The sequence below is a fragment of the Panthera onca genome, chromosome C1, assembly GCF_046562875.1.
Source record: "Panthera onca isolate mPanOnc1 chromosome C1, mPanOnc1 haplotype 2, whole genome shotgun sequence".
NCBI lineage: Eukaryota > Metazoa > Chordata > Mammalia > Carnivora > Felidae > Panthera > Panthera onca.
Genome location: NC_138346.1, coordinates 102,291,663 through 102,355,027, shown reverse-complemented (window position 1 = coordinate 102,355,027; position 63,365 = coordinate 102,291,663). Strand labels below are relative to the sequence as shown.

The following is a 63,365-nucleotide window of genomic DNA, read 5'->3' as shown; positions in this document are numbered from 1 at the left end:
AGGAAGGAAGGAAGGAAGGAAAGGAGGGAGGGAAGGAAGGAAGGAAAAGAAAGGAAGGAAGGAAGGAAGGAAGGAAGGAAGGGAAAGAAAGAAAGAAAGAAAGAAAGAAAGAAAGAAAGAAAGGGGGAGGGAGGGAGGGAGAAAGGAAGGAAGGAAGGAAAGAAGAAAAAATTGTAATGCAGAAATTTGACTTCTAGGTTCATACAAACTCAGGGTGCACACAGATGCACTAAAAGACATGCTCAGGGGCACCTGGGTGGCTCAGTCGGTTGAGCGTCTGACCTTGGCTCAGGTCATGATCACAAACTGTGAGTTCAAGCCCCACATCGGGCTCTGTGCTGACAGCTCAGAGCCTGGAGCCTGCTTCAGATTCTGCGTCTCCCTCTCTCTCTGTCCCTTCCCCACTCATACTCTGTCTCTTTCTCTCTCTCTCTCTCAAAAATAAATAAACATTACCAAAAAAAAAAAAAAAAAAAAGCTCATACAAAAAAAAGACATGCTCAATGATGCTCACAGCAGTCTTATTTGTAATAGCCCCGGACTGGAAACAACCCCTCTGTCCACCAGTAGTAAAATGATGTGTGGCATTATCATGCAACGTGCCTTTACACAGCAGTTGTAAGAAGCAAACGAAAGCAGCATGTTATATCCCCAATGGCTCTCACAGAGGTGACGTTGAGCTAAAGAGACCATGGGCAAAAAAGCACATGTGCTATAATTCAATTTATAGGAAGTTCAGGACCAGGCAAACACTAATCGGTGACTGAAGTCAGACTAGTGGCTGCCTCTCAGTGGGGACCTGACTGGGAGAGGCATGAGGGAGTATTCTGGGGGCGGCAAATTATGTTGAATAATGAGCTGTGGGTGGTGGTCACACAGGTGTATACAGAGGTAAAAATTTAGTGAGACCGAAGCTCCAGGTTTGTAAACTTGCTGAATTTAAGTTATGCCTCACTTGAAAAAAAATGTAAAGACATACCTTAAAAATACTAAATGCCAGCTCATCCTACTTCTTTGCTTTCAGGCTTGGCTGACATTCAGGACAAGCTGGGTTGGGGCTTTTAATGGCTGTCTGTGAAAACAGGGAAGTTGGGAGTATGTACAATGAACACGGTGAGGCTCCTTAGGGGCAACACTTGTTTGAGAATTATCTTGATGGTTGAGATTACTGTGTGCACCATCACTGTGTTCACATTGAATGTGCTAATTATAACTACCTCTTATCTGTTCATCGGATCAGATTTCCCAACCACTGCTTCGAGCCCCTGGAGCCTTGCAAAGACCTAATTGCCTCCCCGACAACCTGTTAAAAAGTGCTGCGAGCTGCGGAGCTGCAGGAGGCGTGGTGCAAACTTCGTTTTGCAACACTCAGCCGAGGGGTGGGAGGTGGGGTGCGGGAGGTGGGGGTGGGGGGCTCGCTGCTGCTGTCGGGTCACTCTGAGTTCACTGGTGGATGTGCAAGCTTGCTGTCTTCAGGAACCCTCCTCATGCGGCTCCTTCTGTCCATGAAAGTCTTTTATCTAAAGTGGATGGGCTGTGAGTTTCAGCTTCCCCGGAGCCTGGAGGCAGGGGAGGAGGGTGGGGCGATCAGAGCTCACAGGCTAATCACAGTATCACTGGAGGATGCCCGGTGAGTGCGAGGTCAAAACTGTTACATGCATTATCTAATTTAATCCCCACAGCGGAGGGTATCTGGGAGAAACAGTAAGTATTCCTCCTTAGAGGTGAGACAGCGGCGCCTCAGAAAAGTTAAGTGACTTGCCCAAGGTCACAGAGCTAGAAAGTGGCAGAGCTGGGACCCCAACTGAAACCTTCTGACATGTGGGGTTTGACTCATCTGAATCCCGGTCCCCTTCCCCAGCCTTCTTCCCTTCAGTCCACAACTTCAGCTCCTCCCACACAGATCTTGGGCTGAGTTTAAAAAGGAAAACCATTCCCTTTCGGGCCATGGATCAACCAAGGGCATAGAGACGCTCTCTTCAGTATGAGCTCTCCTCTCCTGGGAGATGCCCACATGTTCATTTTGGTGGCCGGTCAGCAAGTCTTGAGACCCCCCCCCCCGCCCCCCCCGCCCCCCCCCCGCCCCCCGCCTCAGGCCCGTGCCACCAAGGGCAATCAAAGCATCCTTCTACCAGAGATAAATGTCCAGGAGCAAGGCCTCCCAAAAACTAATGAGTGGTGTAGGCTAGGTGTTTAGAGCAAGGGCTTCTGGGTAACAATGGCCCTGGGTGAAAATGGTGGCTTTCCCACGGAACCAGCTGGGTGACCTGGAGAAAATCACCTAACCTCTCTGAACCTCATTGGTTTTCTCTTCTGTGAAATAAAGATATCAGGAGACATATCATATGATAGGAAAACTCAGTATTTCGAACATGCTTCTTCCCAAACCAGTCTTCGCATTCAGGGCAGTCCCAGTAAGTTCCCAGGAGGACTTCTTTTGGTAAAATTTGACAAGTTGCCTGTCAAGAATACATGGGACACCCAAGTGGCTCAGTTGGTTGAGCACCCGACTCTTGATTTCAGCTCGTTGCCCCACATGGGGCTCCGTGCTGTCAGTGCAGATCCTGCTTGGGATTCTCTCTCTCCCTCTCTCTCTGGCCCTCCCACCCTTGTGCTCTCTCTCTCTCTCTCTCTCAAAATAAATAAATAAAAATTAAAAATAAAAACAGTACAAAGAGTACTCATGTGTCCCCTCACCTCCTTTCGCCTATTGTAAACATCTGACATTAGTCTGGTATGTTTGTTACATACTCATACATTGTTACAAGCTAGAGTCCATGGTTTATTTATTCGCAGTACAGTTAAATTCTCTTCTCACCATGTGCATGCCTTCAGAGGATCCGCTGTCCCTCTTAAATGGTTTAAAATGGTTTTTAAAAAAGTATATATATATATATATATATATATATATATATATTAAGGTTCATTCTTTGTACTATGATGTTCTGTGGGATTTGGTAAGTATATAATATCATGTATCTATCATCGTGGTATCACACATTTATTTATTTATTTAAAAGTTTTCAAATGTTTATTCATCTTAGAGAGAGAGAGTGAGTGAGCGAGCAGGGGAGGGGCAGAGAGAGAGGGAGACACAGAATCCGAAGCAGACTCCAGGCTCTAAGCTGTCAGCATAGAGCCGGACGCGGGGCTCGAACCCACACACCGTGAGATCATGACCTGAGCCAAAGTCGGAGGCTTTACCGACTGAGCCACCCAGGTGACCCTATTTTATTTATCTTTCTAAAACTTGTTTATTTATTTTGTGAGAGAGAGCAAGCACATGAGCGTGGAGGGGACAGAGAGAGGGAGGGAGAATCCCAGGCAGGCTCTGCACTGTCACTGAGGAGCCCCACGCGGGTCTTTATCTCATCACTGTGAGAGCATGACTTGAGCCAAAATCAAGAGTCAGATGCTTTTAACTGACTGAGCCACCCAGGCGCCCCCCCCCCCACCCCCCAGTATTTATTGGCTCATTCATGGAGGGTCACTCACTACAGGAGGGGACTGGGGACTTGGCACGCAGCCTGTGGCTGGTGTAGTACCCATAAGTGACCACACGATGTCACCAGAAGCCAGTATTTGGCGATGACTCCACTAAGGCTCCCAACTTCTTCCGCCCTTCAGTTCTTATCTAGCAGAAAGGATGTTATGGAAGCTCTGAGCTGCCTCCATGACTAACAAAAGAAACCAATGAGCAAGTCCTCAAAGTAGTTTCAGAAGGGAAGGGATTACCTAGACCAGCTCTGTCCTGATAAAAATAAAATGTGAGTGAGTCCTGATTTTGAACAGAGGATACAATTTTAAATGTTTCAGGAGGCACATTAAAAGAAAATAAAAAGAGACAGATGAAATGAATTATATAATATATTGTATGGAACCCAATATTCAAAATATTATTTTGTCAACATATAATCAGTATTTAAGAAGTTAATGAGATACCTTACCTTCTTTTTGTCATGCTTAGTCTTTGAAATCTGGGGTGTGTTTTACATTGAAAGTGCATCTCAGTTCGGACCAGCCGCATTTCAAGGTCTCAGTGGCCACTATCCTGGGCAGAGCAGAGACAAAGTTACATGCAGCAGCTCTGAGAAGCAGTTTACATACAATGAAGGGATACCGGGACCAAGGCGAATTCGTCCCAAGTGCAGGGATGATTTATCAGCCAGCATTGAGACAGGCTGGACTCCCCTGATTCTTTGCCACCTGCTGGATAATGCCTGAAATTCCGCCATCAGCTTCTCCTAAGCTTCATATCTGTTAAACCCTACACGTGACACATTCTTCGCTGTTTTCAGAGACTCGGGATATGAGTTTACAGTAGGATGTGGGCTGCAAAGTCCTCCCTCCACGGGAAAGACTAAGATTACAGAGGAACAGTTTCTCTGGCCCACTGGAGATCGTCAGAGCAAAGAGAGTTCAGAGCCCCGTAACCCTCTCCCATCTCTCCACCCCCACCAGCTGCCCTGACTCCACACTGAGAATGCTGAGTTTGCCAGCCTTCCCATCCAGTGTCCATTGGACAGAAATGGGATTGCCTCCGGGAGCCGTGGCCACACCATCCGCGTCCGCTCCCTCCCCCCCACCCCACCCCCCAAGGCTTAGGGGAGCCTTTGAGTTTGGTGGTTTCTATAGACTTTTGACCCACTCTACTCTATAGACTACCATGGCGGGGTGGGGTGGGGGGGAGGTGAACCCAATCTCCCAGGCTATTGCGGGACCTGCTAACATGCTTATTATCTGGAGAAAATGCCGAACATTTCAGATCTCAGAGCCAAGCAGCCTACAGTGTAGAAACATCTGAATTTCTGGAGGGATTGTTTATCAATGTCAGGCATTGTGCTGACAGCCCACGGAGGAGGTGGAGGAGAAAGGCTTGCCACCCCAGAACAGAAGCCCCATTTCCTGAAGCCTGGTCAGACCAGAGTGTTTTTAAAAGAAATGAACAAAAATTATTAGACAAAATGCATGGGGTACCCACAGCTCCGGACAAGCACATCACCCAGCACAGAATTACAGATGTCAAATAAAGATTCGGAGCGGTGGTGACAAACACCAAATACAGCTGGCCCAGCTGCCCTGCTCAGGGCGGCATCCGGGGCTGGAGCCTGGGGTTTCTGGCTACGGTCCTCTGTTCCGGAGCCCCATCCTCTCTTTGCTTCTTCCCTAGAGTCTAGAACCTGCCCCCCAATCTCCTCAGCTCCACCCCCACTCCCCTACCACCAACCAAGGAGGAACCAAAACGCTAAAAGAGTGAACCAAAGCTATTTGCTCTGAAATTCCTGGAGGAGGGGATGTTAGCCTGAGAACAGTATCTTTGTGAAAACATACAGGCTCACTCCACAGCTGTTGTAAAAACTTATCTGCAACATCCAGTGTGTCTCAGTCCGTGACTTATCTGATTTGGAAACAGATTCTTCATGATGCAGCAGGAATCCTGGGTGAGGATACCAGTAACAACAAAACAAACTCGTTAAAAAATTACAAAAGTGATGGTAGGCCTATTAACTCCCCACTTCCCCCCCCCCCCTGCCCCCCAGAGGTTCCTAGACCGCAGCTTCCCCCTGAGGTGAAGTGATTATCAGGGGTGCAGCTCCAAACCAGAAAATGAGCCAGGTTCACTGTCCCATTGTCCTGGAAGTATAACTGTACGATCTAGCCTGGAAAGTGCCTGCATGCCTTCGAGGTTGCAGGAGAGGCTGGGGAAGTGACTGGGGGGCTCCTAGTTTTGAATTGCAGGAATTGTCAATTCCTAAGGTCCCATTTGGGAAGGGGGAGGGGTTTTGCAGGCAGAGTTTCCTCCTTATCCAAAGCAGCAGCAGGGAAGAGGGCATAGTAGACAGGGCATGGGCTTGAGGTCAGTCTGCCTGCCTCTCACTGCTGCTGTGAGCTCGCATGTCACATGCTTCCACCACTTCCCAAATGGAACATACAGGAGGAGGCCGGGCCATGTGGCACCAGGCTTCTCATTATAAAGATGAAATAAAAAGCAAAATCTGTACTTGGACAGGAAGGAGTGAAATGCAAACTGCAGAGTTTTTGACTGTGCATTTGTGTGTGTGTGCGTGTGTGTGTGTGTGTGTGTGTGTGTGTGTGTGGTCGGTGTCTGATCTCATAAACCTCCTCCAAGTTTGACTGAATCTCACATGGCCTAAACCCCAAACCCTAACACTGCCACGGTTGATAACCATTCCGATTTGAGTGGCTTCTTAAAAAGAAATTACCTGGGAAACCACCTGTTTCTATAGGATATGTAAACAGGCTTACTTTTAAAAGCAAGGGGTTTTTGAGTTACTGAAGCCCAACCGAAACAGAACAAAGCGTTTTGTGTATAGATGTAGATAAGAATTTGCTTCTCTTGAATAATAAATTTTAAAAGTCAGCTATATACTTCCCAAATGGGAAGGCGTATGTCATCACGTAGCGGTAAAAAACTGAACCTCAAAACAAATTGAAGAAGGCCAAAAAAGGCAGCTGGATGAACCCAAATTTGTAACTATTCTTCCAGTCACTCAGAAATGAAACGAGGGCAAGTTCAAGGGCCAGGAGTGTCATTAAAGTATCTAGGTGATTATACAAAACCCCCAAAAGGCCCAGTGATTTCTGGGGTGGAAATTCCCAAAAGCCTCCATAGTGACTCACTCTAATTTGCTGCCCTCAAAGCCCCCACTGGGTTTTGGCAGACCTCAGGGCCCCAAAGCTCCAGGCCAGCGGTAGTGGTAGCAGGGAAGCTTCCGTTGGGAGAAAATGGGGGTGAGGGATGGGTGCTGGCAAAATTGCCTTATAAGGAAACTGTAAATCCTGGGAAGGCCTGGTGTTTCATCAAACTAGAAAAATGTCGAAGGGAAGATCCAAGCACCCCATGCCCCTCCCAGCCAGAGTTCAGGGAAAGAAGAGAGCGAGGCATGTGTGTCCCCAAGAGAACACTCTTCTCTTTAAATCCACCTAGAGGCTCAGCAGTGACGTCGTAACGAAGCTCTGGAAAACCGAAGGCATTCAGCTCACAGAGGTCAGACCTGGACGTGGACGTACATACAGTGGAGCCTGTCAGAGCCTCCTGGGTACGGTCAGTCCCTGGAAATCTCAAATTTCCCACGTTAAGGGCAACGAAGGGGGCTTTCCGGCAAAGAGAGCAGTAACTTTAGGACTCCCCCTGGGGTTAGCCTAGGTTTGCTTCCCAGGTGCTGGGGGCGTGACCTGGAGCTCCCTTCTTCCACCAGGCCATTGGGGGCTGGGGCTCCACAACACAAAGGATGGGCGTTCCCTGGGATCCTCCTTGACATGCACAGTTGGGCTCAGTGCTGGGCTGTCTGGGATGTGCTTCCTGGCACATAATTACCACCATCAAGATTATTATTAGCATTAGGCATTTACATGACACTTAATATTTTCAAAGCATTGTGCTGCCGTTTAATTAGTTTTTCCTTGCAACATTCCTATCGAGTCCACACTTGATAGCTGGGAGACTGACAGGGGGAAGAGAGAAATGCGAAAGGTTGATGGGGAAGAGGGGATGCCCGCACAGTCACTTGGCTTCCACTCTCTCTGGTGACCCAGCCAAGATAACCTCCCCTACTCCCGGCAAATTCTGCACCCCCAATCCCCAGGGCCCCACTCTCAAGGTACTTGTAAGTTCCCTGAGTGTGGTGGGGGTGGAATCTCTTCCTTGATGTATTTTGACCCAAGGTCCAGACACTTAAAAAAAAGGGGGGGGGGCTGTGTCAAGTTCAAGTTCAAGTTCACTCTTATTCAAAACTGCTGACACCCTTAGTCTTCTTCCAAACCATTCCATTAAAGTAACTATAAAATCCCAGGGTGGTGATTCCCAAACCAAAGGCAGCTCTGATAGGAAGCTTTTAAGTATTTGACAAATCCTAATTCTAATTCAGTCTGTTAAAACCGAGGAGTGGTGCAGGCCAAGGGGGGCTGCCTTCTGCTGGCCCTAGGGGTTGCTCTCCTCCCCCGGAGAGCCCCAGCAGGGCCTTGAGAAACCATAGGTTCTACTTCAGAGACAATGAGACCTTTTTGGTACAGGCCTCCCGTTCTGCTCCCCTGGTTAAAGGCGAAAGCTCCAGCAAAGAGAAAGGGGAGGGATGCAGTCAGGGCCGACTGCAGGAGGACAGAAATCTCAGGCGGCTAGTGGTGGTTCCCACCACCCTGGGGCAATGCCAGTCCCTCTTCTCCGCACACCTGTGCTTTCCTAAAGCAAGTCAGACACCTGCATTCTCTCTGCGGGGGGGCGGGGAAGTTCCTTCCACCAGGCCTGGGGGAACCAATCGGAGCCCCTTCTGGGCAGGACCCGCTGCAGGTTCTGGGGGGCCGGTGAAGTTTCCCGTTGGCCTGCCGGTGACTTGGGGTCAAGATATGTCTCCTGGCAATGCTGGTCCTAGGTCCCCCCCATCCCTCCGGCAGGCTGCACGTCCCTTCCCCCCCACCCCCAACTCCCCTCCTTTTAGAGGGTGCTCCATGAGACCTGGTTACCCTTGGACGGACCGCGGGGCCCGGGAGTGAAGAGATCTCAAAGGATGACCGCCCCAGCATTGTTAGGAAACGCTGGGTGTTCGCAAGTTTTCGCCATGGCCCTTTCGCCATGCGCCTTCGCCCCTGGGAACCCCATTATCCGCGCAGGGATAGTTGAAGAGTGGTTCTGGGGGAAGCCCTGGAGACTTGTCGTCTCCGTGGGACCCGAGCTCCAAGCGCATCCCAGTCAAGGTCCTAGCCCGCTGCCCGGAAGCAAGTCTGAAAAAGTCTTGGCTTCGGCGATCACCTTAGCAGACCAGCCACTGAGCCTGGGAGGCCGGGTGGCGAAGATGCCCCACCCCGGGAGCTGGGGCCTGCGGGCCTGCCCAGATCAGCCATTTCTGCCCCCGTCGCACGGTGTAGGCCACCAAGGCCGAGTCCGATACTCCGCGCTTTCCACGGTCACTGCGCTTGGATGCGAGTAGAATGAACACGGACGATACCAGCAAGGAGAGGCTGCGGCCTCCGCACGGCTCTCGAGCGGGCCCCTTCCGTGCGAAACCGAAGGTCGTCTCCCCAGAGCGGGCCGAGGCTTTGGGATTCCAGGGTCGTGTCCGGGCGGGGCCGGAGCCAGCGTGGAAGGCGCGGGCTGAGGGCTCCCCGGACCGACCCCCGCAGCCAAACGCGCGCGGCTGGCCGGAGCGCGGCCGACTTGAGGGCTTAGGAGCGCTGAGGCCTCGCGTCTGTGCTTCGGAAATAAGAATCCCTCCCCTCCTCGGGGGCCCGAGGGGCGGCTTTGAGAGGCCCCTGAACCGACTGGTCCTCACCTGGCTCTTCTAGGACTGGGGACAGATTAGATTCATTTCCCCGCTTGCTAAGGACAAGCCCTTGGGCTGGTTTACCACCATCTGTGCCTCAGTTTCCTCCTATGTAAGCTGGAGAGGGTGATAATTACATACCTCAACAGGTTACAGTAAAGATGGAATGAGCTAACCCGAATACAGGGCCGAGAGCCGAGCCCAGAGCAAGTACCCGATGTACACAGGCTATCTACTCTCTAACATCCTTCCCTTGCCTTTTGGAGGAAGGGCTCGCTCACTCGCTCTCCCACCCTCTTCTCTCTCTCCCTCTCTGTCTCCATCCCTAACCTTTCCCCCTCTCCCTCCCTCCCCTCATCTCTCTACCTGTGTGTGTCTCTCTCCCTACCGCTCTCCCCTTTGTAAAACTGAAACATCTGAGTGAAATGTGAGAGGTTTAAAATAAATCCGTTCCTTCTCCTTTGTCAGTCCCACCACCGAAGTTGGTCTGAGCAGTGCAAATCGGAGCTGGCATTCACCGGCCCAGCGCAGGCCACTTTGCGGCTGTCTCTGGAAGGTTCCCGCCTGTCGGTCAGCTCTGGGCAAAGCAACTGCCTGTGGCGTCTTGACCTTGATTCCAGAATCCGATTCCGTGGCCCGCGTGGGAGAGTCCAGGCCGAGACAGGATACATACAGAGTCCCGGATGCTTCCCGGTCCGTCCTGGGACAGTGGCCCTACGCCCACCCAGCTCAGCCCACAGCTCCCGCCCCGCCCCGCCCCGGACTGGCCACAGGTCCCACTGTGCCGGCTGCTCTAGGCCCAGGCCTGGGGCTCCCAGTTTCCCAGGCCGACCTGGCTTAGTAGGGAGGCGCTTGACCCCAGGACTGCTACACGCAGGCTGGAAGGGACAAAGTTCGGAAGCCCATGGGTCAGGGCTGAGGGGCTGGGAAAGCGCTGGTGTCACAAGCCCTGCGAGTCTTGAGGCACAGAGGACCAGAACCGCCGCTCCCCTGGTCAGGAGTGGGACCGGACCTCCCGGAAGCTGGCCAAAAATTCCCAGCCACAATCAGGGCCAGGCCACCAACTAACCCTTTAGGCCTCGGTTTGCATTCAGACTGCCGTTCACAGAACAAATAACCGGAGCTCCGACCTCAATTTCCCATCTCTAAATAGGAACATTAACCTTAAGCCTGAATTCCACGTGGGCGCCGGTGGTCAAGACGCTGAAATTCACCGCCTCCGAGGGGGCCCGGCGGTCCCAGAACGATTCTTGGATTCCCCCACAGAAAGACTAGAAATGTCCCCTCCGTTCGGAAAGCAAAGGGTCCCGGGTTCAAAATGGCAGTTTCTCTGATTGCCCCAAGGGAAGTTTCCTATTCCCTGGGGAGGGATGCGCAGGCCTCCGCCCAGCGGCGGGAGGAGGCTGCGGAGAGGGCCTTCCTGGCCCCTCTGGGAACTGAAGGCCAGGACAGCGGGCCAGCAGCTGCTCCGTCAGGCATGCGCCGTTTGGGGCTGCCGGATCCGCCTAACTCGGCCCTGCTCTGCCCTAAGCTTGGGTGCCAGGCCTTGCGGAAAGGACCCACCGCACGGAACCCGCGCTTCCCTCCAGCTGCGCGAACCTGCAACTCCAAGCTGAGGTTACACGCGATCTCCCGGTAACTCGAGGAAAATATCGCCCCCACCTCCCGGTTTCCGCGCTTTATTAATTTCATGGAGAGTTCATGGGGAAGTCGTTTGAGGTTTGAGCTATCCTACATTGTCTGGACGCTTGCCTTTTCTGCTCTCTGGACACCGTCCATCAGGAACCCTCTGGTTAGGAGTCAGTCCACTCCCGGGGGGAGGGGGGTGCTCAGAGTGTCCGTGGCTACAGCGTTCTCTCCAGCCTCGGTTCTTCTTTCGTCCTTTCTTTGACACTGGGCGAAATCTGGGGCCTGGGTCTTCTGGTGGCCTTCCACATGAACAGCTGTTGTGTTCTCACTGGCCCCATGACTCGGATCCCCGATGTGTTCACAATGCGAAGTCAACACAGTTTTCTTGTTTTGTTGATTCTTGAAAAAAAAAAAAAAGAATTTAGGAAAAGGGCACTTATGAAGATAATTCGGTCTAAGAAACATCCTGACCCCTGTCAAATGAAATCCTTGGATAATTGAGAAAACAGTAATATAATCAAAGCAGCTATACATTGAATACGTACATGAGATTAGCCTATAAGTGCATATAAAGGTCCAGGATATATTAAGAGCTAGAACTAGGAAGAAGATAAGACACAGGTTTCCTACAGACATAGCTCAGATTCAATGTCAGACTGAAGGTCAGAGTTGAGAGGGGATCAATCTAATCTAATTCCTTCAGTTTAGGAATAAAGAGGCTCAGAGAGAAATAGGGACCTGTTCAAGGTCACATAGCACAGACAGAGGGGACGAAGGAACCCAGGTCCTGACGCCCAATGCAGAGCCCCCCACCCCACCCCACCCCACCCGCATTATGTCTCAGGTATTTTCTGCTTTTCTGAATCAGAAATAGCCCTTCCTGGGGTTTTCTCTCCAGTTTAGGCTCTCATGAGGCGAGGGGATCCCAACAAGGACCCCTTCCTGGAATTCCGTTGTCTCTCCTCGGTCAGGCGTTGGCTGACAGGACAGAGGCCAGATTTCTTCCTCTCGGGGTCTAGGGAATTCAATCACAAACCTCTCCCCCACAGCCTGGTGGACCCTTGAGCACCACACGGGTGCAGTTCTGCGATATCACCAACAGGTGGCGCGTTCCTCACAGGAAAACCGGCCGGGAATTCGCCTGCGCCCCTCTGACCCTGCTCCTTGCCCTAACCTCCGGCCTTAGGGTCCCTCTCCCGATAAAGGGGAAAGCAAGGGGTGTAGCGGGGGAGCTCAGGCTGGGTGCCCAACGTTTTGAAAAGAAAATCTCTAGAAACCCTGATTCTAGCCGTGCGGCTCAGAGAAACTTCACGCTCTAAGGGATCAATGAACCTTGGGTGCAGAGGGCAAGGCTCTGCCGCTTGACCAGAGAAAACACGGGGACCCACTGGGGTCACGCCTAGGGGGCGTTAGCTCCCCTCAACAAAGCCATCCATGAACGCGCTCATTCACGCAAGCTCGGCTGCAGCCTTTCCTATTCACCTTCCCCAACTCCCATCTTTCACCTAATTTTTAGTTTTATATAGGGGGAGGAAGAGGGGAGGAGAATTAGAGGAAGAGAGAGCTTTTTCAATTGCGACGATAATTGTCCGCGAGATGGGTTTCTTAATCTGCTCATCCATTATTGACTTCTCCTCTAATATTTGGCTTTGCGGCTTTGATCACCAGAAGATCACACACTTGGCTCCTTTGCATAACAATTTTGGGGCGGGCGTCTTTGGCGCGGGAGGGGAGGGACGTGCCTGGAATGGCTTTGGGGTCGGTTTTCTACCATCCCACCCTATCCCCGCAGGAAGTGAGGCCAGCCAACCCCCCCCCCCCCCATCTCTAACAGTACCATTCATGCCTGGAAAGTTCCGCCCGGTGAGTGGGGGAGAAGAGGAAGCTGCTAACTCCTTGGGGGGTGGAGTGAGACCCTAGGAGAGGAGGGATTGTGTCTCCACCTCATGTCCCACTGCATTCCTAGCCCCAAAAGATCCTGCCTTGGGCTCTCATCCCCCTCCCCCACCCCCAAAGACACACACATAAGTACTGGGGAGACAGCGAACCTTACTTGGAGGTGAATGGAGTGGGTTGGCCATCAGCAGAAGACCACCAATCCTCACCTCATCCCTGCCCTCTCCTCTGGGACTTAGGCCACAGGACAGAACTCAGACGCCTGTGGCTCTGAGCCAGGTTTGGCCGGCCCTAAGACAAGTGACAGCCTCTGTGGGACCCTGAGCTAGTCCCTTCCCTTCTCCAGGTCTCCAGTTGTGTCATCTGTGGAATGGGCTTTTGGCCCATGCACTCCCTGAGGTCCATTTGATCTTGACCTTGCCACGTGTTGCCCACCTCCGCCCCCCCCCTCCCCAATCAACCCCCCTCTGCAGGGCTTCGGAGCTGCACAGGTGGGTCTTGGAAGGGAAGAAAAAACACAGTGGCTATTTTATTCTACATTTAAACAACTGTCTCCTCTGCCTTTGCAGTAGCTCCCCGACGGGGGGTGGGGCTGTGGGGTGGGGAGAGGGTGTGGGGTACCGATGGGGGTGGGAGGTGGGCAGTTGGTTTGGGATCAGAGCACTTAACACGCCGCACTTCCAAAGCCTCGGTAAAGGTAGTTGCTCTCCCATTTCCAGCTCGCACAAAAACGCACACTCTAGGACACCCTAGGCAGGGACACGCACAGGCACGTACGCCCATGCACACACAACACTTGCACACCCGAACGTAGCGCAAGCACGTTGGGACTAGAGAGACACAGAGAATGCACACCATCCTCCCATGCACACGCGGACACACACACGCGCTCACCTGGAGCCTCGCACACACAGAGTCACGTACAAACACGCACGCGCGCGGCGCACACTCGTCCCTCACCCGGGTTTCTGCAGGAGAAGCGGACGGGGAAGGTGGCTGGGGAAGGCCTTGGGGGTGCAGCGACCCCTCCCCTCCCACCTCACCCGCACGCGATCCAGTCTGGGAAAGAAGGAGGTGGGGTGGAGTAGGGGGGCAGACTCCAGGTTCTCGCCCCTTTTGCCTCTCCACTCCAGGCTCCTGAGACTTCCCTTCCCTGCCCGCTCCTCTTCCGGACTAAACTTTTCCCACCCTCACCTCCCCGCCGGCCCCCTGCGGCGCCGACCTCGAACGGAGCCGGGGGCTTGTCCTGCACCCTCCCGGGGAGGAGGGTCGGGAGGCTGCGTCCGAAAGGACGAAAGAGGGGCGCGGCCTGGCTGGCGCTCCTGAGCCCGCCGGCAGGGAGGTGGGAAGGCGCGGGACAGGAGCCAGAGCGGCGAGAGCTGGGTGCGCGGACTTCTGCTTCCTTTCCCCGGGTCGATGGGAGATGATCCCAGGGACAACCTCTCACCCCTAAGGGAGTCAAGGGAAGGAGAAGGAGGACAGTTAACTCTGGGGCCAGCAGAAAGAACACGGTTTGGAGCTGCAGGGGCATTCCTGTGCAAAGGACTTGGATGCTGTGGTTTTTCTTCTTTTCTCGAGTTTGGTTTTTTTTTTTTTTTTGGTCCCCAACTTTGAAGTTGGGTCTGGACCTCCCCGGGAACCTGGACTGAGCCGAGGGGGCAGGAGAACCCAGAAGCCGCGCTGGCCCCTCCTCATTCGCTCCCACACTGGTACCCACCAGAGTACACACGCTCGAGGCCAGTCGGTGTGGACTCCGACCCGCGCCGAGCAGGATCGAGGTGGGAGCCGCCACTTGGACAGGTGGGGACTGGGGTGGGCCAGGGGCCCCTTCGGCCACAAGGGGTGCCTTGACTCCGGACACCTCCTAGGGAGGGGGAGGGGTGAGAGAGGGCGAAAAGCAAAATAAAGGAGAGCAGAAAATTTCCAGCGTAGACGCTGAATTTACTCCGGGTTTTATTACTTTTGTGGGGGAGGATACAATGTTAGCGTTTCTGTTCTGGTGTCTGGGTGGAATTCGGTGTAAGGAGAAAAGCAGGATGTCTGATTAAAGTGAAGAAAAATATGTAGAGTGTGTGTGGTTGCCTTCCTTTCGGGAACCGTGAGCTCTAAAATCTTCGGCTGCAGGGGCCTGGCTAGCTGTGTGGTACCAGCTCCAGAGTGGTTTGGGGATACAGAGAGGGAAGGGGAAGGCTTTCCCGGTAACCGGAGCCGAAGGGTCCTGCGTCTCGCTCTCCAGCATCCCCGCGCAGTCACCCGGCTCGTCAACCCGCCAGCAGCAACCGGACGGGGGTTTGCGCGCTGGCGTCCCGGACGCCTGCCCCAGCCCCGGCCCCGCAGGCTGTCCGCAGGGCTCAATAAGGAAACCAGGGCCTGGGGAGCCCTTTCCGAATCCTGACCACCCGGTGCAATTTACAGAAATCACTGAAATGTTTCCCCCATTTCCCACAGTCAGGTGAAGAAAAGGCTTAATTTTCTCAGCTTGATTAGGCTTTAGAAGGGGCCGGGGGAACCAAACAAAAAAGCAAACCGTTTCTGAAACAAAAAGGTCCCTGCTGTGAACTGCTCCCTGGGATAAAAGGGAGAAAACCCTGTGGGTAGGCAGAATGGTGGGGATATAGATCCAAATATTGAAATCCCCAAAGGGGACAACCTACCTACCTTCCTCCCTTCCTTCTTCTCTCCCTCCCTTCCTTCCTTCCTTCCTTCCTTCCTTCCTTCCTTCCTTCCTTTTCCCTTCCTTCTTCTCTCCCTCCCTTCCTTCCTTCCTTCCTTCCTTTTCCCTTCCTCCCTCCCTCCCTCCCTCCCTTCCTTCCTTCCTTCCTTCCTTCCTTCTCCCTTCCTCCTTCCTTCCTCCCTCCCTTCCTTTTCCCTTCCTTCTTTCTTCCTCCCTCTTTCCCTCCTTTCCTTTCCTTCCTGCCTTCCTTCATTCCTTCCCCTCTCTCTTTCTCTCCCTCTCTTTCTTCGAAATTCCTAAGAACCTGTACATTTACTGGCTTATTTCATGCACACACAAAAAATAAATTCTCCCTGGCTCCCCCTGCCCCCCCCAGCCTTCCAGACCGTCTACAAACAAAGCTGCCGCCCCGATTTCAAGAGTCAACAGAGCATTTTATTTTCCATGGTTTGCCTCCCACGCACCCCCACCCATCTCAGCTTTTTCCCTCTCCCCCCTCACCTCCCCCAGCCCCATTCCCAGCTTCAGGCAGAATTGCTTAAGATCCCTAACCAATACCCAACGAATCCCCCTGCACCCACCCACCCCCCACATTATTATCGCCTCCAAATGAAGACCAAAACCAAGAGCGCTAATTGAATTAGTCTATTGAAAGGACTGTCAGGTACAATGACGTGGCTCGAGGCCCCACATTTCCCAAGGTCTATAGGCTTTGGGGACCTGCAATGTATAGTCTGACCTTCTGGCTCATAATAATACCGCAGTACTTGTAGCAGAAATCTCCTCGCATTCACTCCCAACAAAACCGCTGGTCACCCAGTCCCCGTAGGAAGGCTGCACGCTATTGTGTTGCGACAACTCATTCATGTCCCGCGCCACGAGGCCCCACCGCCATCTGATCTACACTCGAAATGCGATTACCACCGTGTGCATGCAACACGCTCGCACTCTCGGCCCATCGCGCACACGCCTGGCCAGGCTGCAAGGGTTTCCTTCACAATTCTCCTCACTCTCTTCCTCAAAAGAGAGGTGGAAGCTAGCAGGACCATGATATTTGTCTCTGCCTAAATGACATCCAAAATTCTGCGGGAGCGCAGGCTGGCGTTAGATCTCTCTTTTCTGAACAGCATGCGCCCAAACCCCCCACAAACATGTTTCTCTGAGCCCTACTGGCTGGTGGGGCAGACGGGGGTATACACACTGAAGTGTCCATACGCGAGCGAGCCTCCTGCCCTGCACACAAATACACTGACACACAAACAGGGTTTTTATAGACTCTGTTTGTGGCTCTCACATATACAAGCAAATAGATACAAATATGGGCTTTGGCCCCCACAGCCCTGGGCCACTGCAAATTGATAAGTGGTTTTTGCAAGAATGGGAAAGAGGAGAAACAAAGGTATAATTTCTCAGCCTTCACCTTGAGAAGCACTCATCAGTCTTCCTCTTGTGTGACCCTCAGCCTTCTCTAGCACCCCCCAAACACACAAACACACTTCCTGTGTGTTTGGCCAGGTGTCTTTTGCTCACGGGAAGTCTCTGTTGGCCGCAGAGAATGCAGATAATGGAGGAAACACAGGAATGGGAGAGAGTCAGTAGGGTTGGGGTCTTTCTCCATCCCGCTTGTATCACTCCCCCACCATTGAAAGCCTCTTTGGGTCCCCTCCTTCCCTCAAGAGGGTAAGTAAATCATAAGGGTCCCCCCACCCTTCGTCATTTAAAATAAAAATTCTTTTTCCTTATCCTCCACTTGAATGTGGGCTGGGTGTGGAAGCGGAACTTGGGGACAATCTATTGCACAGATGTGGCTGGGTCAGTGGCCTTCTGTGGAGCCTCTTGCCTTGGGGAAACTGCACAACTCAGAACTTCAAGGCAAGGCAAATGGGCACTGGGTGCCCCCAAACATCCACACCTCTGGCCCAGGAGCAGAGGGCCATTGGAGAAAGGGACTTCATTCTCTTCCTCCTAGATTCCCCCAACCTGCTTCCAGTCAGTCTACCTCCAGGCCATCTCCACCTGGATATCTATCAAGTTGGAAGAAATTCCTTAATTCTCAAAGGCAGAAATGCGAAATGCGGACGGGAAACGTACGGGCACACGGATATATTCAGACGTGCACACACATGGCTCCATACACACCCGACCCCTTTACCCACATACTCACAACTCACCCTGCCGGCACTTCCTTACCCACACGCCCAGTCCTGAGCCCACTCCGAGTCCTCTGGACCCCTTACACACCCATCTTGGCCAACATTTGCTCACTCCTAGCATTCACACATCTCACTTCCTGGCTTGCTAGGACACCAACCCGCTAGCAAGGTATGCTCATTTTCAGGAGGGAGAGGAGAGTGTGGGCCCGGGCGGGGGGTCGTGGAGAGCTGACGGCGCTGGCGCTGGGTGCGGAGCATCCGGGGCGCACCGGGCCTGGCCTGGGGGAGGTGGGGGGGACCAGCCAGCGCGCGGGAGCGCCGCCTAATCCAGCCGGAGCTCGTGGGCCGCGGGTGCATTTATCATCCCATTACTGTAACAAATCCGGGCTCCACTACATGAAAGGTAAAATGAATTACCGACGTTAAGCCGTCAATAAAGTCATTTCTGTAAATGGTGTCTCCAAAGGGCCGCCGCATTATTCAGCTGGCTTTATCAGCTGGCTGGAAATTACGTGGAGGAGCCGGGCCGCGCGGCGCGCGGGGCCGCTCACTTTGATTAAGCGTCTTGCCAGCGCGATGTGACAGAGCTTTTGACCAGGGTTTTATTCACAGGCCTGTGATGAACGCCAAGCTGATCAGGCGGAATGAAGAGTAATTAAAACCTATAAATTATCTTCCGCAGCCCTTCTCGAGGCGTCTCCTGCAGGCGAGATAAGGCGTCGAGACCCTATTTACGGCGCTGAAAGGGACCGCGGCGCACAAAAGCTACGCGGCTAAATAGGATATTGATAGTGTCCTAATTAGAATTTAATTAAGTACCCACGCTCGCTTGCGGGATAAAGATTTCAATTTTGCGAACTTAAATATAAATAAAATCCCACCCCCATTTCGGGGAGAAAAGATGGGGGACCGGGAGATTTCGGGGCGCCTTTGGGTGTAGAACTGAAGAGGACCCGGTCGACTCCAAGGTGGGGTTGGGGGGCAGCTGGGGAGGATTGAGGAGATCACGGCGGGCCTGCTTAGCGCAGCGCCCTGGAAAATGGTCCTGGCAGCCCCCAGGCCACCGGGCAGGTCTAACCAGGAGCTCTGAGAACCCCCCCGATAGAGGAAGACCCTCGGCTGGGCTGACCGATGCAGCCAGCAACAAGAACTCCCGCTCTCCAGCAGCCCCTCTGAGAAACTTCGGCTACTGCGGGGGTTTTTAGCTTGCTGGGATTTTCGTTTTATTTTCCTCCTAACCTTCTGTGGCTTTTCGGGGGCACGAGGGAATTATTTTGCATTGTCCTCTAAGACAACATCCCCAGAGATCCTTTCTTCGCTGTCCCAGTTGTTGCGGACGGCCGTCAGGGAGAACAGGTTCGCCGGAGCTCCAAGATAACATCCCTGAGAAGGCCTTAAGTTGCTGGAGTCTTTCTAGCCACTCTCCGGTACCGCAGGCTTCAGGACACAATCTGAGCCTGGCCTTCCAACACAGCTGGGCAGACAAACCCCGCTGGTGTCCAGCGCCTCACCTGCCCACCCCCACCCCCCATCCCTGGCCACCAGAAAGCTTTTACGGTGCTTCGACCAGGAAACAGCAAAAAAGAGACCGGAGGACTGGAGACTGGTCTTCCTGACCGTGGGGGTGGCATGAGCCTCCACGGTCCCCCAAAGCTTGGGAAGAACACGCAGGGATAGAGCCAGGGATCTCCAGGGGGTCGGGGGTAATTCCAGAGAGCTCTGGGCCACCAGGGCAAACTCGTTGTCCACATCGTCAGCAGGCTAGGGCAAACACTTAAGGTGCAGCACTTTCACATTTGTTTGACTTCACTTTGCAGGAAAATCTCACACGGAGGTTGCCCTGAACCCAAAAGCCCTGAGTCGAGCACAACGGCACCCTGACCTGCTTGGCCCAGGGGCCCGCCCAGGACAACTCTAAGACACCCGGATGGCTTCCACTCCGACCGCCAGGAAAAGAACAGGCGCCTGGCGCGCCCGGCGCTTGGGCTCTCTCGCGCCCTCTGGGCTTGGCTTCATGGCGCCAGGACAGCTCCCGGGGGTTGTCGAAGGTCCGGACAGGGTAGGACGTGGGTACGGATACTCCGGAAAGCACACGCAATAGCTGGCCGGCAAGCACTGCAAAACCTACCAACAGACGGTGCTAGCTAGGCGCGGCTGGCCTCCGGGGTTTGTGATTTATGAAAAATAAACTGATTATCTCAAAGTAACCAACTCTAGGTCTATTCCACATCTTTGACCCTCTTCGTCGCAGCCCTCTCCCTTCACGCGCGCGCGCGCACACACACACACACACACACACACACACACACACACCGACCCCATTTCACCCTTCATAACAGAAAAAGAAAAGAAAAGGCTGAATTTCTTAGGCAAAGGGATGTAAAAGAGCGGAGGCCCCTGCTTCCTGACCCTATGCCTGGCGCGCACGCCCCCATAATCCTGCATTTCTCCAACAAGTTGTTTATGGAGTTGCTTCTCTATTTGCCTACACACCGAAATCCACCCCTCCCTGGTCTCCTTTGCCCCTTCCTCGGTTCTGGCTCGGTCCTGGCTTGAAAGAGGGGGAGGGGCTCGAGCGCGGGTGGGGGAGGGCGGGCCGGACGCGCGGGGCCCTGGCCGCGGCGCCCCCTCTCCGCCAGCGGCCGCCGCCCCCGGATTATTTATCCGCAAAGTCCCGCGCGCGCCCATTGGGCCGGGGCCCGGGTGTCAGCGCGAACCCTGGCTTGCCATTGGCCCCGCACACGTGCGGCCTGACTCACGTGCTTCCGGTTTGAAGGCAAAAAGTGTGCCTGGGTGATTTTTTTTTTTAAGCGAGAGAGTTTGTGCAAAGATCCGAGCTGTCAGAGATTTGAGAAAAAAAAAAAAAAAAAAAAAAAAAAAAGGCAGCCCCGGCGCTGGCGGAGACGCGCTCTCGCTGCAAAAAAAGCAAAGGCGATTAAAGGCGCTGCCAGCCTCGCGCTCTGGGCACAGCTGAGCGTGACACTCGGGGAAGTCAAACCCCTCACTCCTGCCTAGGAAGATGGCTAGACTTTAAAGACTATTTTTTCCCTTTAAGAAAAAAAAAAAATTTCTTGGAGCTTTTTTCTTTTTTCTTGCTTTCTTTTTTCTTTTTTTCTTTTTTTTTTCTTTTCCTTTTTGGCCGTGGCTTACTCCCCATTTAAAACAAATCATTGAATCTGGTTGCAGAAAGAAAAAAAGAAATAGCCAAGTGTCTCCATATCTGGATGTCTACAAATTAGAGAGAGGGAGAGACAGCGAGATCTATCTGCTCGATAAGAGCGAGCGATCCAGGCCAGGCGCCTGGGCTTTTTTTCCTGCACCCGCCCCGTGCCTTCGCTGGGGCTTCGCCGGCCTCCTTCCTCCGCGCACCCCCACGGGCCGCTGGCAAAGTGGGGTGGGGAGCGAGGCGGGGGGGGCGGGGGCCGGCGCGGCGGCCGGGGCGGCGGGGCGGCAGAGCATGGAAGAACAGCAGCCGGAACCTAAAAGTCAGCGCGACTCGGGCCTCGGCGCGGCGGCGGTGGCGGCGGCCCCGGGCAGCCTGAGCCTGAGCCTGAGCCCCGGCGCCAGCGGCAGCAGCGGCAGCGATGGAGACAGCGTGCCGGTGTCCCCGCAGCCCGCGCCCCCCTCGCCGCCCGCGGCGCCCTGCCTGCCGCCCCTGGCCCACCATCCGCACCTCCCCCCGCACCCCCCGCCCCCGCCGCCGCCGCCGCCGCAGCAGCATCTCGCGGCGCCTGCTCACCAGCCGCAGCCCGCGGCCCAGCTGCACCGCACCACCAACTTTTTCATCGACAACATCCTGAGGCCGGACTTCGGCTGCAAAAAAGAGCAGCCGCCGCCGCAGCTCCTGGTGGCGGCGGCGGCCGGAGGAGGCGCAGGAGGAGGCCGGGTCGAGCGTGACCGAGGCCAGACCGGCGCAGGTAGAGACCCTGTCCACCCGCTGGGCACGCGGGCGCCAGGCGCCGCCTCGCTCCTGTGCGCCCCGGACGTGAACTGTGGCCCACCCGACGGCTCTCCGCCAGCCGCCGGCGGCGGTGCGGGTGCGTCCAAAGCCGGGAACCCCGCGGCGGCGGCGGCGGCGGCGGCAGCCGTGGCAGCGGCGGCGGCGGCAGCAGCGGCCAAGCCTTCGGACAGCGGCGGCGGCGGCGGCGGCAGTGGAGGCGGCGTGGGGAGCCCTGGTGCGCCGGGTGCCAAGTACCCGGAGCACGGCAACCCCGCCATCCTGCTTATGGGCTCAGCCAACGGCGGGCCCGTGGTCAAAACTGACTCGCAGCAGCCCCTCGTTTGGCCGGCCTGGGTGTACTGCACGCGCTACTCGGATCGTCCGTCCTCCGGTGAGTACCCAACCCCGGCTGCGCCTTGTCCCCAGAACTCTCAGCCGCCACCGTGCCGGGGGGAGCAAAGTCGGCCTCCGCCGCTCTCCTCTCACGCCTGCTTCCTCCGCCTCACCCCCGTCCCAGTCCCAGCCGGGTGTGCCCCCAGTCCAGCGCTCCTGGCCTCTGCGGCCACCACTGGAGAGGCTACAGCTCCAGGCACGAGAAGCTCGATCCTTTGGTTTTGAAGTCCGAGCCCCTGGGGCCTTCTTTGTGTTTTACCTTTATTATTCTTAGGAAAGACACAGTCAGTCATTGATTTTCTTCCAGGGAGAGAGATGTTTAGAGCCGGCGGGAAGGTGGGCCTAGTGATCTGGGTCTGAAATCCGCCAGCCAGGTCCGGAGGAGGCCGAAATCCAGCAAGGCTCTGATCAGAGAAATCATTGCCTTGTGTTCTTACACACGCAAACACCATCTCTATATTTTCTGGGGAGAGTTTCTTTACATCGAGATAGATTTGAGGACACACAGAAAGAGAGAGAAAAGCCTCTGATCGCTGTCTCTTCTTCCCCAGGCCGGGTAGGCAAGAGAGTCTGACCCGGGTGGGTAGAATCCAGGGAAAGACGGTTGCCAAAACGGTCGGTGCCGAGAGCCCGTGGCTCCTGGTTCTCTAGCGCTCACAGACAGTGGGAGAGGAGAGGAGACCGGTCAGGCTCGGGCCAGGCCGCGGGGGCACAGGACATGATTGACAGCCTCCTGGGCAGCTTCTCCGTGCCACGGGCTCGGACATCCTCCTGACTCTGCCCCTTCCTTCTTCCACTCCTTTCTTCCCCGTATCTGCCAGTTAGCAGATTTCTGCCAGCCGTAGGTTGGTTTCCTTCGGCCCTTTTTCCGCCTGTCCCTTGCGCTAGGAGAACCCGAGGCCGAGGAGACCCGCGCTGGGACAACCCAAGGCCCCGGGAGAGGAGGCTGGGGCCTGCCTGCCTCCCGGGATGGCAGCACCAGGGAGGCGGGTGGGCACTGCGAGGAGGGCAGCAGGGGTTCTGGCCTACAATTGGCGTTCCGGGCACCCGGTCCGGCAGGAGGCCGGGCACAGCGTAGCCGTGCGCCTCTCTACTCCGGCTGCTGTCTAGCCTCCCCCACGGTTGCCGGCCGGGCGCGGATCGATGCGCGCTATCAGCCCCCGCCATCTCGAGCCCCGTTATTGACACGTCGGACTCCCTGAACCTCCGAAAAGCTGCTTTGATTGACTCGCCTGATGGATAGAGTGATTGAGCTGTCAGGCTGTGCGGCTCAGGCTGGCCAGGAGGCTACGATTTTATTACAAGTGTCCGTGCCTCTGCACACACGTACACAACAGCACTCTTAACAACGTCCCGGATGCACAACGCGCAGCGGGGCCTTTCTGGAGATGTGCACATTTCCTGGGCAATCTCTCTACCCGCTCAGCTAATTACTAATCCAAACTGAGGCCGTCCTCCCTCCCCACCCTACCTCTTAGTCCTCTCTGCACAGAGCTTAGGAGTGGGCCTTGCCTTTGTTCTTGGCCGCTTTCCTTCTTATGGGCCTGGGGAGGCAGGGTACTGGCTCCTCGTGCATGGGCAGTTCAGGGAGATGAACCTCAACCCAGACCTGAGTCGCTGCAGTTAGCCAGGCCTGGACTCTTTTGTCATAGGACAGCTGGTGACCCCAGGCGCTGGCCTGCCCCAGGAGCCAGCAGCCCAGCTTACCCCTCTGTTGCTAGGTTTGGAGACTCCGGTGAAGACCATTCTTTCCAGACAGTTTCAGATATTAAAAGGCCCAACAGGGACTTAACTTGGCTCAGTAAGCTCCCATAATCAGGACAGGGCCCACCAAGTAAGTGCCTGAAGACTTGGGTGTGAGGCTGATAGACTGAGGTGCAGGCTTTAAAGGCTGCCTCCTCTTTCCCCCTCCTCTCTCAGAGCTGGGCTCCATAGCAGCTCTCTTCCCAGACCAGATTTTGGGAGAGATTTCACCTTCTTGGGGGGAGGTTTGCTGGGGCCTCTTCCCATATTCGTCGTAGCACAAAATTCTGGCAGTATTCTCCCTCTGTCTCTGTCCCTCTGCCCATATTTTGCTCATGGATGGGGTCAAGAGGGATGTAGTCTCTTTGCAAATGTCTTAAGATGGGCAGGGAAAGCATATCTGGTCTGTTTTTGTTAATCCAGGATTTTTCAATCCTGAAACTGTAGCTTATGTGTTCAAAAGAGAGAGCCCAGTGGAGGAGTGGGGAGGGTTCTCGCTTTCTCACTGGCACCATGCAAGGGGCCAAGCGGAGAACCCTGGGGGCCAGGGTCATGTGGGTAAGACATGCAACCGGGTGAATGCCTTTTCCTCTCTTCAGAGACCGGGGTGGTCAGTGTCTCCCTGGGATTCTAGAAAGGGCTTCCGTTAGGCCAAAGAGAAAGGAGACGTGGAGAGAACATACACCAAAGACTTTGGATCTAGGCAAGCCCCTCCAAGTCCCCTTCTTATTCCCTTATTTTCTGGGGTCAATAGCCACAAGCAGATGGGGTCTTATTGTCTGTGCTGGGTGTAGGTGGCTCCTTGAGGAGGAAGGGAGGATTAGTTTGCAGGCTGGCAATTCCCTCAGGGCAGTCCTGCCCTAGTGTCTTCACTGGTCCAGTCTTGAGACTCTTTTCATTCCAGGGCTGTGAAGACAGCAGGCCCCTGACCTCCAGGTCTGGGATCCACCGGATGAGGCTCCAAATGTGTCTCCATCTTGGATTATGGGATTTAAGCCTGGCACGCGGCTCTCTGGTTCCGAATTCGGGTGTGGGGTGTACAGACAACCTCGGCCAGTTTTCCTCCGCGGCCCGTCTGGCGCCCCCCAGAAGGGAACTCGGCGACCCCAGCAGCCAGGCGATGGATTGATCTAGGGGCTAGCCGGCGGGAGGGAGCCGGGGGCGCCGCAGGGCCTCCACAAACGCCCCGGAAGCGCAGGGCGCGATCCCCGCTCGGCCCTGCAATTCTCACGGCTTCCTCTGCCCTCTACCCCCTCCCCTCTGCCCTCCGTCCCCACCCCCACCCGGCCCTCTCCGCCGCTGCAGGTCCGCGCACCAGGAAGCTGAAGAAGAAGAAGAACGAGAAGGAGGACAAGCGGCCGCGGACGGCGTTCACGGCCGAGCAGCTGCAGAGACTCAAGGCGGAGTTCCAGGCGAACCGCTACATCACGGAGCAGCGGCGGCAGACCCTGGCCCAGGAGCTCAGCCTCAACGAGTCCCAGATCAAGATCTGGTTCCAGAACAAGCGCGCCAAGATCAAGAAAGCCACAGGCATCAAGAACGGCCTGGCGCTGCACCTCATGGCGCAGGGACTGTACAACCACTCCACCACCACGGTCCAGGACAAAGACGAGAGCGAGTAGCCGCCGCCGGCTGGGGCCGCGCGGTCCGGCCGCCGCGCCCGCGCCCCCTCCTGGCACCGCCACCGCCACCGCCACCGCCGCCTCCGCCTCGCCGGCCCCAAGCCGGGGGAGAAAGAATCCGCGCACAGGAGGGAGGGAGCAACAGGGAAGAGAGAGAGAGACAGAGAGAGAGAGAGACAGAGAGAGTTTCTCAGAATGGAGAGTCACGTTTGAACGAAACATTTTTAAAAAGGGAGAAAGACTCGGACAGGTGCTATCGAAAAATAAGATCTATTCTCTATTCACGGTATAAGGGGCGAAACTGCGAACTCCTTAAAGCTCTATCTAGCCAAACAGCTTACGACCTTGTATATATTTAATTTCAGGTAAGGAAAAGAAATATGTGTAGCGATCTCTATTTGCTGGACTTTTTATTAATCTCCTTTATTATTATTGTTATAATTATTATAATTATTATAATTATTTTATCCCCCACCTCCGCCTCGCTGCCCCCGGCCCAGTTTCGTTTTCGTTGCCTTTTTTCTTTTGAATGTTGTTGCTTCTCCGGTGCCTCCCGCCCCGCATCGCTGGCCCTCGTTTCTCTGGGACTTTTCTTTGTGTGCGTGAGAGTGTGTTTCCTCGCGTGTCTGCCCTTCGCCTCTCCCCCCCACCTCCCAAGCCCCATCTGTCGGTCTGTCTGTCCTGCTCCCCTTTCGTTTTCCGGAGACTCGTTGAGAAATACGACCCCACAGACTGCGAGACTGAACCGCCGCTACAAGCCAAAGATTTTATTATGTTCAGAAACCTGTAGTCTGAAATAAAGTGTTCACTGTGCTCACGAGCCGCTGGCGGCCCTCCTCCTTGCGGGTTCGGGAAGGGCGCGGGCGCAGGGCTCCCGCGCGCACCGCGCACACACCGGCCGGCCGGCCTTCCCACCAGCGCGCAACGAATCCCGGGGGCCAGACGAGCGCGCGGTGGTAGAGGCGGCCCAGATCCGGGCGGATCCGGGTCTAGAGGGTCTGGAGGGTCTGGAGGCCCACGCCTGGTCTCCAATGGCGTCCAAGGGAACCAGAAAGGCGAAACCTCAGTCCTGACTCCGGAAACACTGCTGGGGCTGTCAGGCCGCTCCCGGTGCGGGGCCAGGACCAACCTGGCTTTGGCCTCCTCTTGTTCGACCTGCTCTGCTCCTCGCTCTGGCCTGCACCTTTCCCTTTTCTTCCCTCCCGTTCCCCTCCCAGCCTGGTGCGGGCTTTGCTTGACGTTTTTCCCTCCAGAAGCAGAAGGCCTTCCCAAGGCGGGGCAGAGGTGAGGGGCTGCCTCCAGCTAAGCTGCCCACCAGGGCCAACGGCTCTTCGGCTCTTCTGCCTGGCCTCTGGGCCTGCCCTCTCTGCCGCCTGGTCTTCACCGCTCTTAGTTCGGAGAAGCGATTCTGTAGGCGAAGCGGTGGGGCCAGGGCGGCACAAGGAGCCTCTCCTGGCCGGGATCTCACGGTCTCCTATAGCCCAGGGAGAAGAGGCCCGGATCCTGGGACGCTATGCAAAGCAGCAGCACATTGCTGCTGGGATCACTTTGAGCCATCTCCCAAGTGGGCACAAGCCTGCCTCATCCAAACCCCAAACCTAAGCGGGGTCACTCTCAGAATGCCAACAAAGGCTTGCTTCCTGACTGAGGGGGGCGCAGACACAAGCCTCCAGGACCCTTAGGACACGTGGACGTCCCAGAGGGAAATGTCTGCACTCTTGCCCCTTCCCCCTGGGGCCTATCCTCCTGGGCAGGCACTGGGCCCCCTATATTCAGGGACTAGGGGGAGGAACGAGAGGCCCCTCCTCAAGAGGTATCATCTTTTTGTCCAGGATTTGTGTTTTTTATGATAAATTCTCCTTTCCTCCTCCTTCCTGTCTTCTGAAATATGTGTGCGTGTACCTGTGTGTGGCTAGACGTGTAGGTGTCCTGGTGAACTTGTGTGCGTATGTGATCATGTGCAAACACGGGTGCATATAGGTACCTACCTGGTCTTGTGTGTCCCTGCATGTGTGACTATTGTGCTCGCTGAGTGTTCATTGCTTTGTAATTGGATGCACACTTGGATGTTTGTGAGCTCATGGCGTGTGTTCGTGTGGTCGTTTGTGTTTGCACACCAGAATGCTTGCAGGTATGTTTACGGGGCTTAGGTCTGCATGGGAACTCTGTTTCTGTGTTCTTCCCTTGGGTTTCTTTCCTGTTGTTTTTGTAGGATTGATTTTGTGAGAAGTGAGAGTGGCGTCATTCTGCCTTTTTCCTTGAAAATCTTCCCGCTGATTTGGGCCTCTATCTGGGGAGGTGACAGTGCTGAGCCGGCTCCGAGTTCTTGCTCAAGGGTTTGGGGGCTTGAGGTTCAGTGGCCTGGAGTTGGAGAGTAGGTGTGGTATTGCCATGGACTCCCAACTTTGTTGCAGTAAATCTTTTTCCTCTTACCCCCTTCACGCCTTCTTGGGGTGTGGAGACTCATCTCTGCACATAATGGGTGCTCAGTCAATCCTTGAGTGAAGAATTGGAAGCAGAGGCCTGGGCCCTTCCCTGGGGTGGCCCAGATGCATGGTTTTATGGGGGTTGGAGGTACATCCTTTGCCTTCCTTGGTGGGGAAGGGGGCCTGGGATCTTCAAACTTTCCAAGGCTTCAGGTTAGAGGGTCAGAGACTTGGAGCCCACCGTCCTCCCCCTCTCCTCCAGGTAGCTCGGAACATCTAGCCACATCCAGAAGTGGTGTTGGGGGCGCCCTGCTCTGTCGAGAACCTTCTCCTTCGAGTGCCTGGAAACGAGGCTACCCTTTCTGCATCCTTCTTCATGGTGGCCCTGGGGGTCCCGAGGCCACTTCAAGACCACCAGATCTAGCGGCTGGGGTAGAGGCCAATGCAAGCAACAACTCCAGAAACGATCCTATTCCTTAAGGCTCCATTTCAGCACTCTCAGGAGGTCAAAGCTAAGAGCTCTTCCCCTTAACCTTGGGGGAGAGGGACGAGGTGGTTACCCCTCCCCAGGATTGGATTAGTGAAGTCTATGGATGTGTCATTATTATGTAATTTGATTTCTTGCCCATATCTCCTTTTATCTTCCACACATTATGGGCAAAGAGAATTTTCTTTGTCCGGTGGAGGAAACTGAAGCTCGGAGAATTTAAATATTTGTTCCGTGCCTTGTCCGTGGCTGTGTGTCTTCTTCTGTGTCATATCTACTCTTAGCACCTGACTTTACCTCGGGAACCTGGCCAAGGCCCTGACCTTCCCACCTTCTTGCCTTCCTCCGTCCTCATTTTCCTTTCTTCCTGATTGGGGCTGAGGAGAGAGGAAGAGGACTTTGGTCAGTTCTCTTTCTTGTTCCCCCTCTAAAAAAAGAAAGTAATAATAATCATAAACAGGCATTGATTTCTCTGATTTATGGGGCTGGCTTTAGTGAGCCGCCTGTGTATTAAAGTCTGAGGTTGCATCGAAATAAATACTGGTGTGTGCTATCCCAACTTCCTCATTTTCTACCTTTTTTTTAAAAATGAGCGGATTGAACCATAAACTTAAATCTTCCTCAGCCCAGAAGGAAATGCACACTAGCCGAGTCTAAACAGTATTGATCCCTGGCTCTTTCTGAGGGCAAAGGTCTCTGTTTTCTTGCTCAAAAGTCTTGTTCCTTCAGTAGGGTCAGGGGGAGGCTGTGGATGGAGGAGGGGATATTTGGGTGTGGGGGGCTGCCTTGTGTGTCTGGGCAAGCTTACACGTTTGTGGGTTGTCCTGTGTGTGGTGGGGTATTGGTATGGGACGGTATTGGGTAGTTGTGCCTCAGCTTGGGAGATGGAAGTGTGTGTTTTGGGTATATGGATGCCAGTGGTGACTGGTATTTGTGAATGTGTGCATGTGTGCCCAGCTCTCTGGCTCCCTAGGCTGGGTTTCCCAGGGCACAGAGAAGGAGTGGTCTGCTAGCCTGCCCCCCTACCTGGCCCCCACAGCCCTGTGACCTATGACAGCACTTCCAGAGGTGTTATCACCAGGGAGGTCACTGTGTCCTAGTCTCTCCCCATCCCAACTTGCTGCCACCCCCCCCCCCCATCCAATGCCCTCAGTAAAAAGCCTGGTTGCAGGGGCAGGGGTGAGGCTTGGCTGACTCCTGGAGGCCAGAGGCCAAGGCCACGGTTGGAGAGGCCCTGTTCAAATTCCTTGTCCTGTGTCCAGGTGTCCACTGCGGTTCTCAGGTGTGCTCCTCAGTCCCTCCAGTGCTTAGCCTAGATTTTCTGTGTTGGAGAAAACCCATTCCTCTGGCAATAAAAACTGCCTTCCGGTATGCACCAACGTGCGCAGGGGTGGGAGGGGCAGGGCAGGGCAGTGGGCAGCAGCCCTCCCTTAGCTTTGCCTCACCTCTCCATGGGGACGTGGCCGTGTGTCCTCCTCCCCCCACCCCCACCAGCGAACTCGTTCTTCTCTCACTTTGAACTCAGGTGAGAGGGTTACACTCCTGTGGCAACTTGTGGAGAGGGACAGGGCTGGGGACCCTGCCAACCCCCACTCCTCCCCCAAATGCTTTAGGCCAGTCTTTTAATGAAGTCCCGTTGTTGGAGGGGGTCCTCAGGGATCCTTGAATAAAAAGGTTGCATTGCACAGGCAGGGGTGGGGTAGTGGGGAAGTTGGGGGTTGGGGGAGCGTGGAGGAAGGGTGGGGGTGGGGGGAAGTCCTGAGAGAGTAAGTACCTCTTTCAAAAGCAAGGGAGAGGAAACCGGCCCCCGCCCCTCCCCCCCAGCTTTCCCCTGAGTCCAGTGTTCTTCCCTGTGTGCCACTGAGTGGGCAGTGTTGAAGCACAGACAGCCGCTCTGCATACATGCACATGCTTCTGCACACAAAAGAGCAGGTGCATACATTCATCTATGCCTATATATGTGCATGTGTGTAAAATATGTGCACATATACCAAAAAAATGTTGAATGGGCTGAGCTATAGAGGTGTGTTCCCCACAAGCACAGGGACGTTGCCTGTGTAGAAGCTTCTGGCACACATTCACGCATGGTCCAGGAGTACACATAGCGGTGTGCAATACACATCTGCATGCCCCAGCTCTTGGGCTTCCCGTCTAGCCTGTACAGGGACAGGGCATTGTTTCCAAGCCTGGGACGTACCTGCTTGTCCCTTCCGTGGAGGCCCCCAGGAGGAACTGGGGTGGAGGTGGGTGGGTTGGTTGGGTGGGGGCCAGGAAGACTGGAGTCAGGGCAGCCAGGGGAGTGGTGGGGTGGCCCCTTCTCTCACCCAGGAGGCTGCTGGGTCCGGGTGGCTCTGGGCTCAGACACAAGGCACACTTAGTACAACTCTCTCCATCCTTATGATGTCCCCTGCACCTTCTCAGGTGCATCTCCTGGGGGAATGGCGGGCCTCAGGCAGGGAGGTTTCGAAAAGCAGATTTTTCAGAGAGCTTGGTAAGTCCTGGGCCATATTTGCCCCTAGAATTTCCTTCTAAATGCAGCCTTTCCTCCCCTGAGGTGTCACTCTGGAGATGGGACTCTGGAATTCTCTCCACAGATGTGGGAGTGGGTTGCTTTGGGGACATTTGGGAAGATTTCAGCCTCAGTAATGGAAGACTCCGGGTATAGGTGAGTCTGTAAAAAGCAGGATTTACTGTGGGTGTATAGGTACACACATCATACCCTGAACCGAGAACTGGGATCTTTCACTCTAGCCTGGGCTGTTGGCAGCGGGAGTGAGGTGGGATGGAGTGGTGGGGTGGGAAGAGGCAGTAGGAGTGTTGTGTAGAGGGAAGTGATGGGCACCAACATCCCCCCTCCTCGACTCTGCTGGGGGAGGGGGTAAAACTCAAGAAAGCTTTAGGGGACTAACAGCCACCAGCGGATTCCTCCCTGCCCCCCTCCCTCCCCCCCAAGCACACCATTGGGTGTTTGGAAGCTTCCTCAGGGTGCACTCATCCTTCTAGAGGTCTGAAGACGTGTCCAGCAGGTGCCAGAGGGACACAGTTGCAAGCGCAGAGGGGTGGGAGACCCCCGGGGGGCCAGACGGAAGGAGTCGCAGGAAGAGAGGGGCCCACGAATATTTAAAATGTGGCCACAAGCGCTGTGAGAGTGGGCTAGAGCCCTGACGGAGGCCAACGAACTCCGCAGAAAGACCCACAGTTCTGCCATCTGATAAAGCCCACACAACGGGAAACTTGACCACAAACCTCTGCTGCTGCTTGGCGGCCTCCAGGGGGCTGGGGAGAAGCAACCTGTAATAGTTGCAATGTTGTCCAAGCTGAAGGTTATGTATGTGCTGAAGAAGACAAAGCAAGTCCCAGAAACCACCTCAGCGGAGCTCACCCTGTCCTCCTCTCCCCTTCACTTCCACCGGCGGGACTTGTCCATTGGACAGGATGAAGGCAATTCAGAAGACACTTCCAGAAGTTTGAAATGGTTAATAACATAATCATAATTTACTTGCCAGTGCACACTGCTAGCTATTTGGCATAGTTTACTTAATTCAGCCGCACGCACTTCTTTGAGTGGGATGTTATCATCCCCATTTTACAGATGAGAAAAGTGAGGTCCAGGGCCGTCTTGCCACAGTCACACCAAACCACATTAAAACTTACACTGTAGTAATGCATCGTAAACTGCCAGGCTGACTCGCCTTGGCAACAGGCTCAGTATCAAGTCTCCAGCATAGGGAGAGCTTGGCACATGGTAGGGAGAGGCGCAGACTTGGGTTCAGGGCTAGTCTCTGTCTTTTGGACTCTCAAGAAGGAGTGGCTCTCAGCCCCCACCCCCGACCCTGTACTTCCCCTCAAGTTAGTCAAGTCAGGGCTGAATTCCTGCTCTCACACCGCACTCCACCCGGGTCTCAGATGGAGTTCCTGGGGGTTCCGTCTTTTCCCCATCCAGAGGGCCCCCGCCCTCCACAATCAGCGGGGTCTGCTTCCCTCCTTCCTCTCCCACCTGCTCCCAGGCCGGTGGGTAGAAGCGTCCCGCCCCAGCCGGGGCGACTCCGACTTTGTCCTTGTCCCAGCCCGGCCCGGCGGCCAGCGCCCTGCCCAGAGGACACTTCGCAGATGCACTTCCGGTCAGCGCGACCCAGGCCGCAGGCCCCGACCGCCCCGAGCACCCTCTGTCGAGTGGCGTGTTGGAGACGGGAACGCCTCTGGGGCTCGCGATCCCTCCGGGCACCGCGAAACCCCATTTCTGCCTTCCAGCTCGTGCCGTGGCTCGTGCCTCTCCGCTCGTTGGGGACGCCAAGAGAAGGGCCACTCCGGCCCGGTCCTCGCGCCCGACCTCCTAGCAGGCGACAGGGACTCGCGCTCAGGCCGCATCTCTCCCCCGCCCCCGCCCCCGGGTTCTCCCAAGTGACTGTTCTTTGTGCAGTTTCGATTTGCGTCTAGGCCGGGTTCGCGTTTCTTTCTGTCATTTTCTATGGGCTTCCCAGCCCCCGAGTGCCTCCACGTCCTCTCCTCCAAGCTTTCTGTTTTCTGCTGCGGAGGCCATCCTCCTGTGGCCAATCTCTCCGGCCGCTCGGACTCGGCCTCCGCTGCGGGTGTGCCCGGGGTCCCTTAGGCTCCCCGCCTTCCGCCTCTCCTCTCCCCGGGGCCCAGCTCCCAAGTTTGCTCCCCGCTGCTCCTAGGGAGGTTGGCGCGTCCCCGACCTTCCTGCCCCCCCCTCCTCAGGCCGGCGCAGCGGACCAGCGCTGACCTTGGAGGCGGCCAGGCTGCCCCTCAGGGTTCTCCGGTCATCCCTGCCCCTCCTTGACTCGATGGCTCCCGAGTCGTGGCCGCTGGTGGCGGGGGGGTGGGGTGGGGGCGGCGCCCTTCCCCTGGCAGTAACGCGCAGCGGCTTGCAATCTTGGCTGCACACGCCGTGGCTCCGAGCGGCCCCGGCCTGGGGTCAAACCAGGAAGGAGGAGGGGTGGACCTCAAGGCTGGGAGATCCGACTTTATTTATGTTGCTTCAACTTGTCCTGAACGATTAGACGAGGAGCGCTTGCGCGCACACACACCACGGGGAGTCCAAACCCTCGCTGGCTCGACCCGCCGGCTCAGCGCCCTGCGCGCCCTTGGCCCGCCCGAAGGCCCTGGCGTCAGAGGGCTCGGCGGCGGCCTCCTCCGTGCGTGGTTGGGGAGGACCTGGCCCCAGAAGGGCCACCAGCTGAATTTTCCCGGACTAGGTGAGCGCCCTCCGAAATCCCCCATGCGGGATCCATTTTTGGGCAGAGAAAAAGTTGCAGTAGCAGCCCAGTCCCCTGCTGCCTCCCCCGTCAACAAAGCGAGCACCTTCAGGGCTCAGACATTTGCCCACCTTCCCTCTCCTTTTCTGGAGATAATTTGGCCAAGTCGCTTGCCTATGCACAGCTGTGGTTTCCCGCTCGGGTTCACTGTTTACTTGGAATTTCTTTAAAACCAGCGGCGCCAAATTGCCCTCGCTCTGCGTCTTCTCTGGGCGGCGTCCGCCCAGGCCTCGCTGGAGCTTCCAGAAGGGCGAGGCCGGGCGATGAGGGCGCGAGACAGGCCTCGGCCTAGCTGGGAAGCATCCTTCGATTCGATCCTTCGCTCGATTTCCCACCTCTGCTCCCCGCTGCCGACGGAGCTCAGGCTTTCACCGCTGGCCTCCTCACTTTGGGCTCCTTCCCGGTGCTGTGTCCTCATTAGGCGCAAGCCATGGCGACTGGGGATGCAGACCCCAGAGAGAACGGCTGGACTCAGTTCCCCTATCACCAGGCCTTGAGTTCTTTATCTGTTGTCTAAAATGCCTTCGCAGGGCCGATTTCACTGGCGGTTCATGTCTAGTGCTGGTTGGTTTGCCAATGGCAAGGAAGTGAGGCGCCCGGGGTTCTGGGGGAGTGTTGAGGGAGGGGGGAGATTGGAGTATACGGTCTCCCAAGGGAGGTCACTTGTATTCAGCTAAAGTAAACAAAGTTCCCCAAGGGGAATAAAACTTTTGGGGCCCTCCCACCCAGCAGGACCTGGGAGTACCGGGTCGGGAAAGGAGGTACTGTGTTCTGGGCACCCCGGCGTGCAAACTTTGGCCCCAAACAGAAGCAGCCACCAAGTGAAAGTAACCAGAGAGGCACCACCACGGCTGACGGCTGACGTTCCTGCGAGAAGTGCCAGGGAAGAAGACACCGCTGCTCCCAGTGGTGGCCCAAGGCAAAGCGGAGGTCTCCATTGAATCTGCTCATTTGCCTTTCTCAGGGAGGACGAGTCTGGATCCCTTCCTCCCTAGGCTCCCGCACCCCCTCAGTCACCCCAGGTATCTTTGTTGGTATCGCTGCCTTCCTCCTAGGAGAGCTGCCGCGTTTGGATTTGGCCCACCAATCCCAGCAATTCCAGACCCGGCAGGCCGGGGCTCGGCCCTCCCTCCAGCTTCCCCGGGTGGGGTGGGGAACCCCCTTCTCCCCTTGAGACCCTCCAGAGCCAGAGTGTTGATGATCATTACTTTAAATTAAAAGTCCCTTTTTTCCTTTCCGTCTAAGCCCCAACTTAGTTTCAGAGAATGAAGCGTGAAAGCTCTTTTATGGAGATTACCGATGCTTCATTTATTCCCGCAAATGGCAAACACGGCCCGGGAAAAACCGAGCGAGCGAGCTCCTTGTCTCGGATCCTCAGCCGTCTCCGTGTTCACAAGCTCACTTGGCTGTGAGACGCGTCGGGGAAAGCGCCTGCAGTGGGCTTACCTGGGGAAAGGAAGAGCTGCTTTGCTGGGGCCCCTTGCGGCAGTCACCCGCTGGCTGTGTGGGATAGAGACCTGGCCCCAACCCCTTGACTTGAGAGCTGAGAGATTTGGGACCAGGGGAAGCCGGGGTGGGGAGTCCAGGGTGTTATCCCTGAAGATCTGTGAGGAATTGAATTTATGCCCGAGCAGTAGATGCTGGTCACCCCCGCTACTGCATTTCCCTGTCATTTCCTATTGACAGTGGAATTTGGGGGCGCACTGCAGGAGAGAACCGGGAGACCCTTCGGCCACTTCCTGGCCCCATTCACATTCACATTTCAGCCTTACACCAGCCTTTGTGACCTTCTCCATGCTTGGTCAAGTGACTCTGTCCATAGTGACGGCTCTCTGCCCACGGTTTTATTTTGGTACATATGCACAGCCCCAGAAGGCAAGTCCTTCTGGAAAGGGTGGGTCATTTTAGAAATGGATCCAGAGCTTTTTAACCTTTGATATACAAACCTCACCTGGCGACCTGATGGTTGTGTCCTCCGTAATCAGGGATCCTTTGGTCATTTCACAATGGACAATTGGAAGGAAGTATAATGGCCTCCAGGAGAAAAGTGACAGAGGGTCCTTATTCTTTGGAGACAGAGAAGGAAAGTTTGAAGAGGGAAAAGTATAAGCTTCTCCAAGGAGAATTTCCCGAAGTTCAGGCTTAAATTCCTTTGTGACACTGTGTTATTAACTCCAACACAGTGGCGTCTCCACATTCCGGCCATCCCACACTGGGACCCCCTCTAACACAAAACCTATTGTTTGGGGGGGGTGTGGATAACCGGGAGGGGCCGGCCCCTCTTCCTCTCACCTTACAAGGCTCACAGGTTGCAGGGAAAGCAAAAGCTCGGCTTTTGTTTCAGAGGGGGCCTGTGGTTTTTGTTTGTTTGTTTTTGTTTTTGTTGTTGTTGTTTTTTTTGTTTTGTTTTTTTTTTTCGTTTTTTTAAGAAGATAGCCCTTGGAAGCGTGAGAGTGAGATTTGCCCTCTGGTATCAGTGGACCAGGCTGAAAACAATGTAGTTTCCCTTATTATACAGTTAGTGAGTTGTCTACAGCTTGCAAGGGAGTCAGGCCTATGTAGGTGCTTTTTCTGCCCTTGATAGAGGATGATACACCACAGAGGTCCTCAGTGGCGAAGAGGGGCAGTTGGAAATGGATTTTGAGAGTCAGGTCACCCCACAGAGCCTGGAAGCTTCTGCTGATGCAGTGAAGGAAAGTGGGGCTCCCTAGGTGGGGCAGGAGGGGGGGTGCCACTTGAAGTATATGTGAACGCACTGCACTGAGTCGGGAAAGGAGGAAAGTGGGCTTGCGGCTTGCATGAACAGTTGCCAACTTTCATTAATTACTCAGTCACTGCAATGCGAAAGCAAATACCAAAATGCTCTGCTGCCTGCCCATTCTGGATTAATGGGCTGCAAAATTAGATGAGGAGGGGGCCAAAGACAGAGTTGAGGTGTTGAGGGGTATTCAAACCTTCTTTCAAATCTAGAGGGCTTTTTGGGTTGTTTTGGTTTCCCCCCTGCCCACCTCCCCCCACCCCCCCCTACCACCCCAGAAAATGCCCGAGGTGGTGGTCAGTAAACTGAAAACTTAAAACAAGAGGTATTCTTTAGTGAACAGAGGTTGGAGGCTAATGATGACAAACATCAGAAGGAAAACCTTCTGCTGTGTCCTGATCAATTATTCAGTCACTTGGCCTGGCCTAAACTGAGCGTCTGGGGTGCAACAAAGTGGGCACCAGTGGGAAGGATTTCTCACGGTCCAGGTGCCCGTGGTGTGGTGTAGCCCAGATTTTCAGATTAGCCGAATGGGCTCCTGAAGGCTACACCCAGGTGTTTGGCATAGGGTAAGCCCATCTCTTAACTTTAGCAACGTCAGAGACAATCCCTCTGGGACCTTTTTTGGTGGGTTAACTTAGCTGAACTTATGATCCGTAGAATAAAAAAACAAAAGTCAGGTTAAGGTGCACCTGGCCTTCGTTTGTTATGTCCGTAGCTTCAGGAAAAGAAAAGATTGCTTCCCTAGTTCAGCCACACAGAATCTGTTGAGGTGAGTAGAATATACCATGGATTTACAGAATTTAGAGGTTAGGTGTGCTTTTCCTTGATACTTCTTCTTGTCCTTGTATTTGCTTTTCGCTGCTACGTGTGCCTGCATTTCGGATGGGTCTTTCTGGGGATGGCGTTGGCACAGAGCGATCTCAAGTGTGGCCTTGGGTCTGGAACTGGGCATTTAGGGCTGGGCTGCAGGGTGACACTGCGTGCTGGTTGTCAAGGGAAGTGGCTGAAGCCGGAGGGGCATGAGTGAGATGGCTCCAGGGCTAGTTTGGGTAACATTCAAGAACATACCTTCTGCATCGGAAGCATCGCATTTCTGAATGGGGAAAGCGTGGGCAGAAATTTGAAACGTCTTACTGGGGCCATTTTGTGTGTAATAGCTTGCGGTGAGCTCACCATTGCAGGCGTTGTCCTGGAAGTTTACATTCTTGGAATTCTGGTGCTCTTTCTGGGATTCTTTTAGGCACAGTCTATACACGTAAACTGGTTTGAGTAAAAACGACACGGCAAAATGGGAGTTGGTCGAAGCCAAACAAACAGCAATGTGGCTCTTTAAACTGCTTTCCTCACCTTGCCCAGACCAGACTGTGGATGGAGAGCAGGCCTGTGGCCGGGCTTCCCCCAAAGGGTACCGCGTGCCCCCAACTTCCTGGAGTTTCACAGGGTGTAGGAAAGGGGACAGATTGAGGTGGGGGCGGGGGGAGGGACTGGCACTCCAGAACTAATTCCCTTTTGAAATCAAGTGAATTTACCCCTAGCAAATACCTTTCATAAAGTTGGAGGATGTTGAACCCCAGGGGGAGGAGTCAAGAGGGGGCCTTTGAACTGAAAGGTGACTCATGTCTCATTGGTGTTCAGGTTTGGAACTCAAATCCTAGGCCCTTGTGTGTGTGTGTGTGTGTGTGTGTGTGTGTGTTTCCTCCGAGAGGTTATGGTACCTACATAGAGGCTGCACTTGAACTGCTACAACTTAAAGGAAAACTTCCTTTTTTCTTCTTATTAATTTCTACATTTAAAGACCTTTATAAAGAGATAGTTCTGTGTATTTTTCCTTGGGAACCCTAGATAGTGTGATGCCAGCCTCTCGGTGGGGCCAAGAATTTAATTTGCACAGAGGTGGGATGCCAATGACCAGAGTAAGTTCCAGAACCACTGCAGTCAAGACGGAAAGAGCTTCCTCGAATGATGGGCCTCCTTACCTTTGGCATCAGGACAAATGGGTCATCACAATCTCTGCACTGTTTTTCTAAACTTACTTAGAATCTCATCTCTGGCATTCCAACAGGCAGATGCCAGAGCGAAAAGGGAAGTTTAGGCCACGGTTTGTCCGTCGAATCTGTTGTTTCTTTATTTTCCTGTGTGGGAGGGAGTGAAGAGATTACAGGGGGAGAGGATTTCTGGGCATCTTTCACGGTAGACTTAAGGCTGCTCTTTTTTTAAAAAATGGAGTTTGCCATTTAACAAATAAAACTGCACATGTCAATCTGGGAAATGTGACGTGTATTTGAGTGGATAAAAGATTCATGAGGTACCAAGTCAGGGGACGGGTTGGATGCAGTTTGCTTCCGTTTCTAGAGTCACGTTCTGAAGAAGGCAGGTCCCTCCCCACAGGTAACTCGGGGCAGAGGCCTTCATGAGGGGGAGGAGCCAGCCAGACTCCTGGGCCAGGGGTCATTTTTGTCCTCCAAGTGCCTGTCCTTACCCCCCAGCTGAAGTGGTAGGAAATGCCTACAATGACTTTATGGGGAAAGGAGTAGGGGGGTGCCCTTGAGCTTTGGGCACTCCATTTGGAATGTTTTCTTTCTATCACTCCGTGTGTCTGAATGGTGGGAGCTTTCTCTCTGGAAGAGAATTATTTCCGTGCACAATTGTCCGTCCTGCTCGGAAAGTTATGGCTGCCCTATAAAAGGGGACTGCCGGTCTCCCTTTGTCCTAGGTTGGGAAGGCCTCCTGGTCAATAAATACATATTAATCATGTAAAAGGATTGACATGCAAATAAAGGACACCATTGACAAACCCTGGATGGCAGAGGAGAAGCCCTCTGCAGCTGTGGTCCTGGCCGGAGGAAGTCAGGGCCGCACCAGGCTCTCAGTTGGGTGTTTTCTAGAGGGTTAAACACCCTTTTCCGATAATTATGTGAAAGAGTTAATTGAACTGGAGATCGCTCTAGGATCTTTTGCTTGCATCCTTCTTAGCTGTGCCACATCTCCAAGTTTTTTGGTTGTGTTTTGTTTTTGAATTTACGTCTGGCAGTAGGCAGGCCGCCCTTTGGATCGCTGTTGTCTCTGGGCCCAACTGGAAGTCTCCGAAGGTACTTTGTTCTTCTGATCAAAGAAAAGTTGAACCAAACAGAGAAGCGGTTAAAAGCTTAGCTGAATTTTTTTGAGGAATGCTTGATATTTACAGGAATAATTATTAGTTGCCATTATGAATTACTGCTTATGAAATAGCGTGCTTTACATTGCTGGAGATTTCTTTACAGAGCAAAAAAGACATTACAAAATAACCTCGGTGTAGGCAGGACTAAGCTTTGATTCGTATTCTTCAGTGTGCATGACACCTGTGGGCATGTTACAGTCCACAGTGAGTTTTTGGAGACCTATGACCACTGAAGACTATGACTTAGTGTCAGGATACATACAGAAAATCTTTTGCTGTAACAACAGAACAAAATACAGTGTTATATACGCCTCGCAGAGCTTTGAGGTGCATCTAATTGCTTTATCCGTTATGAATTATTAGAATATAAGAAACTATCTTAACTCCTCTGGTAGACTAAGTTATGATATATACTGAAATAGAAGTGAAAAGCGTTTGAGGAAATGCATGGTCTAACTTTGATTTTTCCTCCTTGAGGGGTGCGGGATGTGTGAGAGGTAGACAATTGGAATTTACATGTGTTAGGCTCAGAGTTATGCCCATAGGCACTTGTCAGCCAAACTGCATGCATTCAGGAACTTTGAAATTGGACCACGAAACAAATTGTAATGATATTCCTGCTCAGGCCATAGGTGTCAAAGTAGGCCTTGGTTTGCTAAAGACTGTGGATGTCTGGGGGTCCCGGCAGGTCAGGCCCTGGGAAGAGTCACTGGGGAGGCATGCGCATGGGCCTGGTTGCTGTCTTTCTTTTGTGGTCTGTGTCTAGTCTTATCTAATGATCTGCAACTGAGTAACAGATCTAGGCACACCAACTGGAGGAAACAAGTGGGTATATAAATGGTCTTGCTCTCCTGGTAAGGAGCACGAACCTGCATGTCTCATGGATTAAATGTATCTGAGGATGTCGCAGGGCAGGGGAGGACCCAGCTCTTTCTGTGTTTGAGGGTTATATTAGCACTGACCAGGATATTGACTTGTCAAAACATTTGCATTTTCCTTTAAAGTAAATTCATGAAAATGTGTTTTGATGGGGCTGGCTGGTTCTGAAAATCCACACTCAGTTTAAAAGCAAGCACTAAGTCTCCCCAGTTCTCGCTATGGACGTATGATGCTGAATGCGCTTTGCTAATGTTTGTCTAGATTCTGGAAGAATCAAATGTTACCTAGAATTTGAACCTAGCAAACACGTTGTCTATTGAATTACTGCGCGCGCGCGTGTGTTTGTGTGTGTATGTCAAGGAGAAAAGTAGCTACCGCCAGAGATAAATTATTTAACATGATTTTTCCTGTATTGTGGAGAGCCAGGCTGAGCCTCATTTTTTGGATTATGATTTGTATTATGAAATGCTTATCAAATGTTTTCCAAAGATTAGTTTAATTTTAATTAAATAAACCTTTCTCAAGAGGAGGCTCCCAACTATTTCTTGTACCCAGAGGCTAACGTACTTGTTGGTTTTAATTATTTTCTGCTGTTACCCAAACTGCTTTGGGTACTCCTGCCCAATTAAATCAAAGGCGCAGGTTCCTTATACACAATATGTTTAATATTTAATTTTAATTAAATTAATTAAATTGTTTATTTAATTTTATGTGCATTATTGTGCGCAGAATGATGCAAAATTCATGATAGTAAGAATCAGGGTAGGGAGGTGAGTCGGAGAGAGCTTTCGCACAAGCTAATTACGGAGCTTCAAGGAAACTTCCCCATCATTTCCAGGGAAACATGCTTCCAGAACCTGAACTTGCTCTCACGGCGGTCCACGACCGGCAGCCCCCTCGAAAGCGGGTTTGTTGGCCTCTTGCACCCTGAGCTCGCCTTGCGCTTGGAAGCGGCCACAGCTGCTCGCGGAGGCAAGGCTACGTGCGGGCATGTACACGCTCACGCCGTTGCCACGGCTCACGCTCCAGTGACATTTCCTACGCTGCCGAACCGGGAGCCGCCAGCGCAGCGCTCCTGGAAAGGACCAGTTTCTCCCAAAGACGCAGGCAGAAACTTCCAGTAATGTCTTCCCACTCAGGAAGGGCCCGTTCTCCTGGCTCTGCGTGGCCGGATCCGGGCCAGTGCTTATAAATGCGGAGGCTTGGCAGAGGGCTCCCGTTAGGATAGGGAAGCAGTTCCTTTCGGGGAGGGGGCCGTTGGCTTGGCTCCGTTTCCATTACGGTTTGCATCTTTAGGGCACAGTTTTGTGTGTGTGTGTGTGTGTGTGTGTGTGTGTGTGTGTGTTTTCTTTTTTTTTTGCCGGAGTGTTTTCGTCTTGCACTGTAAGAGGCTCAGCTGTCTCCCACTAGGGTGTTTCGTTCCGGGGAAATCTGTTTTCACAGACATAGGAAATAGACACCCCAGATTTCTCTCATCTGAGTTGGGTCTAAACCAAGGGGCCCTGGAATAAAACGTCTCAAGTGCCTAGGTGAACGCAGCCCGCTGAATTTTGAGGCATTTTATTATCTCTCTTCCCGATGTTCCTGACTTACGAATAATGACAGTATCACCATCGTGGCCGGGCACTGGGGGCACCTGGGCCAGATTTTCCAAACTTGACCTCATGAAGTGACGCACTCGCTAAACGCCTTTTTACTTCAGGGTTTTGCACATCTGGGCCACGGGTGACCACATTCACAATTCATCACGCTATACATTTTTTCTTGGGGGGGGGGTGGACTGTTTCTTTCCTGGAGTCTAATGCTTATTGAGACTTGTTAACTGAATTAAGTGAAATATAACCTTTAACGTGATTAGCTCAGCCGTTGGGAGGAAAAAAAAAAAAAAAGGAGAGGAAAAAACAAATGGAAAGAAGGAAGAAAGACAGTGAGAAAGGATAAAGAGAGAGAATTAGTGCCCTTAAGTGAAGTTCTTTCTGTTCCTACCAGCCACCTTACTTGAGGACGGGGTGCTAAAAATAAACTCTCTTTCTCTTTGCTGTTGTTATTTCTTTGCCTTTTCCCCCCTAAGGCTGGTTTTGTTTCAGTAGATTAAATATTATCATAAAAGTAGCTGATGATGCAGTAAATTAAAAATCAGGTTGTGGAATATTTTGCAAAAGCCTTATTATATCTACGGCACTTACCCAGTGGAGGCAGGCACTCGTGTTAAACCCAAAACGTTTGTCAGGATGAATTTTTGCCTCCCGTAAGGGTTCGGGAAGTACGGCGAAGCACAATTAGCCCGAATGGAAAACAAAAGTGTACAAAAGAATAAACAAAGTAAAAAGTGAGTTTAGAAGGAAATTAGCATTGGCTCCCTGTGTGTAGAAAAAATAACTTCCTCACTCTCCCTTTATGCTGCACATCTGTAAGCTTAAAACCATTTGTAGTATAAAATACAAACCTTGTGTAGTTGCAAGAAATGTATCTGAGGACAGATGCAATCGAATTTGTGAGACACTGCTGTGTCACCACGTTTAGCATCAAATTATGAATTAAACAAGAAGAATGAATAACAAATTAGGATTCGCCTAAGCTTAGCTTTGTGCACTGGGACAATGAAAATTTATTTGAATTCTATTCCTTGATGAGGTTACAGATTTTCTCCCCACAGAAGATACCCATTAATGCTGTGGAGACAATTATTGGAAGTTCATTTTCTGTGCACATTTTAGAAACCTTTTCATGGAAGCAGGAAACTCCTGTGCAGATTTCGATTTTTAGAAAAACCCCTGTCCTATGTAACTTTTCCTTTGCAACTCCCAATGGAGGAATGATTTGTTAGAAATATTTTGAAGATGATATCAGAAATAGCAATGCTGAGTTGTGTGTGTGTGTGTGTGTGTGTGTGTGTGTGTGTGCTTTTTTTGGTTGTTGTTTGTTTTGTTTTGCTAACGTGTAAGAACAACAATTGTTAAAGATTTGGGCTCTTAAGAGTACTACAACAGGCTAAGAAGTGAGAGGCTTCTTACATCTGGACTGTTTGTGAAAGAAAGAAAGAAAGAAAATGAGAGAGAAAGAAAGAGCAAGGAAGAAGGAAGGAAAGAAAGAAAGAAAGAAGGAAAGAAAGAAAGAGAGAAAGAGAGAGAGGAGGGAGGAAGGAAGGAAGGGAGGGAGGGAAGCAGGGGAGAAAGAAAGAAAGAAAGAAAGAAAGAAAGAAAGAAAGAGAAAGAAAAGAAAGAAAAAAAGAAAGAAAAGAAAAAAGAAAGAAAAGAAAACAAAGAAAAGAAAAAAAGAAAAGAAAGAAAGAAAGAAAGAAAGAAAAGAAAAGAAAAGAGAGGAAGAAAGGAAGAACGCTAATTTCCAAAGCCAACTGCACTTTTAGAAGTACAGTCAACTGTTCTCCTCACCTAACTGGAACCGGGAAATAATGTGTTGTGACCCTGGCTAATGCCTTCACCACATGCTGAAATTGGGGCGAAGAAAGGAAAGGTGGCTGGAATGCTCACAAGGGAGCAGACAAGCAGACAAGTTAGATATAGTGGGAGCCATTTCTTGTGTTGCTGGATGTGAGAAAACTTTTCAAGCTCTTAATGTAACCCATATGCATCATCATCCCAGGCTTATTAAAGAGGCTAAATAGATAGACGTATAAAATAGACATAAAAATATCACCTGGACACATACTGAGAGTATTTTGGGAAATTAAACAAAGCATAACCCAGTATGACTGCTGGTTATTTGCTACAGAAGTGTATGTTATACCTAAGTGATGTCACCTTAAATTTTTAAAGCAGCTTTGTGTCTTTGAAGAGTTTGAGGGTTACAGGAAAGTGGTGGAGACTGTTGCCTATTTTTATGATTATTGTAACAGTTACAGGTTTTCAGCTGAGTTCATTCTCCAGAGAAGGAAGGCTTCTTTCTTTCGGAGGCTAGATTTGATGCAGTTTGGGTAGTTTCATTAGGGCTCCTGTCTCCCTTGAAGCAGACACACGGGGCTTCACACACAAGATGAGCTTAGAAAATAAAATCACAGTTAAGGGTATGCAAATAGCGGGTTGCTTAAACAAAATAGCTAGGTTTAGTCAGAGGAACGGCTCTGATGGATTGTTTTCAAGTAGGTGTCTCTGTGGTTTCACCTCGCCTCCCTTCCAGCCTGTCTGCGTCTAGAGACGCAGTCCCTGCTGGCTTGCTGGGTCCTGCTCGCTGTCACCTTTGAGATCTGACAAAAAACTGGGCCAAACCCCGACGCTCCCCTCTTTCCGCCCTTCCCTTCCAAGTCCAAAGCTTGTCCAGCGCCCTTGCCCTAGTATTTCTGCTCTGGGGCCTTGAGCCGTAAGTAGTTCATATAGTATGTTAGTTTTTGTCTCTTAATTTCGTCTCTTAATTTCAAAAGTTGGGAGCTAGGGAGGTAGTGTGTGTGTGTGTGTGTGTGTGTGTGTGTGTGTGTGTTTGGTGTAACCCGTCTTGGAAATCAATCACCAAAGTGACTTCTCAGAGGTCTTACAAATCTCGTATTGGCTCCCTCCTCCTGCTGACCCCCCTCGCCCTCTCCCTGCCTCCACCCCAACGTGCTAATCACATTCAGGCCAAAGGCAGGACTGGGCTACCTGGCTGCAGCCCAGAGGACATTTTATTTTATTTACAGATGAGCTGTTAACCCCTGAAATATGGATTCATCTGGAAGCTGAGACACAAGGAAGGCTAGCCTGCTCGGGAAATTTTAGCCCAGAGCTGCAGTAGTACTCACCTTAATTAGCTCTGTCATTCAGAACAGAGCCGACAAGCCAGCAGGCCCGGCAGGAGGGGGCCGCCTGGCCCCCTCCCAGCCTTGCCACCCGAGGGGACATGCAAACGTGTGCAGCCCAGGGCCTGGCCTCAGAGTGGATTCCACTCCAGGCTCTGATGGGATCTCTGCTTTCTTTCACCAAGTGGGTTCCAAGGCGATGATCTCACGCCTGGGTTTATACACTTTTGTGTGTATTTCTAAATGACAGTTGACCTCTTTGAAGCAATGACTTCGCAGGGACACGCCCTTCTTCCCACAATACTGTAACTACTCATGATCTGTGAAGAGCCTCTCTTTCAGAACTACCTTTATGACTTAGTTTACAAATCACATATTAATACACATGCCCTGTCACAGACACATAAAAGCGGTCTTGTGATTTTATATCCAAACCTCACTCTTGCTCAAAATGGCATTTCCCAGTGTGGTCACTCACCTATTCATCAGACTTGGCTCGAAAGGACTTTCGACTCTTTCCCAAATTTGTATCTGCCTTGAAGCAAGAAACTTCTCTACCACGGGGGATTTCCAACACACTTCCTGAAGCGTTCTTAAGGGTTTTAGGCACGGCAGCGTATTTGGAAGAAACTTACGAGTCCCTGGGTGTCTCTTGGAAGGGGACAAAGCACGCTTTGGATGTGAAAGTTGCGCGTTGGTGCGAATTCCGTTCTCAAAACAACTTAGCCAGTATATCTGCCGTCCTGCAGCCCACCTCGCCACACCAAGCCAGCCCGGACCTTGCTCCTCTGGTCGCTGGAGAAGTAGTGAATATTTGTTTGAATTTCAAGCAAAGTAGGGTGGCAGGTTCCTCAGATGTAAATCAAATGGCCTGGTTTTAAGGGCACGGTGAAATGGGAGAACCTGGCAGTGCTATGTCTTGTAGCAAACTCTTTACTTGCATTTTTAAGACTTTCCTCCCCATGATATATAGATGTGCAGATAACAGGGATGGATAAAAATTCATTAGCCATGAAGCAAGTTCTGAGACTACCTCGCTGGTGAGACCTGATCCTCAGCAAGCATGGTTTTTTTTTGTTTGTTTGTTTCCAAGCGTTTCTTACGTCTATATGTTATATCTATATTTTTTAATGTAATATGTATATATTTTATTCAGCCTCAGGATGCCCCACCCTTTCTCCTACAAACAAGGACTCTGGAAGAGGGCTAATGAGGAGGGCAGTAGAATACACCCTGTGGGGGGGGGGGGGCAGTCTGAGCACGTGGCATTGGTAAAGCAAGGACTCCTCAAACAATTTGGGGGGAGGTGATCTGATATTTGACATTTCCTTATACCTAAATTTCTGGGTAGGGCTGTTATATCTTGAATTGCATTTGTGGGCACTCTAAACCAGCCAGCGCATGATGGAACCCTACGCCGCGTGCGCTGGAGGAGGAGCCCAGAGTCAAAGCCCCAGGAGGGGAGGGGTGTGCGTGCTTGCGTGCCTGCCTTCGTGGAGGGGCTGAGGCGGGGCTTCAGGGCCTCCCACTGGAGGGGTGTAGCGTGGGGTAACTTGTGTGGCAGTCTTGACCACCATCTCTGGGAAGCTAGGCTGCTCTTTTCAGCACAGGATACTGTGGCTAGCTTTTGCCACCGGCGGTGTGATCTTAACTAGGACCTCTGTCATCTCTGGATGTGAGCCCATCATTTGCAAGATAAACTGATCAGATTAGCTGAGCAGCACCGCCTACTTGAGGTCCTTGACAGGAGGGTCCTGGGGAGGAGGGACCTATGTTTTCAGGCGAGGGCTGGAAGGACCTCTGTACTCTGCTGGCTAAGGCTGCCCTTGTCGACCACACTTGACCTTTCCCTGCTTTGGGCTGGAGGAATACGAGTTCGTTGTGTTCATGGATGCTGTTTCATGCTGCCCAGGAGCTCTGGCTGGCAGTTATACGTGTGTTTGATTAAGAAAAATGGGACAGGGGCACCTGGGTGGCGCAGTCGGTTAAGCGTCCGACTTCAGCCAGGTCACGATCTCACGGTCCGTGAGTTCGAGCCCCGCGTCGGGCTCTGGGCTGATGGCTCGGAGCCTGGAGCCTGTTTCCGATTCTGTGTCTCCCTCTCTCTCTGTCCCTCCCCCGTTCATGCTCTGTCTCTCTCTGTCCCAAAAATAAAATAAACGTTGAAAAAAAAAAATTTAAAAAAAAAAGAAAAATGGGACAGTGATGGTACTGTTATTTAATAAATATTTAAAAGTCAATAACATTTGTAAGATACCTGGCATACGTTGGTCCTTAGTAAGCAATGGTCATCATTATTATTAATATTATAACTTGTGGGGTCGGCAAGAGCTCCTAAAAGGTAGACGATAGCAGGGACACTCATGGCGAGATGATTGGGAGCCCAGGTGGGGCTGCTTTCCATACCTTTCCACGAAATAATACAGTCTTGGGTTCTGTTGGGTGCAAACTCCTGGTGCAGGAGGATAGGGTGGGCATGTGGGGCCACTAAACCCCGGGGAGCAGAGGCTCCAGCCCAGTTTCACCTAGAGCCCACCCTTCTCCTAACTCCTTCTTAGCCCTGAGCTGGCCCCAGACTGCTGCGGGCACTGGCAGCCCAGCTCTGGTGGGCAGAGTCTTGAGTTTGGACCTCAACAGCCTAAGAGTCCAGCTGCTTGACCGTTTGCTAACTGTGGGTCATGTACTCTGACGAGAATAGGGATGGGGTTCGGGAGGGAGGTGAGACTTAAAAAAAATTTTTTTTAATGTTTATTTATTTTTGAGAGAGAAAGGAACAGAGCGTGAGCAGGGGAGGGGCAGAGAGAGGGGGAGACACAGAATCCGAAGCAGGCTCCAGGTTCTGAGCTGTCAGCACAGAGCCCGACGTGGAGTTCATGACCTGAGTGGAAGTCGGACACTTAACCGATGGAGCCACCCAGGTGCCCCTGAGATGTGAGACTTAAAAGGGATTGTTTTCTTCCTCATTGATTTTTACATCCAGTTCATGACAAGGTAACGCAATTCAGGATCCAACTGCAAGGTTGCTTTCATAGAATTTTATGCCATACATCATAATAAGAACAACAATTTACTGACTGTGTCCTATTTGCCAAACACTCTCTGGGATATTCACATATATATTCTCTCATTGAGTTTTAATTTTTATTTTTTCTCATAGAGTTTTTAGAATAGCCCTGTAGGGTGTACCAGTATTTCCCTTTGATAATTTTGGGCACTGATGCTCAGAAAGGTTAAGCAACTTGCCCAAGATTGCACAGCTAGGAGGTGGTAGGCCTGGGACTTAAAGCCCATGCTCTTTCTATTTATTTATTTATTTATTTATTTATTTATTTATTTATTTATTTTTGAGAGAGAGAGAGAGAGAGAGAGAGAGAGAGAGCGCATAAGTGGGGGAGGGGCAGAGAGAGAGGGGGGACAGAGGATCCAAGGAGGGCTCTGCACTGACATCAGTGTGCCCGACGTGGGGCTTGAACTCATGAACTGTGAGATCATGACCTGAGCCGAAGTTGGAACTGAGCCACTCAGGTGCCCCAAAGCCCATGCTCTGTCTAAATATTCAAGACTTGCTGCAATCTGATGAAATAACCTACAATATGAAAAAGACAAACATTAGCAAGTTTCTGAAGAGTCATAGAGTGAAAGTTAATCCAGAAATGCTTCCAGGAAAAAGAGAGTTTCGAATTGGCTATTGAAGGAGAGAGGGTGCAGGAAGCAGGGGACAGGAGGGTAGGTTGTGGACTGAGCTAGGGGCGGCATGTGTACAGGAGAGAGACAAGAGGTGGAATGCTGGTTCTGGGGTGATGGTGGAAGGCTGACCTGCTCTGAGGGTCAGGTTGAGAGTGATGCCACCATGGTTGCCGCTCTGGGGACAGGAGACATGGTTGGACATCTGTTTCTTTCCCAAGCCTTTGGCTCTGTCTCTCTCTGGCTACTAGGGACCTCTCTGCCCACTGGCGGCAAGGGGGCTCTGGCACTCCTGCTCTGTGGACAACAGTCAGATTCCAGGAAAAATTGGCAGAGGATTTACTTTCCTGCTCCCACCCCTCCCGTCCTCCCTTTATTCCTCCTCCCTTTTTTCCTTCCTTCCTTCCTTCCTTCCTTCCTTCCTTCCTTCCTTTTCCTCTCTCCTTCCTAATATTTACTATTTATTTATTTTATTTATTTAAATTTTTTTAATGTTTATTTATTTTTGAGACAGAGAGAAACAGAGCATGAATGGGGGAAGGTCAGAGAGAGAGGGAGACAGAATCCGAAATAAGCTCCAGGCTCTGAGCAGTCAGCACAGAGCCCGACGCGGGGCTTGAACTCATGGACCGCGAGATCATGACCTGAGCCGAAGTCGGACGCTTAACCGACTGAGCCACCCAGGCGCCCCTAATATTTCCTTTTTAAAACTAGCATTTAAGCAATAATAAAACTTAATTAAAAAATCATTCATAGCGTAGCTGTACAGCTCTACTCTGAACCACCATTTTTCACTTTCCTGCAGCCCCTTCTGGCTCCTGTCCATTTGTTCACATCATGTTGACAGTTGCAAACGTTGGCTAGAAACGATCTTTTATTTCATTTGACTTTGATATCAGAAACTTTTTTTCCTACATTGTCTTTGTGACCACAACATTATCAATGGTTGCCCATATCCCACCGGGCCCAGGGATGCCCCGATGGATTGAAGCCAGTCACCGAGGCTGCATTTTGAGGGAGGGTCCTTTATAGCTGATCTTGTCAGTGAGGGACATGTGAGGTGGGCAGGGACAGTGGGAACAGAGCACAGAGGGGTTGGGCTGCCCGGGGAGGGGAATAGGATGGGCAGTAAGTTCACTGACCGATGCCTCGGGGGTATATGTGGCTGGTGGGAGCCTGGAGAATGGGGTGTCGCTGCCAGGGTGGCTGATGTTTATTTCTTGCAACCATTAGGAGGATTGAACGAGATCATGTGTGCAAAGTGTCTAGCATTCAATACACATTAGTGTTTTCTTCCCTTCTCCTTTAGGTGGTCTTGAGCAACTCAGAAAGGTTGCTGATGAAGACTGCTGTCTCTGTACAAGGAGGCCTTGGCTGTGGGCCTGGCGAAATGATGGTTGGCCCAGTCATTCAACAGATGCCTGTGGAACACCTGCTACGCTCCAGAATATGGGCCTGAATGAAACAGGCAACGTGGACCCTACAGTCTAGTCGGAGATGCAACCAAGCAACAGGTAAACACAAAGATAAGAATTTGCCATCACGTTAGTTCTAGAAAAGGATACCAGATGCTTAAACTGGGAGTTCACTGGTGGCAGGGTCTGGAGGGGCAGCTGGGCGGAAAGCAGGCAAGAGGTTTTTGTCTCCAAATGCATTTTTCTTGAGTTGGGAGTTTATTTGGATGTGTCCTTGGGAGTTTATTTGTGATGTTGATTTGGAATGAGCCGCTTAGGATTTTATGAGAGGAAGAAGCTAGTGTATGCTCTCCCCCAGAGCCCAGCCCCTAGCGCCAACTCCGTTGAGGGGATGATTAGTGTTTGAGCCAAGTTCTGCACGACGAGAGGGAACCAGCACGTGAGGTTCTGGGGGAAGAGGTGTGGGGCCAGGGAGAGCTCTCCGGGAGGTGTGGGGAGACGGGGCAGGGTGTGGTGAGGGAGGGCGTGGGGAAGCTGAGCGGGCAGGGCCTGCGGGTCAAGCCGGAGGCTGTTAGGGTTTGATTTTCAGTGCACGGAGTCATGGGGGGGCTCTCAGCCGAGCTGGGGTGCCCTGATCTGACTCAGGGTTTAGACGTTTACACGCTGTAAGATATTTCAGATGAAGTGGTAAGTATGAACACAGCCCGAGGTGTGATCAGGTCTCCCTGGGAATGTCACCTGTGCCACGTCTTATTGGGTGAAATAGAATGTGAACTGGTGTAAGTAGACTATGAGCTATGGCCAAGAAGAGGCTCGGAAGAGGCGCGGTGGTTGTGATGTTTTTGTGACCATGAGGCTAAGGGGAGACCTGGGGAGGTTTCTGGGAGAAGCCTGGGTGGGGGACAGCAAGTGACAGCGAGTGAAGCATGGGGAAAAGGAATGCTGTGGCCGCGGTGGGCTGGGGTCCTCTGGGCATTGGATGCCTCTCCTTTTCCTTCTGGTGTGGCTCCCCCGGTCAATGACCTGTGTCCGCGGACGTATCTTCTCCCGGGCCTCAGGCTCACGTACCTTCTCCCATGGCACTTGTGAATTTCCTTGGGTCCCCAGGGCCTGGCCACTGTTGCTTCTCTCGAATCTTCTCTGTCCCTGCTTCCACCAGGAAGGGATGGACGCAAGAAGGCTCGCGTCTCCAGGGAACACTGGGAAATACGGTGGGATTGTTGTGATTCTTTTCTGATTCTCTCGGAGCGAGTGCATGGCTATTACCTCACCTGGGTACACATGTTCGGGCATTTCTGGTCACATCAGCTGGAGTGGCTTCTTGCCCGCGTACAGCTCCTCTTAGGTGTAGCACCGCGCACATGAGCCCCATCCACCAGACCCTGGCTGCACGCGCTTCTGCGCTGCCATATGCAACTCACCTCATCTGATGGATTCACATCCAAACGTTCAACACAAAAGGCTGCGCCAGCAGAAGATCTCTGGTCTCCTGGACCCTCCCTCGGAGGCACAGTTCTGGGCACAATGCACCGCCCACCGGTCCCGACATGCAAATTCCATGGACAGGTGGCTTTGAGAAGGTGGCTCGTGACCCCTTTGTGAGTCAGGAGACCAGTTCACTGGGTTGCAACTAACTTTCAAAAAAGGTGCAGTAGATAATAGGATGGGAAATAGGAGTCTGTTGGTCCTGCGTAGTAAGGAGAAGCGTAATTTTGTGAGCTTTCTTCCCCCGGAAAGATAGGTGTGTGTGTGTCTTAGACTGCCGTGTAATTGTTTTTGTTTGTACTGTGACTTGTGGCAAAAAATGTTTGAAAAGCACCACAAAACCTTGTTTCTTAGTGTAGCACTGTGATGGGCAGTATAAGAAGCCCTTTCTCCTTCCGTGTCCTCCGGAAATGCTGGCTGGTGGGGAGCCTGAACCCTCGCGGAGCTGGGTGATGTGGCCTAGTTGTGGCCCTGACTCGGGGTGGCTGGAGGGGTGAGGCTGGCATTGTGTGGTGGGCTGGCCGAGGGAGGAGTCAGGAGATGCTTATAAACCTGAGTTGACAGGACCGGTGGGTGGGTTGGCGGGGGGGCGGGCGGCAAAAGCTGAGGCTCAGGGCAGGTTTGGGTGTGGGGTGACTGAGGCTGGGAATGCAGGAAGAGGGCAGACTTGTCTTTTGTGAAGATGGAGAGTGAGATTTGTCACAAATGTATTGAGTTTGGGTGTCAGGGAGCCTTTTAGTTGGGCATGGCCGTGGCGGTCCTGGGTAGGGTCTGGGAGAGAGTATGGCTCAGAGGTGTAAGTTTGGGGTCTGTTGCATGGGCGGGAGCAAAAGTGGGCTCGGGGGAGGTTGCCCAGGGGGCCAAGAAGAGGCCCAGAGGAGAGTCCTGAGAAGCACTGCTATGCAAGGGAGGACCAGAGGCAGGGACACCGTGATGGGGGCGAGGAGGAGGTCCTGGAAGCCGCGGGACGGAGGCAAGTTCCAGGGAAGGGACACAGCCTGGTGTGTCCACTGAGCAGAGGATCTAACCAGAGGGGAGATCTGAATCACCCAGAAAGCTACTAGGGACTGAACTTCATGCTGCTGGCTCAGTGGGCCAGTGAGCCTCAGACACCTGCCAGGACATCCCTCAACGTGACATCATCGAGAGCCAAAAAGGAAGAGAGTGAGGCGGGGGCAGGGTGACGGGAGAACTGTCCTGTCAAGCTGACAGCACGACTGGCCCCCCTCCCGCTCGGCTGACGAGTGACACAGCCCCCTCTGGCAGCAAGGGACATCTGGAGGCATGAGTTATAACCCTGGCCATCAGGAGCTCCCCTCACTCTCCATGGGCCTCACTTCCTGATCTCAGAATGAATGGGATACCACCAGAAAAATCTCTTCAATCTCTGCCTTCTCTAAAATTCTTTGAGGCCATCTGTGAAATGGGGTTTTGAATGGGATACCACCAGAAAAATCTCTTCGATCTCTGCCTTCTCTAAAATTCTTTGAGGCCATCTGTGAAATGGGGTTGATCATCCTTGCCCTGCTTTCTTCACAGGAAGAACCCCTTTTGAGACTCGTCAAGAACCACCGAAGCAAGGGTGTTAAGATTATGGTTGTCCTTCTGGGTATTTACCCGAAGAAAAGGAATACACTAATTTGGAAAGAGACATGTGCCTCTATGCTTATCGCAGCATTAGGTACAATAGCCAAGACATGGAAACAGCCCAGGTGTCCATTGATAGATGAACGGATTAAACAAAGATGTGGCATATGTATACAATGGAATATTACTCAGTCATAAAAAAGAATGAAATCTTGCCATGTGCAACAACATGGATGGGCCTAGAGAGTATTACGCTAAACGAAATAAGACAGACACCACATGATCTCACTTAGAGTAGAATCTAAAAAAGAAAACAAATGGATAAGCAAACGAACCACAACAAAAAGTAGAAAGAGACTCATGACTCCAGAGAAGAAACTGATGGTTGCCAGAGGGGTGGGGCGTTGGGGTGCAGAAAAGAGGTGAAGGCGATTCAGAGATAGAAACTTCCAGTTATAAAATAAATAAGTCACCGGGATGAAAAGTACGGCCTTGGGAATACCGTGAATAATACTGTGATAAGGGGCGCCTGGGTGGCTCAGTCGGTTAAGCGTCCTACTCTTGGTTTTGGCTCAGGTTGTGATCTCACCTTTCGTGAGATTGAGCCCCACGTCGGACTCTGCTGACAGCATGGAGCCTGCCTGGGATTCTCTCCCCACGCCCCTCCCTCCCTCATGCTATCTCTAAATAAATAGATAAATAAACAATAAAAACTAATATTGTTGTAAGTTGGTGTGCTGACAGATGGTAACTAGGCTTACTGTGGCGACCATTTCATAAGGTATATAAGTGTTCAGGCATTATGTGATATGCCTGGAACTAAGACTATATATCACCCGCACGTCAGTTAGAAATTAAAAAAAAAAGGATTATAGTGGTTAATAACTAGATTCAAACTCAGCGGCCTGATTTATCCGGGTGATTGTTAAATCCCTCATTTCCTTTCTTTTCCCTCCCCATCTCCCCACCCCTTTGCCACTGTATTCTCAAACTTGTGCAGAGGGGTATTGGTACAAATTGGGGGATAGGAGGAACTGAGGCAGAAACCTGTTAACTTAGTGAGTAATTGTTGGGGGCCAACGGGGTTCAGCTCTCTGTTAGATGCTGTGGTTACCATGGAGACCAGGATACGGGATTGGCCCTGAAGGCTCCCCACTGCTGGTGCCCAGCAGAACCACCCCTGCGGCGTTTCATTTTTTTTTTTTAACGTTTATTTATTTTTGAGACAGAGAGAGACAGAGCATGACCGGGGGAGGGTCAGAGAGAGGGAGACACAGAATCTGAAACAGGCTCTGGGCTCTGAGCTGTCAGCACAGAGCCCGACGCGGGGCTCGAACTCACGGAGTGTGAAATCATGACCTGAGCCGAAGTCGGCCGCTCAACCGACTGAGCCACCCAGGCACCCCGACCCCTGCGGCGTTTCAAACCCAGGTTCCACAGGTGGCCTGCCAGCCCCACCTATCTCAAAGCTTCAAGGAGGCGACCTTGGTGTGCGTCTGTTTAAAAAGCTCCATAGGGGATATAGTTGCACTTGGAAACCTGAGGACCACCGAGAGAGAAGACAAGAAGTCGCTCCCTGAGATGGAGTGGGAAGTGCTAGAAGAAAGTGGGGTGGTGAGTACTGGGACAGAGTGCTAAGGAAACCCAGAGAGGGGATGTGTGAACACGGATGCAGTCAGGGAAGACTTCCTGAAGGAGATGCTGTCCACGCTGAATTTTGAAGGATGCAAGAAGAGGGAGTGGCATGTGTGAAGGCACAGAAGCTTTAAGTGGATAGTCACAGGCTGCCTTAAAGTGTCTGCACATGAGGTGCACGGTCCGGGTTAGGGGTGTGCCTCATAGGCAAGCCTAAGTACTCAGGCCAGCTTCCATCACGAGGCTGGGTGTTTTAGCTAGGGAACCAGTTCCTGTTAATAATGGATTTATGAGAACAGGGGTAGCAACCTTATTAAGCCACACTAGGGTGAGAGGTGGGCTTTCCTCAGATTTCCCCAGGATCAGGCAAGAACGAGTGGGTTAATTTACCAGGCCCTCATTATGGGCAGGTCTGGTCTGCATTGTTGTTCGCTATTGCGAAATAAGTATTATTCTCACCATCTTAGCAGGTCAGAGAGGTGGAGTGATTTGCCCGAGGTCACACAGCAAGTGAGTGGAGAGCCAGGACTTGGGTCTAATCCTACTTGAGCACACAGTGGGGTGGCTAAGAGTGTGGAAGCTAAGCTGCCCGGGCTTGACTCCCTAATCCATGTTTCTGAGGGATCTTGGGGCAAGTTCCTTCAACTCTGTGCCTCAGTTTCCTCATCTTTAAGAGGGCGAGGCTAACAGAGCCTTCCTGGTGGGGCTGTTGTGAGGACTGAATGAACAGTGCCTGCTCCTAGCAGGTGCCCAGCAGGCCGCCTTGCTGGCCACTGTCATGCTCACCCCCAAAGCTGGGCTCCTGCCTTGTCACACACAGGAAACAGGCACGAGCGCCTCAGATTTGGTGGTGCTAAGACTGACCCCCCAGCTCTGACATTCTGGAATGGATTTTTGTGGAAACCCAGCTGAGGTCCTGCAATAATGTGCCTGGAGGCAGGTGGATTATCCCTCTGAGCTTCCTGAGCACCCCGTTTGCGCAGCCCGGTGGAGGCACGTGCAGGGATAGCAGTCCTCCCTGCCGTCTGGGATGGTGTAGGGCTCGTGTCAGGAGGCCCGGCTGCCGTGGAGGGCCCTGTGGGAACTGTGGGCGTAAAAGCAAACTGGGCTGTTGTGGAGAGGGCGCTGGCCTACCTGCTCCAGAGGCAGACAGGATCAAACTCCGGGATCAAACTCCGGAAGCGGCAGATTTTCCGCAAGTGCTCAGCATGCACAACCTCTTGCCGCAGTTTCTAAAGGGCCTGTGTGCAGGGGCGAAAGCCGTGGCAGGGCGCGGGGCCGTAGGAGGCTGCCAGGGCATGGCTGGGGGGCAAGTGGAGGCCTGCCAAGCGGGACTGCAGCCCAGGGAGGGGGGCTGGGTGGAATTTCTGTGGAAATGAGCCCGACAGAGGCAGGTGGTGTGTGTGTGTGTGTGTGTGTGTGTGCGAGCATGCGCGTGCAACATGATGGCAACCCACACTCAGAAGGGTGCCTCCTGGAAGCCTCGTGAAGCTGCGTGAAAAGAAAGCCAGAGACAAAGGGCTGGAAGGAACAATGCCAGTGTGCATGGGCAGGAGTCCGAGCCCAGGGTTGGGGCCTGCCGCTTCCAAGACCCCCACCTCTGGGCCTGCTGGAGGTGGGAGGGAGCTGAGGGCCCAGGGCAGGATGGCGGTCAGGGCTGGGGCACTCCCGACAGGCCTTCTTCTATGCCATGGGAGAAGCAGAAGATACCTCCTGCTTCTCTCTTGTGGGTCCACTGGGGTGGAGAGTCGGGGCCGTTCTCCAGAAAAGTGTCATTTGAACCCATTATGAAAGTCAAGGGGCTTCTAAAGTCGGCCCCGACCGTCCCGGCAGTGTGGGCACAATTATGATTTTTACTCAGCCAATTCAAAATAGCAACGGCTTCCTGCCAGGCCCTCTGGGAACCTGCATGTCTTCAGTGCCCACTGACATAGGAGAGGTGTTCAGGGAGGGGATATCGAAGAGGAACGCTTGTGCCGGGTTATCCAGGCGGGCTGAAGAGCATTCCAGACGCCACAAGGGGCACCGAGCAGCTTAGCAGATGAGGGCCTCACCGCCAGGGTCCCAGCGCACCCCCAGACACCCAAACGCAGCCATGATGGTTTAACATGATCAGTAGTGACAATGGCAGCAGCTACTATGTGTAAGTGTTTGCTATGCGCAGGGCACTGTTCTAGGTGTTTACGCATGTTATGTCATTTAACTGCTGTGAGAATATGAGGTGGGGGAATTATTAAGCCCCTTTTCCTGAGAAGGAAACTGAAGCACACGGAGTTCAAATTACGTGCATGAGGTCCCCCCAGGGTGAGCGCTGATCCTGCAGGGAGGAGAGGATCAGTTTTGCAGCTGAGGAACATGAAGCCCAGAGAGACCAAAGTATCGAGGGTCACTTAGACGTGTGCGGAAACCCGCACTTGGCTGGCCAGTCCATGGGCATACAGGGGCCTTGGCGTGGCCTGTGTAGACCCTTGACTGCATTCATGCTGTGTGTAAGCTGTTGCCTGAACCCAGGCTTTCTGACCTGAAACACAGGCATTTTCTGCTGGAGACCCTCAGATACCTTGAGTCCCTGTAGCCCCCTGGTCCCCCCTGGGCTGCTGGCACCCTGACGCATGCTCTGCCTGCCAGGAGCAGGTGTCCCCAGCCATTCAGCTCTCTCACAGGTGCTCCCAGGCTGAGGACGGGGATTCCTTGGAGACACCTGCAGTCTGTGCTCCGCACAGCACAAGCCTCCACATCCGAAGCAGCTTGACTAACTGGGCATCCTCTTGCTGGACCCTACGAGGGGCTCAGACCTCATCGTGGCTTCTAAACATTTGGGGCCCACTGGATTCCACGATTCCTTTGTCTAAGTAGCATGCTATTCAAATTTTGATAAGACAACAGTGGTCCTGAGCTGGCTGAAGATGGAAAGTTCCCTGCAGCCTGTCAGCCAGCCTTATCTGGACGCTGTGCCAGCCACGTCTCAGGGCCTCCTGGGTCCGTTGGAGCACATTTGAACCTCTGTGAAACAGGTGCTTTTGGATGTCCCATCTAACCCTAACACCGTGTCCTGTGGAGAAGCTTGAACATGCAGTACGGCTCTGTCTTTGGGGCCCAGGCCTGCTTCCTGTCTGTTTTGGGTAGCAGAGAAGGCTGGAAGTAGAGAGAAAGGGTAAAGTCTTCTGTGTCCCTCTGGCCTTCATTCCACGAAGCAAGTGAGTGCACTTGTCAGTTTTATGCAAACAGACGTGTTTAATTTTTTTAAGTTTATTTATTTTTTTGGGTGGGGGGAAAGCCAGAGAGAGAGAGAGAGAAAGAGAGAGAGAGAGAGAGGGAGAGAGGGGATCCCAAGCAGGCCCCGTGCTGTCAGTGCAGAGCCCCACGTGGGGCTCGATCTCAGGAACTGTGACATCACAACCTGAGCTGAAACCAAGAGTCAGAAGCTTAACGGACTGAGCCACCCAGGTGCCGCCAGACCGCGTTTTGGTCTCATGTCTTCTAGTTCCTAGCCGAGTGACCTTGGATAAGTCATTCCACTTACGCAAGCCTGTTTCCTCTCCCTGCAGGGGGTGCTTGGCTTAAGGCACATAGCACACAGCCTGGCTTCTGGCACCCGGTTCAGACGCAGCACCAGCTTGTCTCCAGGGGGGGTTGGGGTCTGGCTCTGGCAGGCATGTGGTGTCAAGGGTGGACCCAGGCTTTGCTTCTGGCAAAATTGGGAGGTGAGCCAAGGTGCTGTGGGCTCCTCCTTCCTTTCAGCTGCCCCTCTTCTCTCTGCTTCCCTTTGATGCCACAAACACAGCTGTCATTGCCGTGAAATTATCCAGCCCCATAGCTTGCCTTCTCAAGGTCACACACTCTTTGGGTATCGAAAGGAGAACATCAGCAAGTCGGCTCCATGGAGCTCTTTTCCCAGACACGGCTGTGAATCTTGTGCACATTCTAGAACTTTACTGTGCTCTCCCAGCTGCCTGCACGGGGGGCGCCTGGGGGGCACCCGGCCTGCTCACCTCTCTGTCCTCAGCATCTATTCCCAGCCCAGGACATTTCAAACAGGCAATTTCAATGGAGCATTTGGGTATGATGGTCTTACTTATTTCTGATCCAGAAGAGTGATACTGAAGGTAGAAATGTCTGGCCAGCCCAGGGGCTATAAGAGAAGATTCCCTTTGGCAAAAGTCTTTGGCAAAGACCCTAATGCCCTTTAAATCATGTAAGTGTCTATGTGACAGGCCTTTGCTGTGAAGCCCGAGGGGGAGGGTTTGGGGTTTTGTTGGGGAGACACATTTTTGACCTCAGAAAATGTCAGTTGAGGCTGTGGGTTAGGGCAGGAGGGAGAAAGGGACTTCTTATACCCACACCAGGACCTTCTCTGTGAGGCTGGAGAGGAATTCTCTGACTAGAGCAAGCCATTCTCGATGCCAGGGAAGGAGCTCTTTGTCTCCGTGGTAGCCAGAGAAGATGTAGGATGGATGCCAGGAAGAAATATAAATTTCCCAGGGGAGGACACAGACCAGCTAAAGGAAATCGGCATTTGTTTGGAAAACCATGATGGCGGTACCCAAGGCCAGCGCAGCTGCCGCTGTCCAGATCCTTTGGAGCATATTACTCGGCCCAACGCCCCCAAGTCTGTGTTGCGTATGTTATCCAGGGAATAAAATACACGTGTGTGTTTTCCTGCACGAGCACAGCTACTGCAGCGTGGGTCTAAATTGTAACTCCAAGAGCAGAGTCAGCGGGCTTCGGGGACTATCCACGTGTAAGGTGACGCTTTGGAGGCGTTGGCAGGAAGGCTGAAGTGAAATGCTGTGTGCAGTAACTCAGATTCCCGTCTGCTTTGTGCTCTGGAGGCCAAAGAGGGTCGGGTCTGAATTCGTACACCACCCCGGTTGCCCGGGGGAGGTGCCAGTAGAGGCTTGCCCAAAAGGTGGGGGACAAGAATCTGCAGCCCAGGGTAGGCAAGCCCTTTTGCCAAGGGGAGGTCTCTGCCTCCAAGAGCAGTGCCCACTAGGAGAATGGACAGCAAGACCCTTGGCCCAGGGATATCTATTTCTCTGATTCGGACGCCAGAGCTGACCTCGAGTTTCTATAGCATGTAGTCAAACCCCTTCATCCCACAGGCCGGGAAACCGATCTGGAGCTGTTGAATTACTGGCAATTGCAATTTCAGTGGTCATTTTAAACATCTCTGATCCCTTAGGGTAGTATCAGCATCCCCAAACACCACTGTATTTATTAAGTAACCCACAGTTTGGGACAGGGTTGAAACTAGAATCCAGGCTATATATATATATATATATATATATATATATGACCTCTTAGGGAAAAAAAAAAAAAACTAATGCCATAAGCAAAATGAAATGAAAAACTGGGGGACATGTTTGCAGTTCATCATACCGAGAAAGAGTGAATTTCTTTAATATATAAGGAGCCATTATAAATTAATAAGAAAAGAACAAACACCCCAACAGAAAATTTGTGAGAGAATATGCATCATTTATACTATAGGAAGTTCAAATGGCTCTTAAAACATTCGCAGAGTTGTTCAGCTTCATCCATAATAGCAGAGATACACCTTTAAAACATGAGGCAATGCTTTTGACCTATCCAATCGGCAAAGATCGAAAAGGCTCACATCACCTAATGCTGGCCTAGGTTGTGGGGAAACAGGCACTTTTATACAACGTTGGTGGAGGCATACGTTGATAAAATCTTTAGGAAGAGCGATTTGATACTAACTATCAAAATGAGACATGCACATTTCCGTTCACCCCCCTGAATTTTCCCCATACATACGTTAGCACACTTGCAAAGTGAGCACGTATGAGGCATATCAACAAAGGAGTGGCAATCACAGAAGATTTAAGAGTCAAGTAATTAAAAACCTACCTAAATAGAGGACTTCTTAGGTAAATTATGGTATATCTATATAATAGACCATTATACGGCCATTAAAAAGAATGAGCCAGCTCTCTGTATGGATATGGAATAATCCCTAATGTATATTGTTATGGGAAAACACTGATTGCAGGATAAATTGCAACCATCTGCATGAACAGTAATATATAAGCATATATATACACATACACACATACATATATGTGTGTATATATGTGTGTATGTGTGTGTGTGTGTGTGTGTGTGTGTGTGTGTGTGTGTGCACCTATGTCGGTGCATACATCTTTAAAATTGCTTATATTTTAAGCTTATATTTTAATTTACAGATTATCTTTGGATAAAAATAATAACAATGGTTGCCTCTGGGAAGGAAAACTGGATGGCTGAGAGATGGGGTGGAGGGAAACTTTTCATAGTATGCCGTTTAGTCTCTTTTGAGTTTTGTAACATGTATGCATATTCCTGGTTTTAAAAAATGATGGATATTTAATTCAGCTACCAGAGATTCAGAGAGGGGAGCCTTGGGGCCAATCTCACCCATCATGACAATTTCACCTTGGGCGATCGTGGCCTTGGTGAGGCACCGGCCAGGGAATGAGGCTGGGTCTGGGACAGATGTAGCTGTGAGCCCGCAAAGCCCGCAAAGGCCCGGGGTGGGGAGGAGCTAGGCTGGCTCAGCACGTCTGGGGACCCCCAAATACACTGGAATCAAAGTGGAGCATTTGAAATGCCAGTGATCTTGAAAACAAATGGCCAGTTGGGTCAAATGGCAGGCCCCGTTCCAAGTGTCTGTCTGACTTTTGCCCCTCCCCATCCCGGGAGGGTAAGGTCTGTGAGGATGGGATGGTTTCGTAGCCTTTCGCACAGTCCGTGGGGACCTGTCTGAATAGTGCTGAGCACAAGCCTGCCGATACTCACAGGGACGGTGACGAAAAGTCAGCTGGCCTTTGGGTTCAGTGGGTGTATCTGACATTGCTGCACTCTCCGAGGTGAGGTGTGCGCTGGGAGCGGGTGGCATAGAAGAAAGAACATGGCATTTGCAGTCACGCTGACCTGGGTTTGAGCGTGGGTTCTACAAATATGAGGATTATAGTGTTAAATTAATTAAACAAGGGGGCTGTAATGCCGTTGTGGCCTGCACGAAGAAACCAAAATCTACGCCTGTAAATGCCTCAAGGTTATGAAAGCAAAACGCTAAGGACCACCAATCACAGCCAGCCAGCTAGGCATTAAGCTATAGCCAATCAAATAGTTCCCTTTCTTTGCTCTCTCCTTTTCTCTTTATAAATCTATCCCCAAGCTCCTGGAGGGAGAGCACTCCTCGCCACTTCTCGTTTGGTGCTGCCCGGTTTGAATCAATTTTCCCTCCATCTCTTGAACATTTTAATATGCCTCAGTTTCTCTTTTAACAATAGATAGGAGCATGGCCCTTAAGCTGTCGGAGTCTCCGTTTCTGATCAGCAAAATGGGGATAATCTTATCCGCTCTGCAGGGCTGTCATTAGGGCTTATGTGAGTGAGGAAGCAGGGTGCGGTCTCAGCCCCCTCCCAGACGCCCATGGGGCCTGGTGCCCTAAGGTGACATTGTTGGGCCATGGCAGATGGCTGCATTAATCAGTGGGCTTTAGGCAGGCGGCCTAGGTTTGAATCCTGGCTGTGCAAATTGCAAGCTGTGGGCTTTAGGGTAAATTACTTAACCTCTCTGTGTTACATAATCTGTAAAGTTGGGATAATAATAGTACCTAGTTCATCTCGTGTCATCACGAGCATGGAAAGTGAGGAATAACTTGTGCCACAAAGCACATAGTGAGAGCCAAGCCTGACTTGGAATAAACAATCAAGGATACCGGCTGACATTCTTATCATCATCATTATTATTTTGGAACAACTTGGTAAATCTAGTCAGTTGGTCACTGATCTTAAACGTTTAGTTATCAGGCTGAACTTTTTCTTATTTTGGACACACGGTGGAAGGTGCTGGAATTGGCATCTCCAGTGTGGGCAGCTTACATTTTCCAGAGATACAGATCGGGCAAACGGGCAAAACACACCCAATTAGGCTCACCATGAAACTGCAGCCGATCTGGCAGGGCCCACGTGGGACCAGGTCAGGGAGGAGTCACGAAGGGCTTGTTTCAAAGACGTAAAAATCCCGTGCCGTTCGGCGAGGAACGCAGAGCATGTGGAGTGGTCTTTGAAAAAAAAGAAAAAAAAAAAAGGAAATGAAATTCACCAGACCTCAGTGGAGGGTAGGGGTGGTATCTGCATCGTGGGGCAGGCTGGATTTTTTCTGAGATTCCGAGTACAAGGAAAAAGGGAGGCCGTGTTTTGGAAGCTGCGGCATTTTTGTCTTTCTTTCCAGGAAGGAAACATTATGGGGGGGACAAAAGCGGATAGAGACAGAAAACCTCCAGACGGATCAGCTGGAAGAGTGTGGGCAATTGCACAGGTTGGAGAAACTGGGTCTGAGGGGGCTTAGCATAGGTGCAGAACTCCACAGAGGAACAAGGACACAGTGGAAGCCATTATTGAAGTCATGTCAGAATGGAGATTTGTTAGAGGGGTTTAATGGAAACAGTAAGTCACTAGGCGCCTCCTCCCAGATTTGATGACACATTTCCACAGCACCAGTCACCG

General features: G+C 52.3%; 1 protein-coding gene and 1 long non-coding RNA gene across 3 annotated transcripts; one reads left to right on the top strand and one right to left on the bottom strand.

Moving 5' to 3' along the window:
- Nucleotides 1-20,546: 20,546 nt before the first annotated feature.
- Nucleotides 20,547-26,148, top strand: EN1 (engrailed homeobox 1). The gene is made up of 2 exons (XM_060625604.3): nt 20,547-21,961; nt 25,012-26,148. Exons 1-2 carry the CDS (start codon nt 21,088-21,090, stop codon nt 25,326-25,328), a joined length of 1,191 nt encoding a protein of 396 aa, XP_060481587.2. The 5' UTR covers nt 20,547-21,087; the 3' UTR covers nt 25,329-26,148.
- On the bottom strand, nt 26,076-33,450 carry LOC132673180 (uncharacterized). Of its 2 annotated transcripts, none has more exons than XR_009607900.3 (3): nt 32,986-33,450; nt 31,488-32,574; nt 26,076-28,618 (listed from the first exon to the last, which is right to left on the bottom strand). It is a non-coding gene; the product is annotated as an uncharacterized LOC132673180 (long non-coding RNA). The 2 variants fall into 2 exon arrangements; XR_009607901.3 differs by having other exon boundaries at nt 31,488-31,697.
- Between the last annotated feature and the right edge of the window lie 29,915 nt (nt 33,451-63,365).

What these genes read in the sequence shown, in the direction of transcription:
- EN1 (XM_060625604.3), top strand. Translation starts at nt 21,088, where the DNA reads ATGGAAGAACAGCAGCCGGAACCTAAAAGTCAGCGCGACTCGGGCCTC. An exon ending in CTCGGATCGTCCGTCCTCCG is followed by an intron (nt 21,962 to 25,011) that starts GTGAGTACCCAA and finishes CCGCCGCTGCAG; the next exon opens with GTCCGCGCACCAGGAAGCTG.